The sequence below is a fragment of the Amborella trichopoda genome, chromosome 2 (genome assembly GCF_054954075.1).
Source record: "Amborella trichopoda isolate Santa Cruz 75 chromosome 2, AtrichopodaSantaCruz75HAP2 v2.0, whole genome shotgun sequence".
Classification (NCBI taxonomy): Eukaryota; Viridiplantae; Streptophyta; class Magnoliopsida; order Amborellales; family Amborellaceae; genus Amborella; species Amborella trichopoda.
Window position 1 is genome coordinate 2,499,390 of NC_142337.1, and position 50,877 is coordinate 2,550,266.

Sequence of the window (50,877 nt, forward strand, 5' to 3'; positions counted from 1 at the left end):
CTGCAGCCCTAACAATCGCATCGCCATTGACATGTGTACTATTGGCCATGCACGCAAAAACATATAATCTTTGAGGCCATCTCTGGTATTTTAAATTTATGAAGGGTTTCGTAGGTTCAAATAGTGTAAGGGTGCCCTTGTAATATACTAGCTTCATAGGGTCAGGGCTCGATTAGCTCTGTATGTGGGGTCCACGTGGCACCTGTAAATTAAAGATGATTTTTGGCGCGGAGCGAGCGTGTGGCCGTCGATGCCGACACGGGAGTTATCTTGACCGTTCTGTCCGTTCTGATCTCAACGGCCCTCTGTCAGTCCCATAAATGCCCTTTCCTTCAGTGCTCTTTGCGTTTCTGCCCTTTCAATACTAAAACGTTTCCCTGTTTATTCCCTTATTTGGTTATGTTTTTCTTCTCTTTCCTATAATTCAGGAAATTTATCAAAATAGTATTTCAGTGCTTAACTTTTTACCCTTTTATTGATATTTTAAGTAGAAATTATGTGTATTATTATGGACATTTTGAATTAGAAAAATATAAAATGAGGGAAAAGCTTATATAAGGTTGCAATCTTAAAATATAGAATCTAGGTTCACCTCAAAAATCCATAATAGAGGTTGTTTTGATGTTAGAAAACCCTCTAATTGATATATAAATATGAAAAGAAAAAAAAATGAGTCATAAAAATAGTGTATCTTTCGATAAATTATCTAGACCCTCCATTTTTAGGATTATCAAGTGTTTATAGATCTACTTCATGTGAACTATTTTAGAAGTTCAATATTTTATATTTAGAGATGAAAATAAATTCTCAAGCCATCATACGATTTTTTTACACCAAAATTATATATATGTTGAAATTTGGAGATGCGTCTTAATTTGATTGTTGAAGATTGTAACCTTATACAAGCCACACCTTATAATGAAACCACTTACCTTTTGTACAAGGTGGTCAAAATTAATATTAAATTATTGATCTTATACATATATTTTGATAAATTTATTTTATAATTTTATTATCTTAGATGTAGTCTTTTTTCTTGTGTTTTTTTCTATTTTTGTTGGTTGTTAGAGTAAATAATTTATTTCTCATTCTATTTAGTGTTTTAAAAATCAAATCAACGAGTCGAACCAATGATCTATCAGTTACGAGCCAAATTAGAATTGCTTGAGTCAAATCTTAGGTCCTTCCAAGATGTTTTTGTAATAAAAATAAAAGTAAAAAACCTATGAGAGTTGGTGAGAACCCAATAAACTCGAGAGGTTTGAGACCACCCCGACAAGTACCTACGTATGCCCACTCGAAGATTTTTAAAATACTGATTCTCCTAAAACAAAAAAAGGATTTTGAAGATGTTGCATGGAAATTAGGATATGGTTTTGGTGAGTCAGGCGATCCACTTATTATTATCGTGCGGTCCCTTAACTATATCTAATGTCCATCTCTAAAATGGATGTCAACAAATGTTACATCCATTAAATTTTAAAATGAACGGTGAAGAAAAATTCAAAAAATAATATTTATATTTTTGAAAAATAAAACTTCTAAATTTAGATTATTGTCATGGTTGAGATTATTGAACTCTAACGCAACGATGGTATGAAAATCTATTATTACTACTAGTTATAAAATCAAAAGCTCAAAAAGCTAGTGTAGATCTATACACGCTTGAAAACCTTAAAAATAGACTGTTCATGTAACGTATTATAATATATACATTTTTTGGAATAAAAATTCATTTTTTTTCATATCTAAATATCTTATAGTCGAGATGAGAGAGTTTTTTCAAATCAAAGCGACATTTTCCGGTGGATTTTTTGAGGTGCATCCTACAATCTGCTATTTGAGCTTTTTTTCTAAAAAAAAGAATGAGTAATACCAAAAAAGAAAAGAAAATGTAAAAACTCATGGACTATGATGTTCCTTAGCCCATCCAATTGCGTTGTTTATTCGTTTTCCTATAAAGCAAAACCAATTGCAGTTTCGTAATATGATGAAGAACAGGAGGGCAATTTCGATCTTTTAAGGTCATAGTTAAGTTCGCTTCCGAAAGGTACGTTTCTTCTTTGATGTCCAACCCATAAATCATATAATCCTTATCCGCCACGTCAACGGACGGGGAAGTGACAAGTGGGTGGAAGGTACCAAACCGTGTCGGCAAGGATCAAGGGCAATTTAATCGACGGTCCCGATGTAAAGAGAGGAGATTGTGTTTAGTGAGCTTGACTGAAATACCCCTCCTTAATGAGAGATTTCTGATGATACCCCCATGAGTCACCAATCATGTGACTCTCTTTCTAACAGTGCAAGTGTAAAGCCGATTGAAAATGATACACTTGCATTAACTGATTGAAAGCCACCAATTACGTTTTTCAAATATTTATTTCACAAACAAATCTTCCTGATTTTTTAATCATTTAAAGCTCGTAAAGAAATATCTCGACGAAAATTACCGTTATGTTGTTAAAACACGAAAGATTGTGCTCTTAGAGGAGGTAGAAAATTAATTTTTTAAAACATTTTTTTTTTATCTCTATTCACTATGTATGCATAATATAGTATATAATATTAATATATACTTATATTATATTATATATTTATTTATATAATATGGAAAAAATTTAAATTGAGCCGAGGCTCTAAACAATCAAATTTGAGTCTACCTAAAAACTTTCATTAGAAGAGGTTGTTTTGATGCTCAAATATCTTCAAATTGATCATCTCGACGTGAAGATACATAGACATCAGATAAAAAATGGATTTCAAGTTTTGGAAATAGTATATTTCGTAACTCATTTTTGGACCGTCAATTTTCAAGATTTTCAAGTTTTCATAGATTTGTCGATCTACACTATTTTTTAATCTTTAAACTTTATAAATAAAAATGAAAATATATTTTAAGGCTATCACAAAGATTTCCGGCATTGAAACCACATTTCTTGATACTATTTGAAGGTAGGCTCTAATACGATTGTTTAGAGCCTAGGCTCTATATAAACCACACCCATATAATATTATATACTTATATTTACTTTATTAATGTAATATATAATATTGATATATATTTATATTATGGTATATATTATATATAAAATATATTTATGATATTATATATAATATATAAATATCTTTATTATATATTTATTTTATTAATATAATTTATATTATATGGTATATATTTATTTTTTATAGTATATATTTATTTTTTATATTATATAGCATATATTTATTATATCAAATATATAATAAATATATTATTAGGGAAATACTAGCATAGGCCTACTAGCCTACAACTACGCATGGGCCCAACGGCTTAGATTGAATATGGGTCGATCCAATGATCACGATTGCAGTTCGTATTTTAATTTTAATTTTTTTATATAAATCTAAATCACTTAAAAATTTTGGAGCGTGCTCTTTAAAATATTATAATCCAATAAAAATATCAAACACATATTTTTAAAAAATAAATTAACCAAATACCCTCAAATTATTGCAAGGGTATTTTTTAATACTTTTGTTAGGTGTGCATTGATGAGAAGAATATATGCGTAAAATTTCGCATGATTTGGATTTGTAGAAAAAATATATATTAAAATTCAAATATAAAATGAGGTCGTGTCCGACAGATCGGCCCAAATTGAATCTAAACCGTTGGGGCTATATATAGCTGTAGGCTAATGGGCCTACACCAGCATTTCCCATATTATTATATAATAAATATATATTATATTATATATAATATATAAATATCTTATATTATACTAGAGAAATGATAATATATGACCTTTCTCCACCCATATGTGTAGGACTCCAAAGAATCACCATTAAATTTGATACAAATATCTAGAAAGTAAAATCCTACATCCATGTGATAACTTTTTTAGATATCCGTATCAAATTTAATGGCGATCATTTGAGATCCTTCACACATGGGTGGGGGGAGGGTCCTATAGGATGATTACTCCTTATATTATAATAAATATTATATTATATGTTACATATAATACAAATATACATTAATAAAATATACATAAAATACATTGTAATATAATACATTATATTATATATTTATATTGTTAATATATACCTGTTATCAAACACAATACTTATAATTTATTTAAACATTTCATAACAAAACATTCGACTTTTCAAAATATTTAAAATATTTAACTTTTTAAATGATATTTTTCAAAAAAACAAACGCGCCATACAGGAACGAGACAATTAGTATTACAATTGCACAATTACCAAATGTATACATTTTTTTGTGTAAATTACCGTGACCATCCCACTTTCAACAACCCGTTTCGTCCCAGCAACTACTCGTTTGTCCCCCAGTAATTACAACACCAGACAAGAGGGAAATACATATGCTTTCAAATATTTGTTATAATTATTTAATCCTATAACATAATACTATGTCTTACTCCCTCGATCAAAATACATGTTATAGATACGTTTTAGATCTTAAATTTTGGGCATATAAACGATACAAACTAACCTTATTAAAAAAATTCATAAATAAAATGCCTATGTACTAGGAAAAAATAATGCCTCGAGATTAAATAGAAAGTGTTCAATTTTTTAATGGGTAGATCTAGGTGCTATAATGCTTAAAATTCAAAATTTTTTTCTTTTAAAAATAACCATCTAGTAATTGATACAGGGTTCGACTAACAAAAATTTAATGTAGCTAGGTGTTTTGACCGAGGAATTAGATGCACGATATGTTTCGTGAGAGCACATTACATATCGTGAGAGCACACTACATTCAATGGATGTATAAAAAATTATTTGAAAACATGTATATTTTCCTGTTGTAAGAAGGTAATTTTTGTGAAAAATGTACTCATTTTGAATGTATAAAAAATTATTTGAAAACATGTATATTTTCCTGTTGTAAGAAGGTAATTTTTGTGAAAAATGTACTCATTTTGAAATAGAGAGACAGGGGGAAACACAATAAGCGTATTGTTGCTTTTTTAAGGGAGCCAATTTTACTTTTTAAGGTGTGGGGTCTAAGTGTGAGGTCCCACCTTTTTGGTCAGTGTATGGAATCTTATGAGATAAGAACCTCTTTTTCAGCACCCACCAATCAATCTTATGAGATAATAACCTCTTTTTCATCACCCACCATTCAATCACTATGCTTTTTTTAAGTCTTCTAAGCCCTTTTAAGACATGCAAATAATCATATTATCAAGTGAAAGCCCAAGCCCAGGCATGAAGGAAGATGAAAATAGCACATGGAGATATGACGCACAATGTTTATCTCATGAACACCCAAATTCACATGCCATTTATCAATGTTTTAAAACCTGGCGATTCTCGATTTGAATCATTGGTTCGGATGGAAATCAATCGGATTAAAATCCTTTTTTTTTTTTTTTGTAAAAAAATAAAATAAAATAATTTAATGTTTTTTAAATCCCTTAAAAATTTTCCTCTAAACTGCTATTTTAATTCTAAATTTAATTTATTATCTTTAATTTTTTCCTCTATAACCAATTTGAATCGATCTTAGACTCATTCATAATCGTCGATCTAGCTAGCTAAGATGGATATGTAGGGTGAATGATCTACCCCACCGATTGCTATTTATATAGCATGAAAATTTGCTGCTTTGGCAGGAGCGTACTGTAAAGCACTGTTTGATGCCTAGATCGGTCAAGGGAACCGGTTGTCCAGGACATCGGTATGGATTCGCGATCCGACTGATTCCCCTAGGTGAGATTCGATCAATGAAAAAAAAGGAAATTTATCATACAACCAATGAGGAAATTTATCTCTTACATGCATTTTGATAAATTTCCCATAAAAATTAAAAGTTTAAAAATAAAGCATGAAAAACAATAAAAAAAAATAAGATATGTGGGAATCGGGTGATCCGGTCCTTTTGGTTTGCCTGCATTCCTGACAGAATTGGCCCCCAATTCTATAGAACCAAACTGATTCCAAGTTCCAATGGAGAATTGGGTTGGTCACCGCTAGTTTCTAATTCAGATCAGGCGATTCCGATTAGGATTGATAATTTTGAAAACCGTGTTGTAAAGAAAGAAAATTGATACAATAAGATCAAGAGAAATTATCAGAAATATATTTTAATTTTTGTTTTGAAAAAAAAAAACCTTAAACTTTCGTAAACTTTGTCCACACCCTTTTCTCAATTTTGACATTTTTTTTTAACCAAAATAGCTTTCACGGTAGCGTATTATGGTAATAACTACCGCATTTTATTAGTTAAAATACCTTAATGATAGATCCTTCATGGTCATGTGACTACCTTGAAGGATATATTCATAAAAAAAATATCAAAATTGAGAAAAAAAAAAGGGTGTAGACGAAGTTTATGAAATTTGAGGGTTTTTTTTCTAATTAGACAAAATTAAGGTATATTTTTTATAATTTCCTTGAAATTCAATTATTTTTAGTACAAGGAGTCATATATAACTAGTTTTAGTACAAGGAGTCATATGTAATTTATCTCTTTATAAATTTGGATATAGTTTTTCTTTAAACAAAATTAGGTACTTTCTTTCTCTAAAATTTGATAAAGTTTTATGTATTTATCATGTATTAAATGTATGTAATATAATTTTCACATGAAAATATTTTCATACCTACCAAACATGCCTTAAGTTTTGGTTTGAGGGGCTGACGAGTAGAATCCATGGGCCTTGGAAATTCAGAAAAACAAGTTTTGCTCATGAAAAAGATAAAGTGATTTTTCAATATTTAATTTTTATAGAATTTTAATATCATTTCCAGGGAGCAAACTAAATGGTGAATTTTAATAATATCCAAGATATTAAAAATCCATGTACCCAAACGGCCCCTAATAATTGCTTATTGAAAATCACAAAATTTCATATGTTAATATGGATTGATTTTCTGTTCATAATTCTTATATGGGAAAATATATAACAAGATGATTTATTTTTTGTTAAAAAAAAAAAAGTATAATCATTTGTATTCATTAAATGTGAAATCGAGCGGCTAGAGGTGTACCATTCGAAGTTCAAAAAAATTGTCCTTGAGCTTTATACATAGAAATGACACCCCAATTGTACGAGTTTTAAACTTGATGGCTTTGGGTGTGTATCTTTTGTGTAGCAACGATAACAATCTCCTTGAATATAATCGGTTTCTTCTTCTTATTTGTGTTTTTTTTATAGAAGTTCAGAGCTTTATTAATCAACAACTACAAAGAAATTATAGAGTCTGAGACCAAAGTCTCAGTTAAAGAAGTGCTGCCTTTGACAAGGAAATCCGTCAACACATTGGCCTCACGGAAGAAATAGACAAATAAAAATTGGAAAGGCCTAGATAAGTCCCAAATTTGTAGTAAAATGGACCGAAATTTCTAAAGCAACTTATGCTCCCTATTACACCACTTGATGACATTCAAAGAATCACCTTCCACAACACAATAACACCTTAAATTCCTTGCCACAAAGAGTTTTGAACTATTTAAGAGTACCATAAGTTATGCACAATTTACAGTTTTTTCTCCCAAAGGGCTTGCAAAAAAAAGACAACATATTCATTCTAATCCCTCACCACTCCTCCAAAACTAGCAGGACCTGGGTTTCCTAATGAGCTACCATCAAAATTAAGTTTAAAAATACCTACCAAAGGGAACCCATCTCCCCTTAAGCCAACACTTAAAAGAGCTCAACTGGAAAATATTCGATAAATTTTTCCTAATATCCACTTCTAAAAATATCTTTCCTAGCTTTCTGTAAATGATGGTGAAAAAGCTTAAACTTCAACGACTCAATTTTCTTCCTCTTATTTATTGGTGAGTCAAGTTCAGGTTGAGATTTTCGATTTAAAATGGTGAAGACCGATATGAAAAATTTACCTATACAATGGCAAGGGTTGGAGTGGTTATGCCAATTGAATACAGTAAAACTATTTACTCTCAGTACTTACTTTCAGTATAAGGAGGTCATAATCATAAATAACTATCATATATAAAATCTGACAATATAAAGTATGTCACAAAATACAAAAATGTTTTTGCTAACTAATTCGAAAAAAAAATTTCTTGACAGCCACCGGATTGTACCTACTTGTATCAAAATTTGAAATTCTTATTATGTACTTTTCCTATTTCATTGGTGTGCTTTAAGTGGTTTGTAAAAGGGGTGCAGTTGGCATACGGATGCATCCGTAGCTGTAGAGGTAAGGTGCACCTTGAAATTTTATCATGGCATATAATTTTGAGGTAAAATGTTCTTAGGATTATTTCAAAATCTATTTTTATAATATCAAGTAGATCTATAAACATATGAAAATCTTGAAAATGGATGGTGTAGATAATATGTTGTAAATTCTGAGACTTAAAATCTTTTTATTTTTTATGGTCATGCATCTCAATGTCAAGATGATCAATCAAAGAGTTTTTCAACATTAAAACTATCTTTTTCGATGGATTTTTGAGATCCATCCATAGTTCTACATTATAAGGTTGCATCCTCATATAAACTTTCTTTGTAAAAGAGTAGGGGCACTCAAATTTCCAACCCTTTCAAGTTCTATCTTCTATCTGTCTATTTTCGTTCTTCTTTAATAATAGAGAAGTTGAATCATACCTTTTTATCATTTCTCTCTCCTCTGAATCATTTCTTTTATCCTTTCTCTCTCCTCTTGAATGATTAACAACCCAAGGCTATATTGATATTTGCCAGTCCTGCGTCCTGACCATCAAACCAAAAATCCGAACAAAAATAATGAAAGGGAAAAGCAAAAATCAACCTTTAAATACATTTGTGATCCCCAAGGTATAAAGCATTCATCTTAAAGATGGATGCAAATAGGTGGTCCATCTAAAAAAAATTGAACTAAAAGTTCAAATGTTTTTTTAATAGAGTTATTATTTTTAATTTTTAAAATTTATTTATTTCATATTCATGATCTCCATGTTAAAGACTACGTGTCCTTAAAAATTAGGTCCAAAAATCCATGTCAAATTTTTTTTTTAAGAGGTGACTCATTTCTATATGGACTTATAGAAACCGTGTCCTTAAATTAAATAACTGTCCTTAAATTAAATAACTGAAAATTAGTTTAGAATCAAACCCACCTTCTACCTCTTATGTAGAATGTGGTCACCCACAACTATGAAAAAAAAAATATCTTCATACTTCTTATTTTTAAGTTTCATTTTACAATGGACCTAAAGTTTTAAAATATATATTAAGACATAAAAATTGTAGATTTTATTTCTTCTAACCCTTTGACTTAATTTAAACCTGTTTTTTTTGTCGAACAAATCTAAAAAGATACGTCATTTCTAAAAGTCATCCTCTGAAACTTCTTTCTTTCTCTCTCTCCATGCGCCCCTTCTCTCTCTATATCTTTCTTATCTCTCCCCTCCTCTCTCCTGCTCTCTCTCTCTTCACGTCATGGTTTTGTATGCTCTTTATCATCTATTGACGTAAATATCCCTGATCTCATTCCTAATTTTGATTCAATGCGAGACTGTCCACATTCCTGCTTGTTTTTCCGATGAAAAACCAACGAAGACCTGGCCCCGAAAAATTGAACCAAAGCACCATGAATTGCCTCTGTGAAGCAGAAATCGCCGAGTTTCGACATATAGTCACAGTAACCTGGTGCAAAAACCTAGTGGCGCATGGCCTCTCCATTGCCCTAGAAAAACCGGGCACTTTAGAGAATCACTACACAGGCAAAATCGAGCTCAAACTATAGTACTTTTGGATTTGAGATTTGAGAGCTGCTAAATTTCTACTATAGTACTTTTGGACAGAAAAAAGCTCGATTTCTATTAAGATTTGAGAGCTGCTAAATTTTCAGGGAGCCTTGAACCATTTGCTGATTTCTATGTTGCTCTGATCTGTGAAGAGGAGGTTGTTCTTTTAAGAGGGGATTTGAAGAAAGTCGCCTTCAAGAGAACAAAATCCAGGCCGTTTTTGGCAGATGCAGTGCTGCTATCAAAGAGAGCACGTTTTTTGAAAGAGAAGCTTTTGTAACCGGTGAGATTTGATGAGAGAGTATGTTTTTTTTTTATTTGTTTAGGTTAAAAAGTAAGATTAAAGTAATTAGGGAGTCGAAAGATACCTTTTGAAATCTTGGACTTATCAAAAAAAGAAACCTAAATATAAAAAATATAGTGATATTTTTCCAATATGAAAAACTAAGACAATAAATGTCAAAATAAAAAAAAACAAAAAGGAAAGGGAAATTTTGCAAACACAAAATTTGAAAAGTTCGAATCGGTTGGCAACACGTCGTCCTCGACACGGACACGCCTATGACTCGATGACTACAGACGGAATCTGGGCGGCGACTCGGTCACCCTCCGCCAGGTTCTGGCTCACAAAATTCTTCTCTGCCGCCTTTGCTGTGTCGTAAGACGCGTGTAACCCGAAGAACACGTAATATAAGAGCAAGCACCCGGTCCAGATCATGAACCTAACGAACGATGCCCCATCGAGAGATCCGAGCAAGAAGATGTTAATAGCGATAGATGCAGAGGGGAGCCATGGCACAAGTGGTGTCCCCCAAAACTGCGGCTTTCGAGCCATGGGCACCCAAACCCAGAGTCCTAAGTTTCCAAGCAGCCAGCTTGTGGCTGCCACTGTATACCCGACCCATCCATTGGTTCCAGTCGACCACACAATCGATAGGGCCACCGAAGACCCCAAAATCACTATGAGGAATCCGATGAGCTTCCACCGATCGGAATTTGTTGTTGCTCCCGAAACATAGTATCTGCGGACCAGAAGTGCCAGAGCCACCATGAGGAATATGAAGAGTGTTGACAAGGAGAGGAGGTTCGCAAGCACACTGAGGTCGGTGAATAAGGCAATGACAGAGGACGTAATGCCCATGACCACCGTAGAATTCACTGGAGTCCTATACTTGGGGTGCACCAATGCAAGCCAAGCCGGGGCCATGTGGGTTCGAGCAATGTGGGTCAGGTACCGAGCCTGGCCCACAGCAGCAACTAGGAGCACTGTGGTCATGCCCTTGAGTGCACCAAATGCAACAATGTACTTCGCCCAACCCATGCCTACAGCCTGGAAGGCGATTGAGAAGGGCGCGTCAGGATCGATTTTGTTGTAAGGCTGCATCAAGCATAGAGTCAAGGCCAATACACAATAGATTGCAGTTGTGGTCACCATGGACCCGACCAGGCCAATAGGGATGTCTCTCGCAGGGTTTTTAGTCTCCTCTGCCATAGTCGCGAGTGCATCGAAGCCAACATATGCAAAATAGAGAACCGCAGAGGCCTTGAAGATGCCTCGGGCACCATAAGGGGCAAACTCAGAAAGGTTTTCAGGGTGAGCATGGATCAGGCCGGCAATGATCACGAAGAGGATTATGATAACATGGACAATGGATGCAATGTAGTTGAAGCGCGAGCTGTGCTTGGTGCTAAAGAGGGCGGCGAGGCTCACTGCAAGGATGACTGCAACAGCAATAGGGTCGAGCACATTGTAGTCTGGAGCGAGGGATGTTGTGATACGGAAAGAGTCGGGGGACCGGTTGCAGAGAGAGGCGAGGTACGAGGTCCAGGCACGAGCCACGGCCGCGTTGCTCACAATGTACTCGAACAGGATGTTGCCTGCAGTGATGAAAGCCACAAAATCGCCAAGCTCGACCCGCAAGTAAGCGAATGATCCGCCTGTAATCGACAAAGACAAACAATGGGTTTGTGTGAGAGAGAGAGGTGCTTGTATTAGCACTTCGAGAGAGAGCGAGAGAGAGAGAGAGAGAGAGAGAGAGAGAGAAAGGCGCTTGTTTTAGCACTTCATTAGATGTCCTGAGTGACTTAAAACAACAAAGTTTCAATATGCTTCTTTTCAATTGAAGCAGGCGAAGACATTTGCTTCAGAGAGCTAATAGCTTCGATGCCACTAAAGTTTTTGAATTTGTATTTAAAATTTATGCAAATTTAATTGAATTTTACTCAGAAATTAATGTTTTATTTTATTTTTAATTTTATTAATGTAATATTTCTTCTTGATATTATTATTATTTATTTTATTTTTTTGAAAGTGTTAACCGATAACTAAGAGAAATAGTAAGTACAAGAAACCTTGACAATCCACAGCGGTAGGAAGCTCATGGGAAGAAAAGCAAAAGTGGGATCAAAATCCTCTTTTAAGAGGTTATAGTGAGACACAACCACCTAGAAAAATAGGTCAATCCGCCACGAAGGTCCAAAAAATAGAGAAAAAGCTAAAAGGTCCAAAAAATTCTAGAAGTTCACTATTGTTCCTGCTGCTATGGTTAGGGAGTCAACTTCTTGGTTTCCTTCCCTCCAAGTATGCATCCACACGATCAACGTATTCCTGCAAGTTTAATGAATTTCGTCAAACAGGTAGTTCAGATGCCAAGGGGGTTGGGAGGAAGGAAGATTCTGCACCCATAAGATAGTGTTCTTTGAGTCTCCCTCGACGAGGAGAGAACAAAGGTGGAAAGGTTGGCTGAGTTTGAGGCCTTCCAAGTGTGCCATCACTTTGGCCTCCATAGAGTCCGCATGGCCAATGTGTTTAGAGATTGTTACCACAGTAGCGCCGAGGTGATCTATGAGGATGGCTCCAGTGCCTGAGACACCAGGGTTATTGAGAGAACAGCCGTCAAAGTTGAGGTTAAGCTTCCCTGTGGGAGGAGGTTTCCATCTTGAGGCTCGCTGCACACGGAAGCGATGGAATTCGAGGATGTTGCTCGAGTCTTTTTTATGGATGTCCATAAGCGATGTGGAATGGTTAGACCAAGTGTACATAACCTTTTTACCTTTTTTATGGAAGTTATTTAAACCTATTCAATGATTAGATTTCACTGCCCGCCCCGAACTTATGGACATCCCTCTCCATGGCGTTATGTACACTTGGTCTAATCATACTGCATCCTCCCCCTCTTTGTCTAAGCTTGATTGCTTTCTCTGTAGTCCTGAATGGGACTCTTCTTTCCTTAGTACCCCCTACCTTGTGCTTACTAAAACTTCTTCCGACCACAAATCCTTTCTTTTTGATACCTTGCCCATCTTTGGGGGTCCCAAACTGTTCCGATTTGAACTGGCATGGCTCGAGGAACCAGGTCTATCTACTCTCCTAACCAGGCCTATCTTAGGTGGTCCCAAACGCTTTTTTCTGGACTCCACTTCCAACCTAAACCGTATAGAAGAGACTCAACCCTCTATAGCAATGATTCAATCCTAATACAAATGTGATTATCATAATACTCTTAGGAAGGAGGAGATCTTTTGGGCTCAACGGTCCATGGTTAAATGGCTTAAGTGCAACGACTTGGACACTGCCCTTTTCTTACCGTCTTGCCAATTGCAAGAGAAGGGATAACTCCTTGTCCCAAATTCAATCTCAAGGCATCATCTTCGATCAAGCTCCTCTCATTGAGAGGGCTACTCTAGACTACTTCCAAAATCTTTTCATGGCCCCGGCCCACACCCACCCTGCCTCTTTTTCTTTTCCATTTCCCCTTAACAAGCATCCTTGCTAGAACGCATGTTTTCTGAATTTGAAATCCTTTATGTTGTCAAGGACCTCGGCCAAGACCGAGCACCATGTGGCCCTCTTCAATACTTTCTAGGAGACCCGCCTGCTTGACATTCGCTCTTTCTTTGCTGAATTTCACTATAGAGGAGTCATCTACAAAGGTTTGAATGCCAGATTTATCGCTCTCATTTCCAAAGTGGAAGTGGCCAATGAACTTAGAGACTTTAGACCTATATGATTGATCTCCAGCTCCTACAAAATCCTGGCCTCTAGGCCAGTGCTGAGGGTTGTAATATCTCCCTGTCAGAGTGCCTTTGTCAAAGATCGCCAGATCTTGGATGGAGCACTAGTTGCTTACGAATGCATCCACTCAAGAGTCGCCTCCAAAACCCCCGGATTGGTCATTAATTTGGATTAGAAAAAAACATATGACCATGTGGACAGGGACCTCGTCATCTAGACTAAACGTCAAATGGTATTTGACTCATGTTGGAGGAAGTGGATTCGAGGATGTAGCTGCCAACCTCATTTCTCTGTCCTCATAAATGGGTCTATCCTTGAGGTTTCTCTGCCTCCTCTAGAGGTCTCGGGTAGGGTGACCCCCTCTCTCCATTTCTTTTTGCCATTATGGGGGAAGTGTTTAGTAGATCAATCTCTAGACGATATCAATTCGGCTGTGTGGACGGCTTCCAAATGAGAAGAAATGATCCCTTTGTCTCCCACCTGCAATACGCAGACAATACTCTACTTTTTTACGACGCCCCACTTCTACTTTGCTACAGGTTTCAAGATCAATATGAACAAATCCAAATAGCCTTAGACCCCGTTTCAACTCAGGCCTTTGCAGACCGATGGGGATGCAGGGTAGATTCCCTCACTTCTACTTACCTCGGCTTGCCCTTGTGCCATGGGAAACCTAAGAAGAGCCTTTGGAGCCAAATCATTGACAAATTCGAGCGTAAGGTAGCCACATGGAAGGGTTGATACCTCTTCCTAACATGAAGGATTACTCTCATCAGGGCCACCCTTTCCAAATGTCCGTGTTTACCAGATGTCCCTATTTCACATGCCTGCTTCTGTGGCACAGCGTCTCGAGCTCTTAATGCGCAATTTTTTATGGTATAGGGATGGGGACAGTAAAAAAAATCACCTCATTTCTTGGGCCGTGGTCTGTAAGCCTAAATCGTAACAAGGCTTGGGCATGGCCATTTGTTGTCCCAAAAAACACCAACTTTGCCCTTTTGGCTACATGGTGGTGGCAGCTAGCAACCCAAAGAGGACAACTTTGGCATGAGATTCTTAAACACTAAGTACCGCCTTCATTCTTTCCCAACAGGGCATCTTCAAGAGTTTGGAAATCAATGGTCTGTTGCTCGCACCACCGCGTCAAATCCTTCCATTTGTTTTTCATCCTAGGGACGGGACCTCAGAAAACATTTGGTTAGGTCACCTCCCTTTCGTCCATGCTTCCCCAACCTTTTCTGCCTAGCCAGGAGCCCCAACTCTTGGGTGGTGGACCTTTTGGTACCCACTGGAAACTCCCGAGCTTAGAACCCAGATTTTACTTGGCAACTACACGAGGAAGAGGTGCCAGCACCCCTGGAACTATCATCCCTTTTGCATTCCTCCCCCCTTTTGCAACTAATTTGTACAGTTAGAATTTTTCTCTTTAGTCTTTGACACACCTTTAAAAACATGGGAAAGCTTTCTATGTTCCCCCTACAACATCGAAAGTTCTGAGTCCCCCTACCATCCAGCCATCTATTTTTTAATTAAGAGAATCACTCGCCGTTTGATTTTAGATCCGACGTTTCAAAGTTTTTTATTTTTAGTTTTTTTTAATACAATTTTTTTTAATATGAAATTTAGTACATGCCATCTTCTCATTGGGACGCACCTATAAAAAATATTAACAATAATTGGTCGATAAAAATAATGATCAAAATACCCTTTCAAACTTTCAGGGGTATTTTGATCATTTTCTTTTATTGAAAATATTTTTTTTATATATTTTTCGTTAGTGCGAGTTTAATACAGGAATGGACGTCCAAATTTTGGAGTCAAAACCGTTTATAGAAAAAAAAAATTAAAAAATGTGATTGGGGCAATCTTAGCCCTCCATTCAAAATGGAGGATTGGATAAAAGGAACATAGAACTTCTATGTTGTAGGGGGAATATAGAAAGCTTTCCTAAAAACAAAAGCCAAAAGTTAGAGAAAGGTTTCAATGCTTCCCCTACAGCATAGAAGTTCTATCCTACCCCTACCATCCGGCCATCCAATTTTGATCAAGAGAGCCACTCACCGTTTGATCTTAGATCCAATGTCTTAAAAGTAATTTATTTTTAGTTTTTTCTATACAAATTGTATGAATATGAAATTTGGTACATGTCATCTTCTCATTGAGGCGCACCTATAAAAATATTAAAAATAATTTTTCGATAAAATATAATAACCAAAATACCTATTGAAACTTTTAGCGGTATTTTGTTCATTTTATTTTATTGGAAATTTATTTATTTTTATATTTTTCGCTAGTGCGAGTGTAATAGAGGAATGAATGTCCAAAATTTGGTGTCAAAATAGTTTATAAAAAAAAATTAAAAATAAAATAGTATAGAGACGTGATATTATAATAGGGGCAATCTTAACCGTCCATTCAGAATGAAGGGTTGGATAAGGGGGAGGATAGAACTTCTATGCTGTAAGGGAAGCATAGAAACTTGCCCCAAAAGTTAAGTTGGAAAATCTAAAAAATCATAAAATGTGGATCACTAAGAAAGAATAAATAAGGATGTGGATTTTGAAATTCTCTATGACCCAATCCCTCCCATTTTCCTAAAACCTCTTTCTCTAAATGCAACCAATTCCTAGATGCTCTCTTTCCAAAGTGTAGGGAAGTAGGAATCACATCTATTTCCTAAAATTTCAACTATCTTAATTATTTAAAACCTTCATAATATAAAATATTAATTTTTTTATAGATATGTCACGAATAGAAGTTTTTAAAAATATATAAAAATTCAATCATTTTATCATGGTTCAAGTGGGGCAATTCTAATGTAATTTAAATACAAAAATTCTAATGTAATTTAAAAAAAAAGGGTGCGGTTTGTATAGAGCCTAGGCTCTAAACAATCAAATTAGAGCCTACCTTCAAATAGTATAGCGAAATGTGGTTTTAATATTGGAAATCTTTGTAATAGCTTTAAAATATCTTTTTATATTTATTTATAAATTTTAAAGCTTAAAAAATAATGTAGATTGACGGATATATGAAAACTTGAAAATATTGAAAATTGATGGTCCAAAAATGTGTTAAATACACTATTTCCAAAACTTGAAATCTAGTTTTTTCTCATGTCCATGCTTCTTGATGTCGAGATGATCAATTTGAAGATATTTGAACATCAAAACAACAACCTCTTCTAGTGAAATTTTTTAGATTGGTTCAAATTTGATTGTTTAGAGCCTCGGCTCTATATAAACTTTTCCCTTTAAAAAATTAGCCATGTCAATGTTACAACTAGTATGTTTTATAAGAATAGTTGGAGCAAGAAAATGCCATGAAAAATATAAAATGGAGAACAAAAAATTTTTGCAGATAAAAAATTAAAATAACACAAATTCCATAATTAAAGCCTCTCTTGATGCAAGTGTTTTTTTATGCATGAAACAACTTTTACATGTTGCAAAATGTATAAAATAAATGTAATAAATTATAAATTATATTTAGTGTCCAGAATAATTTGTTATCCAATTCCTACTTATATTTAGGACTTCTATACTATTAGACATACCTATAACCCAAGCATATTAAGTTTCTAAGAAGATATTGTTTAGATAAGAACTTTCTAATATTTTGATAACAGTCGATCATAGTAATGAAACTTCCTCAGATTCTTTAATTTTGTGTTTATATAATAAACGCAAATAACAGGAATAGAATAACATGTGCGCATATTTTTAAGATTTGCCTAATCATGAAGCTTTATGTTTTAACAATAATTTAGGCCATGTAAAACAAGGAACATGCTTTCAACTAGGGCGGGTTGGCCACATGTTATTTCCCGTGGGCCGGGCCTCGGCTGGGTTTCGTATGCTTGATCGAACCTGAGGTATTTTCAGGCTGGACTTGAGATAGGCCGGCCCAACTTTTTTTTTCAGATTTAGGACTCATCATCACAAATTTGGGCCGAGCTGGGGCTACCTTACATGGTTTCATGCCGGCCTTGGGCCTAGATGGGCCACGACTGAACCCGGTCCATTAACAGCCGTAATTAACTAAGTAGCGCACACTAGTCAATCTTGACGCCTCTATGTCAAAAAAGTAGAACAAAGAAAGAAGGGAAGAAGTCGTATGGTCAAAAAGTTGAAAAATAAAAAATAATTTAATAAAGCAATCTCCTTATGAAATTTAATTTTCCATGTTTTATTTTTCTTCTCTATATCTTATCCACCATGTCGCCTGAGAAATTAGACATAGAACTATGGTATTACGGACCACAAGTTGGAGCATTATAGTATGATACATATCAACCTAGAGACTACCCCAATAGTGTGTTAACATATGGATATTTTGTTAGTATTGATATACATCATTATGGATATATATCAATATAAATATGTATCTATATGAGTATATATCTTTTGAAAATATTAGGTGTCAATAACTATCTCAATATCCGTTAGTAATTATCAATAACAGTTGGTATCTGTTATACGGGTCTTGTATATTGTATATTCTTGATTATACATAAACGGGTCTTGTATATTGTATATTCTTGATTATGCATATATGGGTCCTGTATATTCTTGATTAATTAAAAAAAAGAGACATATACGGCTAGTAACTGGACACTGGATAAATACCAACCATTATTGATAATTACTAATGAGGTAGTTATTAATACTGATACATATTCATAATGAAATATAACAATACTAACAAGATATCTGTACACTAACCCCGGGAGCACTATATCCTAATTGTGCAATTGCGTCCCCCACATCAAAAACATCAATCACCCCCAATTTATTTGCACCTACACGGGTTAGATAGAGAAACCAGTGTCAGCCCGCTTCAACTTGAAGCGGAAATTGACCGGTTACCTTTTACCATTTTTTAAAATAAATTTAAAAATGCATCTAAAGCACAAATAGATTTCTTTTAAATCAAATTTTTTACTACTTTTCAGTTTGATGTGATGTTTTTAACTTGGTTTGTTAATAAAGCTTTAAATATATTTTTTCTATTTTTTATAATTTTTAAACACTTTTTAGACCGGGCGAGTCCTACCCGGTTAGGCTTTACCCGTTAATCGGTCCTGTCCGACCCGGCCCTGTCCGACCCGGCCCTCAGACAGTTTCGAAGGCCGGATCAATTTTTCGACCACCCATAGAAACTCACCAGCAACCGTGTGTTAGGGGAAAGAGAGAGTTAACTTACCGGCAACTGGGATTTCGACTGCAAATTCGGTGTAGCAAAAGACCGAGAGCAAGGCGGAGAGACCAGACACCACATATGAGATAACGACTGCTGGACCGGCATCTTGCCGGGCCTCGAGTCCGGTGAGAACAAAGATTCCTGCGCCGATCACGGCTCCTAATCCAAACCATATGAGGTCCCACCAGTTGAGGCTCTTCTTCATGTCATTTTGGCTCTGAGCTCGAACTTCGGTAATCTCGGTCGCATCGAGGGACCGGGCCAAGAGGCGGTCCTTGAGCCTAGAGGGCGTCTTGCCGAGGGCCCTCATATAATTTCCCCAACTCTTGAAGGATTCTTCGGGAAAGAAATCATCTTTGCTGCAAGTGCAAGCCCTCCTCTTTAGGCCTGAGTGTTGCTCCATGGCTCTCTCTCTCTAAAACTGAAATACTTGGTGAATGATTAAGATTTAAGAAAGAGAAGCAAAGCAATAACAGGAAGCAGAAAGGGAGAAGAGAAGCAGGGCTTTAATGTCTTGTAGATAGAGAGAGAAACTAAGGAAAAGAAACTTGGAAAGCAATGGCGAAGATGGCAAAACAGTAGAGAGAGAGAGATTATCATGTTAGGTACGTGACATCAGAGAGAGAGAGAGAGAGAGAGAGAGAGAGATTATCGTGTTAGGAGCGTGACATCCGATTAGGAAAGGAGTTGGCAAAAATATTTCTCATATAAATAGGAATTCGTAACTAGAAAAAAGGATTTCTAATACAAGGCTTAATTTATTGATGTTATTAGAGGTTTAATTTAGGAAAATGGTCTGATAGGGCTGCAGCCCAATAAGTAAAGCGTACATTCATAACTCAATCGAAAGTTGCCATTCAAGCATTAAAAAACCTTTAAACCTTTACATTGCAATTCAAGTATTTATATATATTGACCCGATTTATAAACATCTAGAAAATCTTGAAAATTGAAAATAGATAGTTTAGATAACCTGTTATACTAATTTTAAGACTTAAAATTTGTTTGCCTCAAGGTTGAGATGATCAATTCAAAGGTTTTTTAACTGTAAAACACTCTTTTCTACTGGATTATATAAGGTGTCCTCCTTGTAGTATAGAAGTATAGTACACCACTAAAGTTTTCTGGTACCAAGAACCTTTTGATGGCTTGAATATTTGTTTTTACCTTATGGCATTTCAAATTTGAAAAGTAGTAAACATCTAGTAAAAAACCAGATCTATAAATATTTAAAAATCTAAAAATCCTGAAAACAAATGATTGACCGATAACTTTTTATAATATGCACTATTTAAGCACTGAAAATTCATTTTATTCTTCATATCCAAACATCTTTATGGTCGAGAAGATTAATGAGAATGCTTACCAAAATCGGAGATCTCTCTTCTAGATTAATTATGAGGTGCACCTTACTTCAATAGTATGAAGTTGCAATATTATATAAACTTTTTCCATAAATAAATTCTCCTTGTGATCAATCCTAAGAAAAAGAACATAAATGAGCTTTTAAAATTGAACAATGGTCAAAACTGCAGAAATTTAGAGTTCACTTCATAGAAAGGGTGAGGTTTGCATAGAGCTCTAAACAATCAAAGTAAAGCGCAACTGCAAGTAGTCTCGAGAAATATGGTTTCAATACTGGAAATCTTTGTGAGCCTTAAATAAAAAGCTTAAAAAATAGTGTACATGGAACAAATCTATAAAAAGTTGAAAATCTTGAAAATTGATAGTCCAAAAATATATTATGATTTTATTACACTATTTTTAAAACTTGAAATCTATTTCTTTCTCATATCCACACATCTTGATGTCGAGATATCACTTTGAGGATATTTGAACATCAAAACAACCTCTTCTAGTGAAATTTTTGAGGTGCGTTATAATTTGATTATTTAGAGCATCGGCTCTATATACAGTTTTTCCTTATAGAAAATTTGCCATATAGGAGACTTCAAGTACTCTCTTATTTTTTTGAACAAACAATAGGAATAATCAAGTTGGCCTAGAAACTATAGGAAAATTGCTCAAGGTTACATGTTGGAGTGAACGTTGGATCAGGCATCCAACAGTGCCCATCTCGACCAGGTCGTTTTAGGGAAAGGGGCTAGGTTGGTAGTGGTAGCACCCTACACAATAGTCACCACATCGTGGTTTCCATCCCACCATTAACACCTCCCACTAATGTCTTCAAAAAGCTAACTCCTAATCTAAAATGGGTAGAGACATGTCTTCCCCACATAATTACCCAAAAAAGACCAAATCTTTTTACCTTTAGGTTTGTATAGTATGCTCTAAGGAACTATACGTTTACTCCCTTGGGCAAAATACTTACCCTTGGATAATTTTCTTTTTAATATCAGGTTTTAAAAACCACCTAAAAATCAATACATGATTATTTTCAAAACAAGAAAATTGGTTTTGAATTCTCAACAATTAGATCTCACTCTCAAAATTGTAGTCTCTCTTTAATCTTTGGGCATTATATTTTTCAAGCACAAAGATGGTTTCAATATTGGAAATCTTTGTGAGAGCCTTGAAATATATGTTCATCTTTAATTATAAAATTTAAAGCTTCAAAAATAGTGTAGATTGAGCATATCTATTAAAATCTTGAAAATTGACAGTCCAAAAATGAGTTACAAGATGCATTATTTCCAAAAGTTGAAATCCATTTTTTCTCATGGCCATGCATCTTGATGTCGAGATGATCAATTTGAGCATCAGAACAACCTCTTCTAGTGAAATTTTTAAAGTGGGCTCTAATTTGATTGTTCAAAGCCTAGGCTCTATATAAACTTTTCCTATATATATATATATATATATATATATATAGAAAAAGTTCATGTACGCCCATGTGTGTACCGCTACATTTCCTATATATATATATATATATATATATATATATATATATATAGAAAAAGTTCATGTACGCCCATGTGTGTACCGCTACAGTAAGTGCCCAATGGCTCAGATCGAATCTGGGCCGATCTGATGGTCACAGTTATTCGAGAGTTTTGAATTTTAATTTTTTTTCTACAAATCGAAATGATCTGAAATTGGAAAGTGTGTACATCTCAGTGAAGCGCACCTAATAAAAATATAAAAAAAAATAATTCAAAAAAAACTATTAACCAAAATACCCCTAAAAATTTTCGAGGGTAATTTGATCAATTTATTTCATGTAAACTATTTTTTTTTGATATTTTTCATAGATTCATCTATTTTTTATGAACACAAGTTCCAACTTTCAGATCATTCTCATTTATAGAAAAAAAATGAAAAATAAAAATGAAACACTACCATACATCTGTGATCATCAGATCGGCCCAGATTTGATCTGGGCTGTTCAGCGTTTACTGTAGCGATACACGAATCGGCGTACCGTAACATCTTCCTCTCTCTCTCTCTCTCTCTCTCTCTCTCTCTCTCTCTCTCTATATATATATATATATATATATATAAAACACTACAAAATGCCTACAGGTGAAGTTCTACAGTACTTTACCTACGACTTTATCATCGTTCAAAGTTTATCACACGGTCACATATATTTGATAGTGCTTGAATTTTAAATTTTTTTTTATAAATCATAATGATCTGACATTTTGTAGATGTGTGTGTTTTAGTGAGATGCACATGAATAAAATATAAAACAAGTAATTTGAATAATAAAAATTATGCAAAATACCCCTATAAAGTTTCAGGGGTAATTTCATCGTTTTATTTTATGTTTATAATTTTTTTAATATTTTATTTTGGTGCGACTTGGTCATATGTACACACGTCCCAAATTTTAAATAAATTTGATTAGTACAATAATTATATAAATTCAAATACTATCGGATAATTGTGACTATGTGATAAACTTTGGACGATGATGAGATGTAGGTGAAGTACTGTAGAACTTTACCTATAAGTGTTTTGTAGATTCTTTATATATATATATATATATATATATATATATATATATATAATAAATGATCTTATAAGACCCTTCCCCACCCACGTGTGTAGGACCCTAAATGATCACCATTAAATTTGGCACGGATCTATAGAAAAGTCAAATCCCACACCCATGTGATAACTTTTCTAGAGATCTGTGTCAACTTTAATGGTGATCCTTTGGGGTCCTACACATATGGATGGGAGAGGGTCATATATGATCATTACTCTATATATATATATTTTTTTTATTTTTATTTTTTTTTATTTTTCCTCAAACTTCAAAAGAAATTTTCTCGAATTTTGTTACACATCTTATGCTCATCACATTCCAATTGCATAGTCACGATTGTCCTATAGTGTTTCAACTTTCATTTTTTCTATACATCATAATGATATGAAATTTGGAGCGTATGTACATCTTAGTGACGCGCACCTAATAAAAATATGAAAAAAATATTTCTCAAAATATAAATTGACCAAAATTACCCCCATAAAATTTCAATGGTATTTTGATCAACTTATATTTTCTTAATTATTTTTTTTATATTTTTATTATATTCTCCTATTTTTTATGAACACACATTCTAAATTTCATATCATTCTGATTTGTAAAAAAAATTGAAAATTAAAATTCTACCAGACAACTGTGACCGTACGATGAATATTAAACGGTGATGAGCATATGCGAAATCACTGTTCATTTTCGCCTATAAGCATTAGGTAATATTTTCCTCTCTCTCTCTCTCTCTCTATATATATATATATATATATATATATATATATATATATATTAAAAGTTTATATAAGGTTGCAACCTTAAAATGTAGAAGTAAATATGCACTTCAAAAATCCATCGGAAAAGGTTGTTTTAATGTTGAAAAACTCTATAATTAATCATCTCAACATCGAGATATATGAATAATAATAATAAGATCTTGAGTCCTAGAAATACCGCATCTTGCAACATATTATCTAGACCGTCCATTCTCAAAATTTTCATATGTTTATAGATCTACTTGATTTTAACATTTTTTGAAGTTCAAAATTTTATAATTAAATATGAAAATAGATTTTGAGATAATCTTAATAATTTTTTGAAACAAAATTATATGTTATGATAAAATTTGGAGGTGTGCCTTAATTGGATTGTGTGTGTGTATATATAATTATATAAGGGAATGCTTTCATGCAATGGTTGTATAATAGTATAATGCAAATCACTAGAAAACTATGTTTTTGGTATTTGTATGACCCTAAATTTTGCTCACACATTTTCTTCATCCTCATAATCAATCCTATGGAAAAACAAAATACAATTTGCTCCTCAGAAATGGTCAAAATTAGTAGCCTCCAACAATGAATCTCGACCGTCCATTTGGTGAACTTCAAGATCTAGACCTTAATAAATTCAAAATTACTTTTTCAGCATTGTTAATCTAATGATGATAATGCTATATTAAAATTTTGGGAATAAAAAAATCATTCTAAGGCCTATACCTAACTAACTCACTAAAATTGACGGCTTATATTAATTGGACTATAAAAACACTTTCTAAGGCGTTTTTTCAAACGTTTCTTTTTTGTGATTGTTCTTTAAAATGAAAAGAGAGTACATTTAAAAAGTTGTGTCAAGCAAATGTCTATAACAAGGTGTTTAAGAAATTACGGGTGCAATTAGCATACGGATGCATCCGTAGCAGTAGAGGTAGGGTGCACCTTCAAATTTTATCATGGTATATAATTTTGATGAAAAATGTTCTTAGGATTATCTCAAAATCTATCTTTATATCTAATTATAAAATTTTAAATTTCAAAAAGTGTTAAAATTAAGTAGATCTATGAACATATGAAAATCTTGAAAATGGAGGTTGTTGATAATATGTTGTAAAATGGACTATTTATGAGACTTAAAATCTCTTTATTTTTCATGGGCATACATCGAGATGATCAATCAAAGGGTTTTTCAACATTAATACTATATTTTCCAATGGATTTTTGAGGTGCATATGTAGTTCTACATTATAGGGTTGCATCCTTAAATAAAAATTTTCCATAAATTATAGACCAAAAATTTTAGGTCCTTGATTGGTTGGATTTTATCCAAGGAAGCAAATACGCAAGGAAGCAAATACACATTGTACTTCGTCGGAGTATGAAATTCTTTGGCTTTAGGATATCGCCGTATGGGCTAAAGTTTGGGCTTTAAGATATACATGAGCTTCGAGTGAGCTGGTTTGGATAGGCATAAAGGCTAGGGCTGCCAACCGGCCAGAAATTTTTTTGTCTTTTTTATTTTTTAATTTTGCCCATCTCATGATGTTCGTTCTTTTTTAAAAAAAAAAAAAAAATGGTAGCAACTTATTTTTTCTTTTTTTTATTTATTTATAAATATATATATATATATATATATATATATATATATATATATATATATATATATATATATATATATATATATGATAGCAACTTACCTCGAACTGTTTGGCTTATGTAAATATTGTGGAAGCCAAGTTATCTCTGCAACCTCAACTGTGAAATTTGCAGTCCAGGTAGTAGCCTAAGGTCTAGAATATCAAAATGATCATGCAAGTCAAGTGACAGGTCCAAGGTTTAAGACTTGGGACTACTTCGCCTGCACAATCTTTGAAAAGCCCAGTTGGATGATCCAGACCCGTCCTTACACTTCACAGAAATAAAAATAAAAATAAAACAGCAGCCACTATTTGGACCCTAGGAAATAGAAGCAAAATTGAAAAAAATAAATGGATCTCTCATAAAATATTTGCAAAATAAAATTGGGCCTCCAAGGAATTCCCTTTTTATTTATAGTAAAAAAATTTAATTTCTCCTTTTATTTTTCCAAACCAGGGCCCACCAAAACAATAGGCGAGCTTAGATTTCGTGCCACCACTTGGCGATCTGCTCGATCCTTTCCCAACCCTACAACCAACGAGTTGGGTTCAGCGGGGCCAGGGCTAGGTTTTGGCCTCGGCTTATAGCAAGTGTGAATCAACTGGGCCAAGCTCAACACCACCAGGTCTCCAAGCCAATGTTCGCGAACTCGACTTGTCCAACTTGGAACAGGCCGGTCACACCGAATCGGGTATTGGCTAATCCCTTTTTGGCCAGTTTTGGTGGACCTAGGTATTTAAAAAAGTTTTAAAAAATACATATAAAATCTTTTTAAAAAAAAGGGATTTGTTTGTATCTTGTTTTTTAAATTTAAAACTTTTTATCATTTTTGCAAAGATTAGAAAGTGTTTTGGGCATACTTATTTTTAAGTTTTCCATCTGTTTTTAGAAAGTTTAAAAAAAAACCAGTTGTATTAATGTTAAAAAAAAAAAAAAAACCCAGGCACAAATCGATTTCTTTTAGTACTTTTCAACTTCTTTTGAATGGGCTTTGCGCAATCAAACTTTTCCATATCTTTTTAGACTTTTTTTTGTACTTTGTAATTCTTTTTAAGACCTTTTGAACTGCTCGAGTCCTACTCCATTAGAACAGTTGGACCGGACGGTTTACGGGTTACTCGTAACCCGGCCAAACTCCATCCCCAATTCTATAGACCCCTATCGGAGAACCTGCCTCGAGGTGCCTCTTGATCAACACCAAATCAAACAAAACTCCCCAAAAAGTTTCACAATTGTTAACACTCAAAACTCCCCAAAAAGTTTCCCAAACTGTTAACACAGTGGATAGAGAGAGGGAGAGAAAGCCTTAACAGAGTTCGCAAAGTGTAGAGAGAGAGAGAGGGAGAGAGAGAGAATTCCCAATTGTTAAAATAGCAGAGAGAGGGGGCACTACAAATAAACAGATCATGGCAAAAAAAAATTACCTCCAATTCTAGGAGCACCATGGACTAATATTCCTCATTGGATTTAAACCCTATGCACCTCCTACACGTTTTCCATACTGCAACCAATAGATTAGTAAGAAAAACACATAGAAGAATATAATCATAGAAAAATACTGAGAGAGAGAGACCTGAACCTATAAGTAGTGCAGATTCGAAGCCAGAGGCGTCAGGCTTCTCACCAATTCTAGAGTTCTCTAAATAGGTGAAATTAATAGAGGTGAAGCGTAATGAACGTTGCCCAAAATAAGAAAAAGGAAATTAGGTTTTCAAGCAACGAGTATCCCTACAAATTACCAGGGTTTCATGGGGTCTTGGGCTTTGCCTCTTGGACCCGTTGCTATTCGTATTAGTTATTTCTAAGAGGCCGGTTCATTTTTAGAAAATTATATAATTAGTGCCCAAAATAAGAAAAAGGAAATTAGGTTTTCAAGCAACTAGTATCCCTACAAATTACCAGGGTTTCATGGGGTCTTGGGCTTTGCCTCTTGGACGCGTTGCTGTTCGTATTAGTTATTTCTAAGAGGCCGGTTCATTTTTAGAAAATTATATAATTAGTATCTCTTCTTTAATAATTTATTACTAAAATAAAAATATTTGATCTCTTTTTGTTAGGTGTAATCATTCCTAGAGCAAGGTTGTAAACACCAATGAACATAATGGAAATCGGCCGGTTAGGATCGAGAATCATTAGGGTCAATCTGGTTCCGGTTCGGTCACATAATCGTCTTATTTTATTTTTAAATATTTTTCAAATTTTTTACATGTTTTTAAATTTTTTAGTGGCAGTTCATTTGGCCTCATCACCAATCCAAACCGGTTTTTTGGAGGCAAGATGTGGGGTTTCAGGCTATTTTCGCAAAACGATTAATAAATGCATATATTGAAGGGCCTATGTCAAAGCTTGTGCCAGCTGTGCTTGTTGGAGCGTAATTAATGTGAAAAATTTGTTCAGTTCAATTTCCATTATAGTTAGCAAGAACCTCTCCATAATAGTTATCAAAACCAAACCAGACTAAGCTCAATTGTTAAAGTGCAACCAATGCTTTGGGCGGTGTGGTCCAAATTATAAAATCAAGTTTGATAAAAAAATTTATCAAAAATCCATATTTGACTGATTTTGATTGGTTAGCTAAATAAAGTGGCTAATTTTTTTTATTACATTATATATTTTCAACTAATATTTTCATCTTTGGTGGTCAACACTATGTAATACTTAGGATAAACACTATTCTCAACTATCCGATCTTGATCAAGATCTATCACTTGGATTTTACAAATATATATGTATTATATGTGTGCGGAGACAAATGAAAATCTCGCCAATAAGCATCGTAGAGGAGATAAAAAGTTACAGCTTATAAGATCGATGACATAATCACTAAGCAGCAGAGAGAGTAGTCCTCAAGGTATGTAGTGTATAAAATAGGGGCACAACCTTCTTGATCAACAAGAAGGCACACACATTCTCTATGCTTATCCTCAGTTCCTCACTAATTCAATGTACAAAGATATCATGACAGAGAAGAGCACATATGATGATGTTGGCATTGGATACAATGTACAAAGACTGTCTCTGAATATAAATTTGAGACCCTCTCTAAAGTCTAAACCATGCATACATTACTATGTGAAACATTTATTCATACATAAACACTTAACACTGGTGGATAATTAAGATTAGAACCCAATACTATAGCAATAGTGGGTCACAATGTTCAACTTTTCATAGTAATCGCCAAATTTTACAGGATCCTAATTCCCCACCCTGAAAAAACCGAGAAGAAGAAGAAAGACATAAAAGTTTTAACATTATAACTGTCCGCCATTTGAATAATGGGTCCCCCTTTCCATTAAGGAGTGGACCGGCTGCCAAGCCAGGCCGGACCCAAGCCCAAGCCTAGGCCAAACAACTGTGCTTTATCTAACCTGAAACCCCATTGTTGGGGCTTTTGAGCCCACCCTCAAGTTTCAGGCCCAATCTGGCCTGGTCGGCCTCCTTTGCAGTGTCATAAGAAGCATGAAGGCCAAAGAAGAAATAGTACACGAGAATCACAGCGGTCCAAAGCCCGAACCTCATAAATGAGTGGGCGTCGATTGATCCCAACAAGAATATGTTGATAGCGATTGATGCTGAAGGGAGCCAAGGCACGAGAGGGACACCCCAGATCTTGGGCTCTCGGGCTTTTGGTACTGTAAGCCACAGACCGCAGGTTGATAGGAACCATAATGGAACGGTGATCACGAATCCTATCCAACCATCTCCTCCTAGAGCCCAGTATACTGCAGTTGCAATAGAGGAACCAATTATAAGGACTATGAATGCAACGAGCTTGGCCCAGTTAGAGAGAGTTGTTTCTCCAGAGACATAATGTCGGCGAACTATGAGGGCTACTCCGACAAGGGAGAATATGAAGAGGGTGGAGATCGATAGGAGGCTGGACAGGATGTCGAGGTCAGTGAAGAATGCGATCACTGCGGTGGCACCAAGCATGACGGCAGTCGCGTTGCTAGGTGTTCCAGTCTTTGGGTGGACCAATGCAAGCCAAGGTGGGACCATGTGGGTGCGGGCAATGTGGGTCAGGTACCTAGCCTGGCCCACCGCACCAACTAGGAGCACAGTGGTCATGCCCTTTAGCGCCCCGAAGGCCACAATGTACTTAGCCCAACCCATGCCAACTGCCTGAAAGGCGACAGAGAAGGGGGCGTCCTTATCGATCTCAGCATATGGCTGCATCAGACATAGAGTCACAGCCAACAGACAATATGCTAGGGTAGTTATAGCCATAGAACCCACTAACCCTATTGGGATGTCTCGACCTGGATCCTTGGTTTCCTCTGCCATAGTGGACACTGCATCAAATCCGACATATGCGAAGAACAAAACAGCCGACGCCTTGAAGACTCCTCGGGACCCAAACGGAATAAAATTAGTGTAATTTTTGGTGTCTGCATGGGTAAGACCAGCAATTATGATGAAGACGATCACAGCAATATGGATTATGGACGCAATGTAATTGAACCGAGAGGTGCCCTTGGTGCTGAGGACTGCAACGATACAGACGATTATGAGCACAACTACGGCGATGGGGTCTAGCTTATTGTAGTCCGGAGCAAGGTTCGTGATGATACGAAAGTCATCGGGATGGTGGTTGAGGAGTGTGGCAAAGTAGGAGGTCCACGCACGGGCAACAGCAGCACCGCCGATTACATACTCCAAGAGGATGTTGCCAGCAGCGATGAAGGCCATGAAATCGCCCAGCTCAACGCGGAGGTACGCAAAGGAGCCCCCTGTTTTTTCCAAGGATAGAAGGGGAGTGAGATGGTGCAACAACGTTGGAATAGATAGAAAAGAATTTACTGAGAAAACGACATGCAAGCACAATTCCATTGCCATACAAGATGGAAGATAATAGAGAACAATATGCAAATAGAAAGATATGCAAGCACACAAGTTTCATTGCAGTACAAGTTGTAAGAGATTGAAGAAGTCACAATAAATAAAAGGAAATTGTGGCAAATAGGTCATCCTTTTCATTGTCCATTGGACGAGAATGACTGGTACTTGAATGGGTGACCTCAGTTAAATATGATCAAAGAGATAATGGCTCAAATTTAGTAAACTGTGATTAATTCACACCTCTATACAGTAAACATTCTTTTGGTATGTAGCTTTTACGCATAAAAGAATCAACAGAAGAGAGGCTAGATTAGTTTGTTTGAGAGAAACTTTGAAGGTTCAAACCCTCGACCTCCCTAAGCCAAAATGATATGTCTCTACCATAAACTTAAATCGAATCGACATAAGATTCACATGTAAAAAGCTCTTTCAACATGAGTCTTTTAAATTTACAAAGAATCTCTCATGAGAATTACTAAATGTTCCCATACAACAACATATGTGCAAAGACAAATCTAGTCTGAGAATTTTCAAGGAAACTACCAAATATTCTCACATAATTTCATGTCCCAGGCATTCGAGTCTTAATCAGTGCTTTCAATGGACCAAGTAATGGTAAAATGTAGGCCTTGTGAATCAAAATATTACCCTTTAACAATATGAGTTTTGAAACACTCCCAAGTCCGACTTGGATCAGATGAGTCATTAGACTCAGCAGGGTGCCCTGTCTGAGTACAAACCTTGGGAATTGGGCCATTCTCACTGGTTCCCAAGGCTTTTGTTATAAATTTGTTTAGACTCGGCTGTGTCTATCCCCCTGAATTGGGCTTCATCACAAGTCCAGGGATTAGAACATTTAATAGTATTAATCAATGCTCTCAAACATTACAATCCAAGTATTGAGACAATGCACACCGTGCTCTTATCAACACTGACCCATCAATAATGTAATTTCGGTCTCTCGAGAAAGGGAGCATATGTATTTTGGATGCATACCTGCTACAGGGATTTCAACTGCAAATTCAGTGTAGCAAAACACAGCAAGCATGGCTGAAATTCCGGAAACAACATAGGAGAGGACAACAGCTGGTCCAGCCCCTTGCTTGGCCTCGCGACCCGTAAGCACGAATATACCAGCTCCTATCACAGCTCCAATGCCAAACCACATGAGATCCCACCATTTCAAGTTCTTTTTCATTTCGTTGTGACTTCGAGCTCGAATCTCATTGAGTTCAGTCTCATCAAGAGATCGAGTCAAGATCCGATCTTTGAGCCTCGGCCACATTTCACTCAAGGACCTTGTGTAATTACCCCAACTTTTGAACGACTCTTCGGGTAAAAAGTCTTCTTTAGTGCAAGTGCAGCCCCTCCTTCTCAACACTTGCGGACGGTCGCCGACTTCCCCCATATTCTCTACTCTTATGAGAAGAAAGAGAGGTAGAGAGAAAGTGGGTTAGGATGAGTTGCTTCTAGTTTGGCCTGCAGCTGCAAAAAGAAGGAATTGTTAGAGCTTTAGAATGGAAGGAAAAAGGCTTTGGTTAGTTCCTAATGGACATAAAAATACATAAACAAAATTAAGTAAGATCATTTTTTGTCACAAATTTTCATAGCAACCAATTCGAAGTTGACCATTGCACAAAAATAGGATTACAGATTAAAAAGAAAAAATCTCGGTGTGTTCCAGAAGCCTTATAATGTAAAACCATGAGAAGGCTTCGTCTCCACGAACCACTAACAGTGATCAAAGTTTACTGATCTTAAAAGAACCATTATTACATCATAACGTGGGCTTATCAACACAGCTTTCACATGGTTTTGATATGATAAGGCAATTCATACCAGCAATTAAGCAATTGCATGTTCAACTCAGGATTCGCCCAAGTCGGACCAGTTCGGAGGGCTGGAGATACCTGGTCTGAAAAACCCGGCCCTAGTCTCCCAGTTTTTTAGTATCTTGTTGAAATTTCTTGGTCTGCCTCAGGACTCACCAGTGTGAGACCTGGGGGGGACTCCGGCCTAGACCCACCCTTGGTGAGTCCGAAGCTAAAAGTAGCCAAGGACTTTTAGCTTCCACATCTTTTTCTTTTCCTTAAAACAATGGAACTCAAAAGTTCCGATTGCAGAGGACGGTGGTAGCTCAAAATTAAAACCTACATACATGAAATCACTCCTCATAAAAAACGGTTGAAGTGTTCCTTTTCGACAACTCCTATATAAATCCGACAAAAGATTATGCTCTCGCAGGTATATGCTCCAGCGTATAAAAGATATCTTGAAGTACTTTAAGGGCAATATTTTTTTTATCTTTTATTTTTTTGGGACGTAACCTCGTCAACCAATAGAATAACACAAATATAAAATAGTAAGAAATAACAATGCTTAAATGCAAGCGCCCCTGAAAAATAGTGCCTTATGATTGGACAGAAACGGTATGATATTTGGGAAGTCAAATCTGTAATATAAAATAATAAAAAATAACAATGCTTAAATGAACGTGCCCCTGAAAAAAATAGTGCCCTATGATTGAACAGAAACAGTATGATATTTGGGAGGTCAAATCTGTGGTAGAAACTCAAAAATTTAATTTTTTTTTTTTTAATTTTTTTTTTAAAATCCTCAACTGGTGATTCTAAAGTGGATTCCAACCTAACAGATCAAGAAAGTACCCCTACTCCTAGGTCTCTTCCCGAGGGAGCAAGTGCACAGTCTGGTCCCTATGGAACAAGCTTTGAACTAAATATCTGGAAACTTTGATATGAGCAGACTTTTGAAGACAATGAACCACCCGTTCTTGACTTAAGAGGCCCTCAAAGAGGGTCATGGGCAGCCAAACTTGCCATTTTTTGTTACCATTTGAACTTTCAACTGGCTCATTAATTATGAACATCCAGTAAAATTCTAAAAAGAGGAGAGAGAAAATAGAATATAAAGAGGAAATTTTTGGAAATTTTTGCATAAAAAAAAAAGAAAAAAGTTTATATAAAGTTGCAATGTAGAGTTAGGGGTGCACCTCAAAAATCCATCTGAAAAGGTGGTTTTAATGTTGAAAAACCTTTTGATTGATCATCTCGATATTGAGATGTATGACTATAAAAAATAAAAAGATTTTAAATTTAAAAAACAGTGCATTTTACAACATAATATCTACCCCATCTATTTTCAAGATTTTGATATATTTATAGATCTACTTGGTTTTAACCATTTTTTAAATTTAAAATTTTATAATTAGATAGAAAAATAGATTTTGAGATAATCTTAAAAACATTTTACATCAAAATTATCTACCATGGTAAAATTTGAAAGCGCCTTACCTCTACAGCTGTGGATGGATCCGTATGCAAACTGCACCCAAAAAGAAAACCGAAGCCATACCATTTAAGAATTCAATCAGGTTGAAAAAAGGAGGAATGGATCCCTACCCCGGTTATCAAAATAGCTAGCTAGTGAGAGAGAGAAGACATCAATGAGAGAGAGAAGCATCAATAAGAGAGAGAGTATAAAAAAACATCAATAAGAGAGAGAGAGAGGTCATTTCTTTCTAAATGAAAATTTGTAAGTGTGTTTCTAAAGGGATTTTCTATAAGAGAGAGTAAATGGAAATTTCTAAATGCAAATTTGTCGCTTTCTATACCATATGAAAAAAAGAAAGAGAGTAAATGGAAATTTCTAAAGGGGGCCGTTTCTATAACTTTAAACAATACAATTAAGATGCAACTCCAAATTTTATCATAATATATATAATTTTATTGTAAAAAATTTTAGGATTATTTTAAAAACAATTTTTATATCTAATTAGAAAAATTTAAACTCAAAAAATGGTTAAAATCAGGTAGATCTATAAACATGAAAATCGTGAAAATTGACGGTCTAGATAATGTGTGGCAAGATGCACTATTTTTTAGACTCAAAAACTTTTTTTTTTAATACATACATCTCAATGTCGAGATGATCAATTAGAAGGTTTTTCAACATTAAAACAACATTTCAAATATATTTTTGAGATGCATACATAATTCTACATTTTAAGGTTTCAACCTCATGTAAACGTTTCCCATTTCTAATGCAAATCTGTAGCGTTCTATACCATATGAAGAGAGAGAGAGGGTCGTTTTCTTCTCACTGGGAATTTGTAGTTCTACATCATTGCTGCTAAGGAAAAGAGCTCCTATAGTCAACCTTTTCCAATAATTAAGTCACAACTCATGGTTTTTTATTTAAAATGAAGGAAATTTTATCATGAATGAGGAGTCAATTAAAAAATAATAATAAATTAAAATTGCTCACTTAAATTTGCATTGATTAGAAAAATCGACAAATCATAAGAAATCAATAATAGCACAACATAAGGAAAATATGGAAAACCATCTAATAGATCATCACGATTATATGGATATATTAAAAAAATAGCACATCTTGCAAGACATTATCTGGGCAGTTCATTTTCAAGATTTTCGTGCGTCTATAAATTTACTTGATTTAAACTATTTTTTAAGTTTAAAATTTGATAATTAAATATAAAAATAAATTTTCAAAATTTTTTAAAAACATTTAGCACCAAAATTGCATCTTATGACAAAAGTTAGAGATGCGCCTTACTTTGTTGGAACCTTATAAAAACCACCCCCTGCCATGATTTTTTGCGGTGCACCTCATTTCAATAATATAAAGTTGCAAGTATACATAAAACTTTCTTCTACTTTAATTTACCTCTTCAAATAAATTAACTGGAAAATATATCTCTCCGTCCCCCCCCCTCCTCCTTACATAGTGTTATAACTGAAATCTCTCGCTCACACAAAAAGTATTAAAACTTAGGACATGTTTATCTCGTGAATATCTTTACGTGAATTAGTGTGATTGTGTTTACTCGAGAGAATTCTTTTTATGTGGTTAAGTGTTGAAATATTTTCACACCAATTAGACGCTCATTTTTTAGGTGAAACAAACATGTTAGAACGAAAAGAAAAAAAAAAAAAAAACCTCTCTTGAATAATTACAACTGATATCTCTCTCCCTCGGCACTATGGATGCTCATTTTAACAAGTAACAGCACCTCAACCTTCAAAAAAATATGAAAATTTACAGAATATTGAATATTTCAACAGGCCCAAAACAGAATTTAACAACTGAAAATAGCTTAAAAATTGAATATTTCATCTAGCCCAAAATAATGGAAATGTCTCTCTCTTTCATACACACAAACTCCCCCCAAAAAAATAAAGTTTCTGATTATTCCTGTAATAAAGAAAACACCAAAATCTAAAACAAAAATCGTAATGAAAAGATTTGAAAAAGGAAAAAAACATTCGAGCAAAACACACAAATATCCAACTAAACAACAGAAAGGGAAACTTCAAAATAAACGAAACACCAAAATCCTGCAATCAGAAAACGAAAACACAAATAAAATCTTCAACACGTACCTAAAAGCGCTTTAACTCAAACACGATACTGGTTTCCCATCCGGAAAAGTGGTTTTCCGTCGAACAATAGTGGCGTCACTTTCCCTTTCCAGTGAAAATTTTGACGGATAGCAGGAAAATTTGTAACAGTGAGCCGGATAAATTGTTTCCCGCAAGAATCGACCAGAATCTGGCCTTCTCAAAGAAGATTCATGGCGATACTTATAACAAAAGCCGCTCATATGATTTGAAAAATAAACTGCGAAAATCTCTTTCTAAAAAAATATGTTTCCAAATAATGTGAACGCGAAATAGCAAGTTGTTTAAGGCCACGATTTTGAAGGGGGACGTGAAGTTTGAATGTATTCATTTGTTGGTTCATAAGGAAGGCTAGACAGAGACCTACATATAGAAAGCTAGGAAAAGTGACAACCGTTTGCCATAAAAAAGAAAATATTAAAAGAAAAAAGACAGCGATTTTGGAGCTGTCCTATGGCTATACATAAACTTATTCCCGGATTTTGAGGGTGCAGAAATAGATAAGTTTCTCTTTCTAAAAACTTAAGAGGTTATCTTAGGGTATTATAGTATAACTTTATAATGTACTTAACAATTTTGGACATTTATATATAATGATTTCATACTTCTTTCTAATAATTAAAAATATTTTTATGAATAAATTTTCTATATACAAAACAAGAGTGTCAAAAATTATTGAATACAATGATAAATTACTTTATATTGTGAACACCCTAACACAATCTAAAGCCAAAAAGTTGAAAAAAGTTACTTCATCAGTCAACTCATGAACTCTCTCCCTACATTGTTAGGAACCCAGCAAACTTTAGAGAGAGAAAATACATCAGCAAACTTTAGAGAGAGAAAATTCATGTGTAGGTTTATATTTAAGAAAATTATATAATATTATTATTTATTTTTGGTACATAAAAGTCATATGAAATATTGACCATTGGATATAAAATCGGGTGTTAGAGGTGTCTAGTTGAGTGGCATCGAAGTTTAAAAGAAAATTTTTCGAGCTTTGTTGTATTCCTCGAGCAATTTCACATCTACCTGTTACCTGTTATTGGGTACATCCTTGTACTAAATGATCTTGGAGTACGCAATTCCCTATATTTGTTAGGAAAAATTACAGTTGTATCATAAAAAAAAAGGGGTATTTATGTAAATTTTAAGCGGAGGTATTATGTCCTTTTGTGTTTTTCTCAACATAACTTTCGGTCTAATGTTTCAAATAACAACATGTTTTTTTATTTTATCTTCGATTATTTGACTGGAAGATTACACCGTTACAATATAACATATTATGTAGGCTACCCAAATCATGTATCATTTGGAATGTAGGCTACCCAAATTATGTATCATTTGAAAAAAATAAATAAAATTTGAAAACTTATTAAAAAAACATTTGCAATGTTAGTTACAATTGTTTTTAAATTAGAAGAACCACCTATTTGCATCCATCTTTAAGATGGATGCTTATGCCTCTTGACCGCATATTGTAGAAATGTTGTCCAGCCCTCATGAAGCAATTGTTCTTTTTTTATTACATCCATTCTTTTGCCTTTTTATTTCTTCATAGCACTAAGAGCAGGTTTGGGGTTCATATAATTTTCAGAAGAAAACTTGTATCATGCTACATTTGTTGTTCACTTTTTGATCATTCAATCTAAGTTGTTGAACTTATTATATGGAGGCTTATAAGAAGTTTTCCCTTTATTTCTAAAGAGAAGAGATGGTCTTTTTACATTACAACATAGGTGATCCTAGTTTGTACGATTTCCCCTTAATTAAAGAAATCTGAAAGGATTCTTAGAGGTCTCTTTGTGAACTACATTTCTATCTTATAACCAGTGTTTTAAAACTCAGATAAGTGGGGTGAATCATTCACACTATATATCCATATTGGATCACTAGATTGGCAATTTAGATCGGTTAAGATTAGTCTAAATCAATGATCGGAAAAAATTTTAAAAATAAAAAATAAATTTAAAATTTAAAAAGAGATTTCTAGGGTTGGGATTTAAGGGGGACCAGGAAAATTTTAGATAAACTTAAACAAAAAGAACATGAAAAAATGAGGTTTTAGGGTGGGACCGGGCCGAGACCTATACCATCAAAGAACCGATTCAATCTTTGTCAATTCTGGACTTGATCGACGATCTGGATAGGAAATCACCATATTTTAAAATATGGCTATTATCCACGCTAGAGCTAGTAAGCAAGAGATTGTAATAAAAGGAGCTTTAGTTAAAACCTTACAAAGTAGGATTTGAGATACAACCAAAATTGTCGATATTATTTCATATAAAATATTGGGATAAGATTCAGACGATGAGAATAATGATTATTTCATTTGAAATGCTCATAAACAAAAGAACATAAAACGCAATCTTGATCATCTTATTTCATTTGAAAAAACATAAAACGCAATCATTGATTATCTCTCAACCGTGTCCAAAACATATTTAGCAAGTCGCCGATTTAATCGGTTTAAATACGATTTAATATGCGATTTTTTTAATAGATCAGTAAAAATACGTGATCTTTTCTGGTAGAAGTTTAAAAGACGACTTTTTCAAAATTTGAAAAAATCGTTTCAAATAATCTTTCTCAAAATTTGAAAAAATCGTTTCAAATAATCTTTCTCAAAATTTGAAAAAATCGTTTCAAAAAATCTTTCGTATTAATATACTCTACTTTTTATATTTTTGGAAAGTTCAATATTTTTTTCCTATTTTGTGAAATTTCTATTTCTATTCTCCCGAAACATTCTCTGGTTCACTGCTATGGATATGGTGCGTATTTTTCCAGGTGGTTATGGGTACAACATGGTTAGCAAGTATGGGGTAGACAATTTCTTTCTAGAATGATGAAAATTGAATTCACCTACCTAATACTTATCTTAACGAATAGAATAGATAATCATCTTATGATTTAGAGATATATCACATTGAATATTTGATATTTATATTTATATTTATAGGGAGGTCATTTTTATACTGAGTGATATATATAGAGTGAAAGCATTACTCCTCATTACTATTAATTTTTTCTATATTGCGTATTTTTATATAAATATTTGATATTTATATTTATAGGAAGGTCATTTTTATACTGAGTGATATATATAGAGTGAAAACATTATTCCTCACTATTATTAATTTTTTCTATACTGGGTGATATATATATATTTAGAGTTTTAAAATTTCTAATATTTTAAATATATCCGATTTTTTGACTATGATTTTTTTGAGCCTAGTATGACATATTTGTAATGTCTTTACATGAAGTATTTTTGTCGATCCATATTTTTTACCCGATTTTTTTATCAGACTTTTAAAAATAAAAACGATTAGTTTTCGATTTCAAGGTGAGCCGATTTATTTATAATCGCCGACTTGCTAACTATGATCGAGATACCATTAGATGCTTGCATTCTAAATTCCATAATCCATGCTTCCAAGTGGCATATTTGCTTAAACAAACAAAACAAACTTCAATGACCTTCTTTTAAGCCATGCCAAACAAAAATAAAATGACAAACAAAGCATTGAAATAAAAAAAAGGAAGAGCTTAAAAACCAAACACACAAACACACAAAACTACAAAGACTAGAAAACAATTAACAAAAAAACATTAATTTCAAGAAATGTAATATGATTAAGACCGGTTGAATTACTATTCACAAGTTGCTAAAAAATGGAGTTAAACTATTACATCGAGGTCTCATCACGTAATAAGAACATATACAAATATGTAACATTAAAGAAATTATAAAAAATTATATTACTTAGTGTAGAAATAATTTATAGCTTAAATTATTTAATAAACATCGAGGTTAACTATGTTATTTCTAAAAGTATTTAATGCCAGGTGCTATTAAGCTGTTACATCGAGGTTAACTATGTACACAGTAATATACAAACAATTATATAATTCATGGACGAATAAGAAGGGCTAAACAATCGATAGTATTAAAAAAATCGGTTATTTGTTTAAGAGAGAGATTAGAAAAAAGAATTACCTGGTTAAGCGACCATTAAAGCTGGAGATGAGCTGTGTTAAGCAAATTCAAGTATAGAAAATGTGAAGAGAGACAATGAGTTTGTGTGAGAGGGAAGAGAGAGATTAAGGGGAGAGGGCAATGTTCCTTGAGAGAGAAAGAAATTCAATAGGGGAGAGAGAGAGTGCAGTGGAAACACTAACTTGCAGCACATATAAATAAGAGAATCTCACCCTTTAATTCCAATGTGAACTACGTTTTTCCTTTCTTAATTCAACGCCTAAATTAATAAACGTCGAATTTTTTAAGTTCAGCGGCTATGGACGGTGATCTCGATCTTTGACGTTCACACGTTGAGATGCGCCAACAGTCCAAATTTTAGAGGATGAAGTTTCTATGAGGCGTAGGTCTTATAAAAATCAAATAAACCCTTACCTCAAATCCTCATCTACAAAAAAAAAAAAAATTTCATCTTCGGAAATCTCCACAATAGCTCTAAAATCAATTTTTGATATCGATAATATAATTTTAAACTAAAAAAAATGTGTGGATCTTCGAACACATAGGTTTAGAGTGAAATGAACGGTTTGGACAACTTGTTAAAATATACATTATTTTTAAAGTTTGATATCCTGAATTTTTTCGTCAACCATAATATTCAAGCCAATATGATCAGGGTTGTAGCAGTTTTCCAATACTTTACAATTTCTGATAAGTTATAAGGTGAGGTTTTATTTATTTTGATAGGGCTGCAGCCCTATCAAACCATTTTCCTTTAGGTGATACTGAAGGGATTTTCGACATAGAGGCATTTGGAGTCGGAAACGCGCTTTTCTGAACAGGCGTGTCGGCACAACGCGCACGGCACGTGGTTCTATTTTTACAGAGAGAATCCTAATGAAACAGCGGAAAAGTTTTGTTTTGCTTTATTTGAAGGGCGTGGTTTATATAAGGTCGCAACTTTAACCGATCCAATTAAGGCGCATCTCCAAATTTTATTCTAATACGTAATTTTAATGAAAAAATTCTTAAGATTACCTTAGAATCTATTTTTATATTTAATTATAAATTTTTTAACTCTAAGTAGATCTATTAATTTGTGAAAAATCTTGAAAATTGATGGTCTAGATAATGTATTACAATATTTACAATATTTGGGACTCCAAATTTTTTTTTTTTTATTTTTTATTTTTTTTTTTCTTTCATATTCATACATCTTGATGTCGAGATGATCAATTAGAGGTGCTTTCAACACTAAAACAACACTTTCCAATGGATTTTTGACGTGCATCTATAATTCTACATTGTAAGGTTACAACCTTATATAAACTTTTCCTTATTTGAAAACTCGAATTACATAGATCGAAAAGAGAATTTTAGTGAAAAATGGAAAGATAATGAGTGCAAGTTTATTTTCCCCTTCTTCTAATAAACAACAATGTTTAAAAAATTAGAACAAGTGTAGGAAAGATCGGACCATTCAAATTTTAACGGCCCAGTTAGACCTAGTTAGATCGGAACATTCCACTGGCCGGTTCCGATTTTGGCCAGTTTTGATGAACCGGCCAAGTATTTTAAAAAATATATATAAAAAATATTATATAAAATCCAAAAAAATAAGGAATCTTGTAATGTATTTTTTAAAATATTTTCATCATTTTGGCAAAGAATGGAAACTGTTTGGGTCAACAATACAATACTTACTTTCAAAAATACCCCTTACCACAAATCGATTTTTTTAAATCTATTTTTCATTAACTTTCAACTTCATTTGGATGTGCTTTGTTTAATCGTGCTTTAAATATATTTTTCATAATTTATTAAATTTTTTTAACACTTTTTGGACCGCTTGGGACTTTCCCAGTTAGGCTGGTTTACCAGTTAGGCCGGCTGAATCGCTTCTGGCCCCATATTTGGTTAATTGTTCCTGTTCGATTTTTCCTACATTGATTAAAACTCACTTGGACTCACCGTCCAATGTGTGGCAATGGGAACGGTTTGACTCCACCCCAAAAATTGAGACCTAGACTACATAATATGGTCTGAGGTAGAGCGGGGGTTTGCAGGGCCACCACAGATTGAGTCCGGGCCAATATTCAAAGATTGTTCATTTCACCCTAGAAATAAGTATTCAAAGCTCGTTCATTTTTATTTACTTTTAATGCTGCCATTTTACAAGGTAAAACACTCCTCCAAACCCTTGAAAATCTTGAGAATAGAGATCTATTGAAAATCTTGAGAATAAAGACCATTTAGATAATGTGTTATAAGATGCATTTTTTAAATATTTAAAATCTTTTTTACTTTTTATTTTCATACATCTCTAGCTGGACAGATCAATTGGAGGGTTTTTCAGCATCAGAAAAACCTTTTTTAATTAACTTTTAAAATGTGTCTTAGTTATAGTACAAAAGTATGACATCTTATACAAGCGTTTTCCTTCGTTTAAATTTTTTTAAAAAGCGTTTTTTATCCTTTAATGCATTAATAATGTCTCAATGGTGCTCAAGATGTTTCATTTTGGACTCTTTTGAACCTTCATCTCATGAACCGAGTGTAAACATAACTCTCTCTCTCTCTTTTTCTCTCTCTCATTTAGAGGTACCCGATCATACTCAAGACCGGACGGGTAGACATGACTTCGGGTCTGGGTATAGGTTCAAATTTTGAACCAGAAAATTGGATCTGAGTCTAAAATCTGGAACCCAGTACTATTAAGTATTCGGGTCTAGGTCCAGCTGGACTTGAATAATATGGGTATATATGGGTATTCACAAATGTTGCAATTACGTTTGTTTCTTAGGAATTTTCAGTTATTAATAAAATAATAAGAAATGTGGGCATATGTGGGTATTCATAAATGCTGTACAATATTATAAATATTACCAATAATGTGAGTATATGATGGTAAAAAAAGAAGAAGCTCATAATCATGGCCCATACATCTCACATAAATAAAGAGGTGGTAATGGACACGACCATACCCGAGACCCAACGGTAGATTAGACCTCAGGTCCAGACATGGATCCAAATTTTGGACCCGAAAGGTTGGATCCCCGTTCAAAACCTCGACTCATATTTGTTTTTGGCATCCAGTTGCAGCATGCCTACCCATAAAGAAGTGGTCAAAGATAAGCTAAATGAAGTTGACCTCTAGTGAAATGTGGTCCGATAAATGTGGATCGTGCTTTCAAATGGGATAAGAGTGAGAGAGCTCGAGTGAAAAGAATCATATATTCCCTATCCTACTTTGACTAAATAGTTCGATCTGGATTCTTGACATATTCTTTGGTCCAAAAAACTTAAATGCATTATCCTATATAATCATCATAGTAACATATTTAGCCAATAGGAGTATGATTACAAAATAAACGCATTTGGAAGGGCCGCAGATCTTTGAAGTCGCATCTCAAATCTCATCTGAAAAAAGTCAATTCGGTGCTGAAAACTTGCAAACCGATTATATCGATCTTGCCAATCATGGATATAGAAAAAAATAAATAAAAGAATACCGGCCTAAAATGATCTATCTTGTAAAACATTTTTTGGCTCTTCTATTTGAGTCTTTCTAGATCTATTAAATATATATATCATTTTTTAAACTTCAAATTCCATAGTTATAAATTTGCATGCCATCATAGCGATTTCAGGGCCAAAAAGTTTGGGTATAGAATTACCACATAACGTAAATCTACAGTTCTAGTGAAATGGAACCCCATTGTTTAAAAACATGCTGCTAATATTAACATACACAATTTCCTAATAATCAAGGTTAGACCTTTTAATATTTTATTTTGAATGGTTAAGCCTTAAAGAATGAAAATTCTGAACGCTTTCTACCTTTCCGGTGTTTGTGCATATGGGGACGCACCTGTTATTTTGAATCCACCCTTCCAAAATCTACTTTTATATATCCAAAATTATGCCAGTATATCATCTAGACCATCATGATGATGAATCCGAGAATAAATAAATAAATGTTTTACGCTTAAGATAGCATATTTTGTACTTTCATTTTTTAGACCTCGCTCGACGCTATTTTTGGAGCTCCAAATTCATGGAATAGAAATAGGAATAGAATTACTGTAATTTGTGTTGTGTTTCGAGTCTTATGTCCCTAAAAAACCATAGCAGACGCATGCGTGGGTAAACTCACCACTTTTCCTTTCTTCAGTATGGTTTGAAGTTAACGCATATTTTATATTTTTAGCTGAGACTACAAGATGAAATTTGTGAGATGATGTCAATAGTATCATAGTTTTTCATAGTTCCATGGTAGGAATGGAATTTAAAATGTCACATCATGACGCTGTTTCACCCTAACCATTCGGACCAGAGGCCGTTCCTAATGTTAATGGTGCCATATTAAAGATAAAGTAGTTACCCTGAATATTTTGGAATATTAGGGTTCAAGAGCATATATCAAGTGATGTGAAGTTGAAATCACCTACCAAATGCTCTCATTTATATTGTATTAGTCTCTGAGAATGAGGCCTTATACTTTTTTCTTAGGATAGTTTGAGAATTGAGATTTGTTCATTTTCTTTCTTGTTTATTTACATGAAAGATGTGAGGTCAATTTATTATGTTACAGTACCATTGCTATTTCTATTGAAAATAACTATATAATAAAGGAAATTCATCAAAATACACTTAAAATCAATACATAGTTGATTTCTAAGGTGCATTTTGATTAATTTCCTAAAATTTAGATACAATGGATACCATGCATATGTGTGGTATACTGTACGAAGGATGCGAATGATTACTGTACTATTCTAAAGTTGGTTATAAAGATTGAAATCCTTGAGCCATATATACCCATGTAGATAGGAAAAGTTTATATAAGGTTGTAACCTTAAAACGTAGAACTATAGGTGCACCTCAAAAATCCATCGAAAAAAGTTATTTTAACGTTGAAAACCCCTCTAATTGATCATCTCAACATCGAGATGTATATATATATATATATATATATATATATATATATATATATATATATATATATATATATATATATATATATATATATATATATATATATATATATATATATATATATATATATATATATAATATTTTAAGTCCCATAAATAATTCATCTTGCAACACATTATCTAAACCATCCATTTTCAAGATTCTCACATGTTTATAGATCTACTTGATTTTAACCATTTTTGGAGTTTAAAATTGTATAGTTAGATATAAAAATATATTCTGAAAAAATCCTAAGAATTTTTTATACCAAAATCACAAGTTATGTTAAAATTTGGAGGTGCGCCTAAATTGGATTGTTTATGGTTGCAACCTTACAGTAACCGCATATAATTTCACTAGGAAAAACCTAATTTTGCACTTCTTTTAATTTATAATTGGAAAAAGAATAGCTACTCCTGCAGGAATAGATTGCACAAGTGTTTCCATTGGCAAAAGCGTTCTCATTGGGATTGGTTCGACACCAAAATTTGCAAATCATCTCTATTCATCCCATCTATTTTTCATTTTTTTTTTAAAAAAGAACAAAGTATTCACACCCTTAAGGGTATCCAAAATGATGCTCCCTTCAATAGTGAACATAGACCGTCCATTTGATGGGATCAAACCTAAAGATAGTTATGCATTGCATTTCTTAGCGTTCTTAAGGATGCAGTTACATAGTGAACCAACAATGAATTGGCCCTTGATACCTATGTAAACTAACCTAAAAATGAGCCAATATAGCATTAACTTTTTTTTGGAACTTTTGTTTTTTATTGTTTTTTGGATGACCCAATTTGACATTCACTCCTCGAAGGTTTGTGATGACTTGAGCCATGTTCAAATTCACTAGACTTTCAACTTGCTTTTGATTTCATTTCAAAACGATAAAACTTTTTTAATGGCCTAGGTAAACTAACTCAATACTGACCCAAGATAGCATTAAATTTAAAAAAGTTTGCGCTTGCTAGAGCCATGTTCAAATTAACTGACCTTTCAATTTGTTTTTGATTTCAAGACAAAAAAGACAGCTTTTTGAATGCCCCAAGATTTTTCCAATTCCATTTTTCCCACTTGACTATGGGAAAAGCATTTATTTGTCCCATATATTAAATCTTTAGGTGATTCAAAGTATCTGGGTTGCGGGTACAAACCCTTTTTTCACATAATATAAGGAAAAGTGCTCAAGACGCTAACATGTTGGGCTGAAAAAAAAGGTCGTGTGGACCTTACTAAGGTCCAAGGTCTAGACCTCAAAAGTGGACCCAACAGGTTGGGTCCAGTTACTATAGATTTGGACTCAGCCATGTCTGGGTTGGAGTCAGACCTGTCTGAGTAGGGTCTAGTCCCAAGCCAAGGTCAACTTGACCCAGACCTGACCCATACAACACACACATTTTAGTATTTGGATTAGGGGTTAGGCTTGAATTCTATTCGGGTTCGGTTTGACCTCACCAATTTTCACCTCTACTATTAAGAGAGGAAAGGATCCATTGCCATATATCATCAAAGTGACAATACCCTCTTTTGCCTTTTCTGTCCTTTTTATGGTCGTTGATGAAAGAGAATGTCTCCGAAGGATGGGAAGTAAGGGCCTATTTGGCTCCTTAAAAGAAAAAGAAAAAAAAAAAAAAAAAATCTTTCTTGAAAATTTGAAGATGAGAGAGTTGATCGAGTAGTGTGCTGTGTAAGAGAGAGAGAAGGAGAGAGGGCATGAAGTTTATTGGAGAGAGGTAAATAAAAATATTTTTTGAATAAATCAATGAGGGATACAAGCTCCTACCCGTTTATAAAAATAATTATTGATTTTCGAATACGTAAGTGAGAATGAAAACATTGATGGGTAAAAAAAGATGGAATAAATATCCACCTATTTAGCTTGAAATATTTTTTCTCAAAAAATGAGACAAGAATGGGGATGATTGGTAAATTTCTCCCCCGGTTTGTGTGTCCATCATTTTGGAGATGCCTCATTCCCAAGAAATATCCTGAAAATTAATTCTCAAGGATTTACAAGCCTAAGAGATCAGTTCCCCATAAGAGATCAATTCCATTAGGCCAGATTATTGAACCCCAGCCTAACCTTACCTACCCACTCACCACATGAAGGTGAAAGTAGGCCTCACATGGCTCAAAAGTTAAGACTAGGTCCACTGCTCCGTTACTTTCTCCCACCTTATCCTAACCAAAAAAAGGTAATAATAAATAACAAAAATAATATTTTATGGCATCCAATGATAAAGTTCATCTTGGGTCATCTCCATCGTCCAATTTGTGAATGGATGGTCGATGTATCCCACTTTGCTTATGAAATATCATGTGCTACTACTAAAAAGTAAACTTTCCCTGAAAATTATAGTGCTATAAAAAGTTGCATTGCCTAATAATTGGGGGGGGGGGGGGGGGGGGGGGGTTGCATCTTGCATGATTTGGTTTAGCACGCGAGAAATTGGGATGGTTTGAATGCAACAGGGCACTATGTCACTAAATTTGGTCTTAGTATATAATTTTTTTCAATATTTATATCGGTCTTATATACTTTTTTAAAAATATTTATATTGGTCTTAATATTTTTCCTATTTAAAATTATAAGGTTATTTTTGTGAGTCTCCAATTTTTATGGGTTGACTATGAAAATTGAAAGACAGCAACTCATTTACGCAAGACTAAGAAAATTGAAAGACAACAACTTATTCATGGGTGGGGTTTGGTATGACATGGTCGCACCAAAAGTAGCGAACCAACCTTGGAAAATTCATCTTAGACATAGATTTTGGATCCAAATATCTGCATATCTATCATCCCGACCATAATTATGAATATGAAAAATAGAATTAATTATGAGTTTTGTTTGATTCTTCTTTTCTGTTCTTCGTAGATTCTAAGTGGGGTTTTTGGATCTCCAAATTCATAGATCAGAGGTGAACCGGATTTATTGTGATTTAGCATGCATTTTGGGTCCTAAAACCCTTGAAAACCTGGATCATGAGTCAGCAGATTCACAAAAAAAACCTTTATTCTACTCTTTTCTTGAAAAACTATTAAGTTGCTTTTTGCGTCTTTGATATTTTTATGTTGACTTTTTCTTATTTGTTTTTGAATGTATATTTTTATGTTGACTTTGATAGACACTAACTTGATTTATCAGTTTTTAAGTGTGAATGAAACCTTTGCCAACACAAGTGGGTGACAGAAGCTGGTGGGGGTTGCCTTTCAATGCCGTTTTGATTTGGAGAAAACGTGTGAAATGAATGGCATGTGAGAAGTGGTTACTTCTCACTTGCAAGTGGGTCAACCCATGCTTGTGTAACTAACTTTATGAATCCTCTGTTTTTCTATTTTTTGGATAGGGTTTTGGTAAGTATGTGTTTTTATGGAATTTGGTAAGGTTGAGCAAATTCCTTTTAAGATTCCATGTTGAAGAACCTTGTGGTAATATACTTCCATCTTTGATTATAAAATTTGAAGCTCTAAAAATGATATAAATATGGTAGATTTTTTATTACTTGAAATAGACAATTCATAAAAAAATGTTGTAAAATGAACCATTGTAAATATAGGGATGACAATTGGGATAGTCGAGGTCCAACCCTAATCCCTAGAAGCATATTATTATAGGGATGACAATTGGGATGGCCGAAGCCCACCCCTAATTCCTAGAGGCCTGGTCCTGGCATGTCCCAGCCGGATCGGGCTGAAGGGGGCCTAGCCCTGATCTGTTCCAACTACACCAAGGCCTGAGCTGGCTAGGGCCTTCAACATGCGGTTTCTTTAAACAAAGATGTAGATACCGTTGTTTTGTTTGTTTAAAGCTTAAAAACCCCAATTTCTCAAGAATCAATAACCCTTTAAATGGGTACAAGTTGGTATGCAGGAGATACCGATTTGTACAAGGTGATACTACACATGTATAACACATCATACAATGGGTCGGATTGGGTCCAGATCCACTGGGATCTAGATTTAGATCTGAAAAGTATACATGGGATCCAAATACAATCGAGACTAGAATATTCAGATCTATATCTAGATCTAAAAAGTATACATGGGATTTGGATCCGGATCCAGACCTTGTCGGGTCCAAAAAATAATTTTATATATTTTTTATATCTATAAAATAATATATAACAAAAAATACTACATAACATATATGTATGTATAAAAAATAATATATAATATTTTAATAACTGGTTTGGATCTAGATCAGATCCACCTGCTCTTGAATTCGATACAAATACTATTCAAATCCAAATTTTAGATCCAGATCCAACCGTTAGATCCATACCCGGATCTAATAGAGTCTGAAATTCAGATTTCGGATCCAAATCGGGTAAATTCTCACCTCTATTGTTTTGGTTTGGATAACAAAAGAGCAAGGTGTAGCCCCATAATTCAAAACTCTTTAATCCTAATGACTACACACCCCAAGCCATAAACAGGCTAAGTTCAAGCCCATTAACAAGGAAAGAAAAACAGAGTAAGTATACCATATTTCAGGGTGAGCACGTTGTACTTACTCGACTTACTTGGGAGGATTTTCTCAAATATAAAATTTTTGGATTCACATCCACTCTAGAAACACGAGATTATTATTTTCAAGAGAAGAATGGATTCTGATTATATAAACACTTAGATGCAAATTGAAATCGTTTTGATTTTTCAAAAAAAAAACAAACACAATTAGATGTACATGGTTGAGTTCATCAAATAACATTGTATGAATTTAAGCTTGCTGCGTGCATTCATTATATTTTTTCTTTTGGTTAGTTCATGATGCAAATAAAACTTAAAGTTTATTTATTTATTTTTATTTTTAATTCGGAATAGAAAGAGAGCTAGGATAAGGATTAAGTTAAGTAAGAGGATGGATGATTTTTGGTACGTATTGTTAAGTAGGAGTTTATTGGGAATATATTATAACTAATCTTTTAAGAAGAGTTGGTCATGTTTTTAGGAGTTCCATATTTTAGCTTATCTTTTAAACTTGAAGGGATATTATCTTTTGAGAAGGTACATTTTGGAGTTATCTCCAAAAAAGAAGAAAAGGTTGAGGGGATGGAAAATAGATATGACACATGAGGTTAAGAGAGAGAAGATAAGGATAGAGGTGGGTTTTCTTTTGGAAGCAAATAGGGTGATGAAAAGAAAGAAAATAGGGAGATGAAGAAATAAATAAGAGGGAGAAAATAGGGAGATGAATAGATAAATAAGAGGGAGTTAAGTTTTTAGGAGATTAGAGAGACACATGAAGAAAGAGAGAAAATTGGGAGATGAAGACAGAGAAAATGGGAAGGGAGAGGAAAAATGTGGAAAAGAGAGTGTATTGTTTTTTGTGGTTCTTTTATTTATTTAATTATTTATTTTTTTAAACATCTAGGAGATGTCCCTTCATTGTAAAAGATTAGAGAGAAAGAATGAGAACTGAGAAAAATTAATCTTGCGAAAAGATTTGAATTGAGAAAAGTTGATATTATGAAAAGATCTGAATTGAGTAAAAAGTTTATTTTACAAAAGATCGTTTTTAGGGTGGATTCCCTCATAGACCTTGAGATAAGGTATATTTTCTCAATTGTTTTCTTCTTATTTTTATTTTTATTATTTTGATTTTATTTTCACCTTGCATCAATAGGGTCGCTACCTATGATTTGCATGGAACTCAATAAGTCACATTGTGGTGCCCCGTCACCCTTACCACCTAGCCTTAGTCCATTAGATGCAATTTGTTTTTTTTCTATATTCTAGAATCTTTTTTTATGAAATAAAAAGGGGATTTGGGGTTATTTTGAGAAGATGGAATTTGTTTATGGTTCTTGTAAAGAGATCATTGGGGTGGACTCCCATGTAAATTTGAAAGATAATATAATATCTTATTTATTACCTTTTTATATTTTTATGGTTTATTATGTTTCTTTTCCAATCCTTCCAGCATCAATTGGTATCAGAGTTTTACAAGATCCATCAATCACAATGCCTCCGAAACCTACTCTTAAGATTGATGATTTATTGGCACAAATTATAAAAGTTTGAAACCATATTTTGACGAGAATATAAAGAGCATAAATTAATCAAAAGAGGGTATTCGAGGAGAGATCGATATAATGAACCCGTCATTGCAACAATGGAAAGTACCATTCATCAAGAGAGAGTGCTCTCAACCACGAAGATCTAAGGCTAAATTTACTCCCACTACCTACTCTAATTATCAATCTTATATGTAATGAGCAAATTGAGGCAAGAACCTCGACATGAGGAATTCCTGACGTGATATCGGTATCAACATCTGTCTTCTAGAGGTTATCAAGAGTTAAAAAGATCGATTAAAATAATATTCGATATC

General features: G+C 34.1%; 2 protein-coding genes across 26 annotated transcripts; both read right to left on the minus strand.

Annotated features, from left to right (window-relative positions):
* Positions 1–10,127: 10,127 nt before the first annotated feature.
* LOC18427195 (cationic amino acid transporter 1) lies at positions 10,128–27,224 on the minus strand. 21 transcript variants are annotated; one of them, XM_020663013.2, is made up of 6 exons: positions 26,872–27,064; positions 26,717–26,793; positions 25,352–25,562; positions 20,302–20,415; positions 18,939–19,294; positions 10,128–11,656 (listed from the first exon to the last, which is right to left on the minus strand). In XM_020663013.2, the coding sequence occupies exons 5-6, from the start codon at positions 19,243–19,245 to the stop codon at positions 10,278–10,280; spliced, it is 1,686 nt and encodes a 561-aa protein (XP_020518672.2). In that variant the 5' UTR covers positions 19,246–19,294; positions 20,302–20,415; positions 25,352–25,562; positions 26,717–26,793; positions 26,872–27,064; the 3' UTR covers positions 10,128–10,277. The 21 variants fall into 21 exon arrangements, with proteins under 21 accessions (XP_020518672.2, XP_020518670.2, XP_088713511.1 ...); XM_020663011.2 differs by having other exon boundaries at positions 18,939–19,356; XM_088857385.1 differs by having other exon boundaries at positions 18,939–19,356; positions 26,866–27,064.
* Positions 27,225–28,335: 1,111 nt separating this feature from the next.
* AAT1 (amino acid transporter 1) lies at positions 28,336–39,817 on the minus strand. 5 transcript variants are annotated; one of them, XM_020663026.2, is made up of 4 exons: positions 39,585–39,773; positions 33,446–33,476; positions 31,131–31,619; positions 28,336–30,025 (listed from the first exon to the last, which is right to left on the minus strand). In XM_020663026.2, the coding sequence occupies exons 3-4, from the start codon at positions 31,540–31,542 to the stop codon at positions 28,659–28,661; spliced, it is 1,779 nt and encodes a 592-aa protein (XP_020518685.1). In that variant the 5' UTR covers positions 31,543–31,619; positions 33,446–33,476; positions 39,585–39,773; the 3' UTR covers positions 28,336–28,658. The 5 variants fall into 5 exon arrangements, with proteins under 5 accessions (XP_020518685.1, XP_020518684.1, XP_011620764.1 ...); XM_020663025.2 differs by lacking the exon at positions 39,585–39,773 and adding an exon at positions 35,558–35,732; XM_011622462.3 differs by lacking the exon at positions 33,446–33,476 and having other exon boundaries at positions 39,585–39,817.
* Between the last annotated feature and the right edge of the window lie 11,060 nt (positions 39,818–50,877).

What these genes read in the sequence shown, in the direction of transcription:
- LOC18427195 (XM_088857381.1), bottom strand. Translation starts at nt 26,737, where the DNA reads ATGGTGCTCCTAGAATTGGAG. An exon ending in TGGTGCTCCTAGAATTGGAG is followed by an intron (nt 19,351 to 26,716) that starts GTAATTTTTTTT and finishes TTTCAGTTTTAG; the next exon opens with AGAGAGAGAGCCATGGAGCA. An exon ending in AGTCGAAATCCCAGTTGCCG is followed by an intron (nt 11,657 to 18,938) that starts GTAAGTTAACTC and finishes TGTCGATTACAG; the next exon opens with GCGGATCATTCGCTTACTTG.
- AAT1 (XM_011622462.3), bottom strand. Translation starts at nt 31,542, where the DNA reads ATGGGGGAAGTCGGCGACCGTCCGCAAGTGTTGAGAAGGAGGGGCTGC. An exon ending in AGTTGAAATCCCTGTAGCAG is followed by an intron (nt 30,026 to 31,130) that starts GTATGCATCCAA and finishes TGGAAAAAACAG; the next exon opens with GGGGCTCCTTTGCGTACCTC.